Source organism: Vulpes vulpes, chromosome 2, assembly GCF_048418805.1.
Source record: "Vulpes vulpes isolate BD-2025 chromosome 2, VulVul3, whole genome shotgun sequence".
Lineage (NCBI taxonomy): Eukaryota > Metazoa > Chordata > Mammalia > Carnivora > Canidae > Vulpes > Vulpes vulpes.
The window spans coordinates 146,180,139-146,251,876 of NC_132781.1; the positions used below are offsets into that span (position 1 = coordinate 146,180,139).

The 71,738-nt window shown below is 45.2% G+C and overlaps 1 protein-coding gene across 1 annotated transcript; it reads left to right on the forward strand.

Moving 5' to 3' along the window:
- The first annotated feature begins 1,542 nt into the window (after nucleotides 1–1,542).
- Nucleotides 1,543–50,794, forward strand: N4BP1 (NEDD4 binding protein 1). Its single transcript, XM_026011718.2, has 7 exons — nucleotides 1,543–1,862; nucleotides 29,636–31,326; nucleotides 37,908–38,038; nucleotides 39,565–39,661; nucleotides 42,063–42,170; nucleotides 43,988–44,095; nucleotides 46,134–50,794. Exons 1-7 carry the CDS (start codon nucleotides 1,665–1,667, stop codon nucleotides 46,489–46,491), a joined length of 2,691 nt encoding a protein of 896 aa, XP_025867503.1. The 5' UTR covers nucleotides 1,543–1,664; the 3' UTR covers nucleotides 46,492–50,794.
- Nucleotides 50,795–71,738: the final 20,944 nt, after the last annotated feature.

Below are 71,738 nucleotides of genomic sequence, written 5' to 3' on the forward strand. Positions count from 1 at the left end.
CCTCAAGGGGAAATCTACACAGATGGAGGGGGCTTCCAGGCCCACAAGTTCAACGTGGTTGTATAATCCATACAAAGTTTTTCCATGAAAATAGAACCTCAAATCCGTTGCTAATCTACCAAATAGTAATAGCTAATACTTAGTGATCACTCCCTGTGTCCAGGTACTGTAGTTATTTTCACAACAGGAGGTACTATTTTTGCCCACATTTCACAGATGAGGAATTAAGACACAGAGAAGTGAAGTAATATTCTCATGATCCTTATCTACCTGCTACATCCACAACGTTTAGCCCAGAGAAAGGAAACCAACATTTTATCTTCTAAAATCCCTTTTTATGGACTCAGAGAATGTAAGATCTGGAAAAGCCTTTAAAGATAACTGAGAACACCCCATGGATTTATAGATGAGAAAACAGAACCGGGGAGGGCTTAGGGTGTATTTATTAAAGCCCCACAGTAAAAGGGATGCGCCCCTAACCTCCCACTTTTTGCACCTCTATTATAACACATACCCATCCTTCCCTCCCAGAAGAAATCACTCTCCTGATTTTTTTTTTAAATCATTTCTTTCCTCCTCAATTCCCCATGCTTATTATTCCCATTTTCTTCTCCTCTTGTTACCATTTTTATTCAAAGAACAAGAAAGAAAAGAAGGAACAGAACAGAAAGGAAGAAGATGGGTAGAGAGAAAGGGAGGGTGAGAGGGATGGAGAGAGGGAGGGAGGGAGGGAGGGAGGAAGGTCATCTGCCTATCAATTACTGAGAAGCTGGAAGGTCAGGAGAAAGGGTGGAAGGAATGAAGGGAAGGAGGGAGGGGGAAAGTAGGGAGGGAGGAAGGAGGGAGGAGGAAGGGAGGAAGAGGGGGAGTAAGGAAGGAAGATCATCTGAGAAGCTGGAAGGGATGCAGAAAGGGTGGCAGGAAGAGAAGGAAGGAAGGAAGGAAGGAAGGAAGGAAGGAAGGAAGGAAGAAGGAGTCAGGAGGAAGGAAGAAGGAAGGAAGGCAGGCAGGCGGGCGGGCAGAGGGAGGGTGGGAAGGAGGGGTACCATCTGCCTATCAATTACTGAGGAGCTGGAAAGCTCAATTGCTAGAGCCCTAGTTTGGGCTTCAAGATGTCTGAAGACAAACCCAAATCCCTTGTGACCCTGGGTCAGCCCCGTCAACTGGGTCATAGCCTCAAATCTCCCACAGATTCACCATCCATCAAGTCACCCAAAAGGGCTGTGCCCTCACCCAAGAAGGCCGCCCAGGCCCCTCTCCGGAGCCGTCGCCTTGCCCTCAACCAACATGGCCACTGCGCGTGACGTCGAGTTCCGTCGCCCCCGCCCTCCGCCTTTCCCTGGGGGGCGGCGAGCATCAATGACGGCGGCGGGCTGGGCGCATGCGCGGCGGCGGGGCCCGGCCCGCGGCGGCGGCGGCGGCGGCGGCGGCGGCGGCGAAGGGGCGGAGGGGTTCTCCGCCCGCAGTTGCCAAGCCGCGGCGGCCGAGCCGGGATGGTGTAGCTGGGCCTGCGGGCGGGCGGGCGGGCGGCGGGGCGCGGGCGGGGCGAGGCTAGGCGGCCGCGAGGGCCGACGCCGCCGGACGGGCTCGGGTGCAGCGGCGGCACGCTGAGGGGGCGTCGCCGCCGCCGGCCCCCGGCGCCGCCGCGGGAGGCCGCGCCCGCCATGGCGGCCCGGGCGGTGCTGGACGAGTTCACCGCGCCCGCGGAGAAGGCGGCGCTGCTGGAGCGGAGCCGCGGCCGCATCGAGGGCCTGTTCGGCGTGAGCCTGGCGGTGCTCGGCGCGCTCGGGGCCGAGGAGCCGCTGCCCGCGCGCATCTGGCTGCAGCTCCGCGGGGCGCAGGAGGCGGTGCACAGCGCCAAGGTGAGTCCCGCCGCCCCCTCGCCCGCCCGCCCGCCCTCCGTGCGGGGACGCAGCGAGGCGCCGCGGCTGCGAGCGCATCTCCGGAGCCCGCCGACCGGCGTGCCCGACCTCGAGCCATGTGACCTTGGGCTAGCGGCTCAGCCCCGGGCGCCTCAGTTTCCCCGTTTGTGAAGCGGCGCTGACGCAAGCGCGGCGGTCGGTGCCGCTGCAGGGCGCAGGGCGCAGAGCCCGGGGCCGGCCCGCGGGGTGTTGCGTAGGGCCTGCGCGCTCGGGGCCTGCAGCCGCCTCGGCCCCCTTCCTCTCCCCAGGCCTCCGGGACCCACGGGGCTTCTGAACCCTTCTGGGATTTCGGGCCCCTTTTGACAATCCGACAAAAAAAAAAAACAAAAAAACCACCAACCATCCATCCTAGTAGTGAAATGCACAGCGTACCATCATCCAGAAGAGATGGGGATGTTTAACAACAGTGTTGAAAAAAGAGCATTATTCTTTGTGTCGATGTTGTTGGCCGCAGAACGTCAGGCGTTACGCTAAGCCCTACACGAGGGTTATCTAACGCAGGTCTTGAAAAAAAAAAAAAATCCGGCGAGGTGCATTTTTATTATTTTTCCTCTCTCTCAATTAAACAGCTGGGGAAACTGAAACTCTGCAAGTGGTGACTCACCTCTCAAAATCAGCATTTCAGCCTTAAACCTACGCAACACCTTCAACTATTCCCCTTCTTCCCCGAGCCAAGACACAGTAACAAAGCATCTCTCTCCCCCCCCTTTCTCCCCCCATCCAGGTTTCTCCAGGTTTTCCTGTCTAGTCCGTGGGGGAGCCAAGACTCAGACTTAGGGCCCTTGTTCTTGATACCTGTCTTCCCAAATGATGAACGCTCTGGCTGGGAAGAAAATGGTCCTTTTTGTGGCATCCTACTTCAGAAATTTCAACAGTGTCCTTGGAGAATTGGACGTTCTGTGATTCCTGAGTATCTTAGACTTAAAAAAAAAAAAAAAAAAAAAAGAGCCTGGGTGCTTGTTTTAATATCTTTGGAAGAGATAGGGCAGTTACCTGTGATTCTTCTCCGCAGCGTAACTCGTAACATTGTAGATGTTGAATCGCATTTGCTTTCCTGTGCTTAATTTGTTCCCCGACTTTTAATTTTTGTAAAGTGTTTTAATTTTCTAAAGTAGGCTCTGTGCATCCAGCGTGGGGCTTGAACTCATGACTCTGAGATCAAGAGTCACACGCTTGTGGACTGAGCCAGCCAGGCACCCCCTAACTTTTAATTTTTAACTTCTTCCCAGGCCCCTCATTCTTTTTTCCCCAGTGACTGACTTTCTTCCCCAGAGCTAAAAGGTTGGCCCGTGACTAAGCTCTGTTAATATTTCTGAAAATCTCTTAGATGCGCTCATTCTTCTCTTTTTCATTGCCTCTGCTGCAATTGAGACCTTCATCCTCGGTATGTGCCCCTCCCTTAGTTCACTGCCCTCACTCCATTCCTTCCTCCCTCCCGTTCTCCCTCCCTCTGGTATAACTTGCATTCAACTGATCCTCCCACAGAAAATCTTTTTCCTGCCTTGGGACCTACTAGGACCTCCTGTTGCCTGTCTCATTCACTCTAAACTCCTCCTCTGGAGATTTACAGATCATTAACCTAATCTAGGCCCACCTTATTTTACCAGTTCTGTGTGGTAGCAGCTCTCAAGCTTAAACCTCTACTGACTGACTAGTCACTGCTTTTTCTGTGTGCTTCACCTGCTCCCAGTTCAGCTTTACTCAAGACTCCTCCCAAGTGTGGAAAGTGCTCTACAGAAAAACTTGGCACGCTCTGCCAGACCCTCCCAACTCCTTACTCCTGCTTGTCCTGCCACGTAGTTGAGTGTAAACTATTTGGGAAAGGTGTGTCTTACAGTATCTTGGTAGTAGGTGTCACTTGCCCTGGTGATAAACAGTGTCTCGGGTATCTTTGTGATGTGTGTTACTCATCATCCAGTCCTCCCATTTGTAAGAAATCCTTTTTCTTTTTCCTTGAGATTCACGGGTAAGCACTGAATACCATAGTTTTAATTGGCTTTGGAGTTTGTTTTACATTCTTTTGAGTAAGAGAAAACCATTAACTTAGAAATTAAGAACAGGAAAGCAAACTTCAACATCTACAATATTTTAAGTTAAGTTGTGGAGGAGGAGAAGGTTTGGGGGAAGGAAGATTTAGAGTAAGTAAGAATTTTTTTAGGTAGCTAGCTGGTAGGCTCAGATAAGATGCCAAGAACTTTTCTGGGTCCTTGCAGGTGGTTTAATTTGTTTCCTGCTTTTAAAATGTTGAATCACTGCATTTAGCTAATGTTAGAGTAGAAGAGAATGTGGGGGTTTAGTTAGTTAGGGCTCCATTGGCTAGAGAGAAAGGGACCTACAGGTAGAAAATGATAATGTCCTGGGAGGTTTTAAAAAGGCGCACATTCTGTAAATGTGGACCCTACTTCGAAGAGGAAATGTGTTGGGGGAAGCAGCACTTGGGCTGAGCTTTGAAGAGCCTGTAAGATTCCCAGGAGGTAGTTGTGAGCAAAAGCTTGAGGTCCAAAACACAGCGTCTTGGTAGAAGTGTCAGAGCCTCAGTGGACCCAAATGCCAGGTTCAGCCTTTGGGCCTTATTCAATAAGGAGTCTGAGGAATTTTGAGAGAAGAAGGACTTGCCTTCCCTTTACTTGGAGGCAGGAAGACCCAGCTGTGGAAAAGACATGTTCCAAGCTGGACATGGGTGGGTGATAGTTTTCACTGAGATCTGGTGGCTGAGTGGATGTAGGGATTGAGGGAAAGGTTTTAAGCCTTGGTGTCAGGAAGGATGGTAGATATATTGTTTCGACCTGTTGGCAGAGCCAGGTGGCCAACATTTAAAGAAAATTTATGTGTCAGGAAGTGCACTGACAGTTGCCTCTGGACTTCAGGTAATCCATAGCTTAGTAGGGGAGACAGACTTGGAAACAAATAGTACAGTATGATACATGTTACCCATTGAAATATGTACAAGGTGTTACAGTAATACAGGAGAGGAAGGATTGCTCTTCTTAATTGGGTGTTAAAGAATGGAACAAGAGTTTTCCAGGGGGAAGAACATGTGTAAAATTACAGGGATGTGAAATAGTGCCAGTTTATCACTGACTTCTCAAGTGTAGGAGTAGATTGGAAGAAACAGAGACAGAAAGGGGCCAAGTCACAAAGCACTTGGGGCCTGCAGAAGAACATGGATTTTACCAAGCAGGCAGGTAGGAGGGAGTCATGGAAGGGTTGTGACAACATGAGTGATGCCATTAGATTTACATTTCTAAGAAATATCTCCATAGTCAGTGTTTATACTCTAGGCTTCTTTTCTCAGTGTGATCCATTGCTGGTTTGTGTTGATACGAGGACAGAAATTGGGGGAGTTTAGTGACTTTTATAGCAATGTGACATTACCACGAGGGCTGGGAGGAGATGTCTCAAAGAGAGGGAACCCAGTAGAGAGTATTGGAACCCAGCAGGAGGAGGTTGAAGTCCGTGGTGGCCAAAGTTACAGAATCATAGGAGGTTGAGGACTGAATTTCAGAGAGGAAGTGAAGGTACTAACTAGATGTTGCTTCACTCACAGATCAAAGATGCAGTGCCTGGGTAGGATCCTTGGAGTTAGACAGTGGTGGAGAGGGATGAGGCTGAAGAGATCTCAGTCCTGGGAATGAGAAGTTCAGATTCTTCCTTTAACTCTAGGAGCCACAAATTCCATGCTCCCTGGGGGGAGACCCGCATATGGAACCCGCTGGTTGGTAGTGAGGAACTGGTGAAGAAGGTGCTCATGCCCCATGGGGGACGGTAACTAACTGCCAATGCTTAGTATTAGCCAGTTACAGAGGATGGGCCCAATGATGTCTCATCCAAGAAAAGCCAGGGGCTTGGATTTGATGTGAAATCTATTTTGTTTTGGAAGAGGCAACTAATTTATGTTTTAAAAATCATGCATGCTGTGGATTATATCTCAAAATTCACATTAATATATTTTTAACCCCCCCCCCCCAAAATTACTCTTTTAAAAGTAAATATTCTAAAAACAAAAAGCAACCATGTTTGCTAAACCAAACATGTCAGAGGACCAGGTTCAGCTTTTTAGGACCTCTTCTTTAGACAGAATGAGTGAAGATATGCTCCCCCTCTGCCATTTGGCATAGAGGGCAGTTGAACACCTCAGTGGCCTATAGTACTGTCTCAATAAAGTACGGTATCAATTCATACCTAGAGACGGGGGGTGAAAGCCTGAAGACAGTGGAGCATGGTAGGCTAGATGCCATGGAACTTTTGGAAGTGCATTGGAAAAGAACAAAAAACGAAAAAGAGGTGCTTTGGAACTGAAGTAAGGCCAGGGAAAGTTAGATGGCCTGAATTTAAAATACCACTTGACCCAGAAATTCTCCAGTAGGTGATAATTTCCCCCACTCTGGATGTTGGTGAAGCTAACACCCCAAAGACTAAAGGAATATAAGGTGTGATTGGACAAGGTAGAATGAGGCTCAGGAAATGTTTCTGAATGGTCGGCATTATTTGGGCTAGAACAATCAAAAATATAGACTTAACTTCTACTTTTAGTGAATTGATAGCCAGAGAGGTTCAGACTGGAGAGGAGAAGACAGAAAGGGGCATAATGAACTGTAAAAACAGGAAAGGAATAAGACCTTAGATCCTGTCCCCTCTGAGATTCATGGAATCCTGCAGATAGGGCAAGTTCAGTGAGTGTTGGAGAATCACAGAAGTTGTAGTTGGGGAGGAGTTTCAGAGATCAGAATCTTTGAAATGGAGGAATTCTGAGAACGAAGGATTGGTGCCTCAGTGGTCTGGGTATGAAGTGGAAGTATTCCCTTCAACTTAGAGAAGGTAAAGAGGATGGAAGTGTGAGGCATCTGGAGATAATATAGTGCCTAGGTTAACAAGGTCCATAGCAGTGATTTGGGTGCTAACGTTAGTTTAGTTGGTTGATATAGGAGCCTGCCCTGAAGGTTAACAAACAGAAGGGAGTAATGGAAAACAAATGGCATGGCTACTTGTAGAGTTTTTCCATGAACTTTTAGGGTGTTAAATTTGCTAACCACAATGTCTATCACTTGGTGGTGTTTCAGGCATTACCTCATAACAGTGAGTTGCCACCATGAACCATAGCCAGAACACCAGTCTGGAGGATTTAGAATAAAATTTGGAGGACTGATAAATCTTAAACATTGAAATTATAGTACACGCAAGAAACTCTGCCAAGGTAGACTAAACATCTGTTCCATTTTAATTTGTGACGAAGAGAAAAAGAGAGGGTCATCTGAGGAGTTGGTTATTGTCCTTGGAGTTTTTACTTACATAGCTGTAGAGTAAGAGAGGAGAAAGATACAGATTTTTTTTTTTTTTTAAAGAATTGAGTAGAAGTGGCCCGTTACTGCATTGACATCAGAGGGTTAAAATGGACACTGTATTGTTTCATTTTCTTTTCTGTTAGGAGAGCTTGGTACCTGGTTTCATGAATAAATTCTTGAACAGTAGATTTGTTCGTGGAGGAAATAATTTGTAGATGTAATGCTGGGTGGTGACCTGGAGTTTTTGTTTTGATTTTACCAGAAAGGAGGTCGGTGGCCTCTTTGCATTTCCTAGAATGATTTTTATTTTAACTCACTATGGTTGTGAAAATCATCTTCTTAAGAAATGGTGGTTTGTTCAGTTTCTTTTTATGGTTAATATTTTGGGGTTATACCAGAATGTTGAAATAAGGGATACTCACAATGGTTATAGTGGGGTCAAAGTGATTGCTCATGACTGTTTCCTCTTCCCTTAAGATTTTATTTTCTCATGAGAGACATAGGCAGAGGGAGAAGCAGGCTCCCTGCAGGGAGCCCAGTGCAGGACTCAATCCCAGGACCCTGGGATCACGACCTGAGCCAAAGACAGACATTCAACCACTGAGCCACCCAGGTGCCCCAAGAACTGTTTTTTAAAAAAATAAGTTATGTCAAATGGAAACAACATGGGAAACTTCTTTAAGGAAACTGAATTATTATGTGTTTTAAGAGGTTCCTTCCAACTTGGTGAAGGGTTTTTGTTCAGTCTTAGTGCTGAGAGAATTAGTAATTTACATTAGTTGATGAGTAAAGAGCCACATAATAAATATTTTAGACTTTATGGACTATACAGGGTGTCTGTCTCATACTCTTCTTTTTGTTTTTTTACAACCTTTTTTGAAGGTAAAAGCAATGCTTACCCTGGGAACTGTACAGAAGTAGTCCAGAAGCTGGATTTGCACTGTCCAGTATGTAGCCACTACCACATGTGGCTATTTAAATCAAAGTTCATTGAAATTTAGTATTTACTTTCTCAGTTGCATTTCAGGTGCTTGATGGCCACATGGGACTAGTGTCTACCAGTGTGAACAGTGCAGTTATAGCACATGTGTGCTATTTTGTCCAGCAATTCTATCAGGTACAGTGCAGCCCTAGGTATGAAACAATCCTTGGTCGGACCTCCTAGAAAATTCTCTGATATGACATTGAAAGAACATGCAGCCGTTCTTTTACTTCATTTCCTGGGTTTCTGTAATTTTTGTTAATTGTATCCCTTGTAATCATAAATAATTTCCAAGGATTACTCTTGATCACACAGACACATGCACACGGACTAGCTTCATTGTATTTGGAATATGGGGGAGATATCAGCAATTAGTAAACTTGGAGAATTATTCTCTGTGGAAATTTCATAAGGAACTGCGGTTGAATTTTTAATAGAAGGTGGTTTTTGTTTTTAATTGCCTTTTATGGCTCTTTTATTCTAAAGCAGGAAGCCTCCAAAAAAATCAAGAAAGTCATTTCTACATTTTTCACCTGTGGTGTCTATACATTTGCATGATTTTTTCTGTCCTCAAGGTTCCCAAAATGCTAAAATTTCTGGCCTATCAGAAAGTGACTTTCTTTATACTATATTTAAGGCTGGGACCCTGTATGCCACAGAACAGGTACCAGAGCAGTGTCCTGAGCATTGGTTCTATACATGAACTACAGCCCTTGTTTTGTAATAGTGATGTTACCATACCTGCTGATTCAACAGGATTCTTAAATATGACGTTTTAGTTATGGCCTGGGTTGCACCTTGAATTTGTATAATTTTATCCTAGTAAAAGGACAGATTGTCACTGATCTGTATACAAATAACTACATTGCCACGAAAAGGTAAAAGAAACCAGACTTCCCTTTTGATTTGACACAACTTAATGGGGTTCCACTAAAGAAGTACGGAGTACTCCCAAAGAAGTGAACTAGTTTTAGCATTCTTGTTAGAAGGTAAACGACAAATCTTTGTGACTGACTGCTGGGGACCTTTGGGAAACCCCCCAAAAAGTTTAGGGGTTAATGCTTTCAGAGTGGTATACTGCACGAGAGTAGAAGAGAACACAGGACTGATTTATGCACTGATACGTGAATCTCAAAAAAATGCTGACTGAAAGAAGATTTACCTTAGAGCATATATCATCATATGATTCTGTATAGGTGAAATACCAGACAAGGCGAAAAATTGTGTAATTATGGTGAAAAAAATAAGAATGTTTAGAACAGAACAACTGGAAAAGGACATCAAACATAGACTTGAGTATTAACAATACTAAGGAATCACTGTTCATTTTGTTGTGTGCTATAATGACATTGTGGTAATATTAGAAAGCCTGTATGTGTATGTGTTTAAACTGCATTTGGTGTCTGACTCATGTGGAAATTAATGATGTATATAAAGAGTATCCTTTAGTTAACCATTTTTTATTAGTCCAATCAAGGTCTTAAAGTTAACTAAGGATATTGGAAATTACTCTTATGCTGACAACTGAATGGCATATAACTTTTGATATTATAGAAGTTGTCAGTGTTATAATTCAATTTGGTTGAATATATAAGCTTATATTTTTCATTATCATAAATGTGAGTAATCCTGAGTAGTACTAGCTTCTCTGAAGAGCAAGCCAGCAAAGTTCAGTGTATCTCTTCATAGGGCAAAAAATATATATGTGTGTGTGTGTGCATTGTTTTCTACACTGATGAAATCAGGAAAAGGATATCTTTTTAAATTAGCATTAAAATTATCAAATCATACTGACTTATGGATTATTTTTAGTATATGAATTAGGATTCTTAAAAATTCTTTTGAAGTAGCAGTTTCTATGAGTTTGTGAGGTTTTTTTCTTTTGGTCGTTAAAAGGCTAACATATGGGCCCCGGTGGCTCAGCAGTTTAGCGCTGCCTTTAGCCCGGGGCATGATCCTGGAGTCCAGGGATTGAGTCCCAGGTGGGGCTCCCTGCATGGGGCCTGCTTCTCCTTCTGCCTGTGTCTCTGCCTCTCTCTCTCTCTCTGTCTCTCTCGGTGTCTCTCATGAATAAATAAAATCTTTTTAAAAAATTAAAAAATAAAAGGCTAATAACATATAAGTATTAGATGTTTAGTTTCCTTACTTTCTAGGAATTCTAGAAATATAGATTTAGATTTATGTAAAAGCTTCTTATTCTCTATATGCCAATTAGAACAGAGGTTCTTCAAGAAACTTTTTAATTTTTTACTACCTTTGGAGGTAGAAATACGTTTCATACTTAAACCATGAGGAATCAAGGCTTTTCTTGTTTTATAGATACAGGTATGTATGTATTCAGTTCTGGTTCTACAGTTTTAGCCATAGGTCAATAGTAATCCAAAAACACAAAACTGGTCTGGATTTCAAAAAGACTGTTCTTTCAGTGGTGGTGAGACATGTTCTTACACAAACAGAAAGACAGAAAAGACTAAAACCAGATTTTCTTGTAGTATCTCATCCAGCAGAAAATAGATCCATTATCCACTGACAGATCACCACTTGGTCAGGTTGTAAAATCAGATTCCTGCAGACTAAGTACAGTGTATACCAAGGGTGTAGTTGAGACTGACCTGGTAGTATGTAATCAGTGATGGAGGTGTAGAAAGGGACATGTGGCCAAGAACTGTAAAACAAAAACAAAATCAGAAGAATAATAACAAGGAAATAGCACCAGTAAAATTCTCTTCCTGCTCGGGATTCACCCTGGGACCTAAAATGAGGCATGATTGGGCTTACACAACCATGCAGTCCTCTTCTTGGGCCACTCAGTTTAATAGCTACAAGCGGTGAGTCCACTTAGATAGACTTGAGTCATATAAAGTGCCAAAGTGTAAATTAAAAAACAACTACTACTACTGTAGGAGCATCTAGGTGTCTCAGTGGTTGAGTGTCTGCCTTTGGCTCTGGTTGTGATCCTGGCATTCTGTGATCAGGTCGCACATGGGAAGCCTGCTTCTCCCTATGCCTGTGTCTCTGCCTCTCTGTGTCTCTTCATGAGTAAATAAATAAAATCTAAAAAAAAAAAACAAAAAAAAAAAAACCCAAAACTATAATTGTGACTTTCAGACTAGTAATTCATGACTGAGGGAACCAGCAGGAATATAAAACTGGTTCAGAGAGTGTTTGAGGATCTGAGTATTTATCTACACTAAAAAAAAAAGAAGAAGAATAAGAATGGTGGAGTAAAATTGCTTGATTAGATGCAGATTGGTTTATATCTTTCAGAGCAGTATAATCATAATATTTTGTCTGTCAGGTGGAGATATTGGCATCTCTGCTGGACAAAAAAAATCTACATTTTGATATGTAGCAATCCAGTTCAGGCCCTAATGAGTAATGAATCGTGTGTCAGACAAAGGTAAATTTCCCAGAGAATTAAATACTCCGTGGGTGGGCCAAAGGGAGTGCTCCATTATGCTTGAAAGGCCATCCTTTTTGCCTCATTTAGGAGTATTTAAAACTTAAAGTTATGCAAGCTATTAAAATGGAACCCTCTACCCCTTTTTGGTCATTTTGGCCACTTTCTCTTTTACAGTGTTACCCACATCATTGATACTAGGCTGGATGTCAACCTGTGTTCTCAAACTTCCTAATTTCTGTTTGAATGCATATTTGTTCAACATTTATTGATTAGTTCAGGGTTTCTCAACAGTGGCACTGTTGACATTTTAGTCAGAATATTTTGTTGTGGGGGTTGTATTCTGCATTGTAGGATGTTTAGCATCATCCCTGACCTCTTCCCCCAAGATGCCAGGAGTACCCCGTCAGTTGTGACAACCAGAAATGTCTCCTGAGATTTCCAGTGCCCCGTGAAGAGCAAAATCATCCCTGATTGAGAACCACTGTGTTATTTTTTTTTTTTTTTAAGATTTATTTATTCATTCAGAGAGAGCGAGAGAGAGAGGCAGAGACACAGGCAGAGGGAGAAGCAGGCCCCATGCAGGAAGCCCGATGCAGGGCTCTATCCCGGGTCTCCAGGTTCACACCCCAGGCTGCAGGCAGCACTAAACCGCTGCGCCACCGGGGCTGCCCGAGAACCACTGTGTTTAACAACCAAGGCCAGTCCCTGCACTGTCCAGTTGAGTTGTGTAAATGCTGTAGTTCAAATAGTATGATAATTGTGTGTAGAAAACATTAACATCTCCCTCAACTTGCTCTTGGAAGGTGTTTTTGGATGAATTTAAGGAAGGAAAGGTTAAATTAGGCTACAGAAGTAAGAAAATGGACTAAAATCCAAACCACAGAGGACTTTGAATATGATTCTGAGGGTCTTGAACATTAATCTTACGCAGTGAGGACCCTTAGAAAGTTTTTTTTTTTTTTTAAGATTTTATTTATTTATTCATGAGAGACACAGAGAGAGAGAGAGGCAAAGACACAGGCAGAGGGAAAAGCAGGCTCCATGCAGGGAGCCCGACATGGGACTTGATCCCAGGTCTTCTGGATCATGTCCTGGGCCAAAGGTGGTGCTAAACCACTGAGCCACCCGGGCTGCCCTAGAAAGTTTTTGAGTAGGGAAGTGAGACAGGTTTGCTTTCACATGTCACTGATAATGTTACTAGGGGTGGAGTATGACAAGACAGGCAACAGAAGGGTTTAGAGTTGGTTGCAGTAATATTCCCATGAGACAAGATTTGTGAAAAATGGCGTGAGAAGGAAAGAAAACTTCAAATCCAGGCAACTGTGTTTCATTTTCAAGGGGACTTGGACCAAAGACGAGTGGGAAACTGAACTCTAATACAGATCATTAAATTTGAGGCAACTGTGGGGTTAGTCCATTAGAAGTGTCCAGGGGATGGATAGTCTGCAGCCTAATAGTATTAAGGACTAGGGATGGAGATTTGGAGTGGTATCATAGAAGTAAAAGTTATGGCTAGAATCTGAAGAGTCTGTGAGAGTATAATAGAGGGAGAGGACCAGAGGGAGGGGGAAGGCATACATTTAAGGTGCAGTAGGAAGTGGCAACAGAGGATTTCAGGAAGTAGTCAGGAAAATAACTAGACAGTGGTATCCTGAATTATGGAGAGGAAATAACTTGTCAAAGAGAAGTTGGGCAATGGTATCTTGCTACAGAGAGCCTGACTAGGAGAGCACAGAGAAGGGACGTTTGCGCTTTGCAGTAGTTGTCACAGTTGGCATTTAAGAAAGTGGTTTCAGTTTGAATGGGGACCAAATCCAGATTCAAGGGGTTAGCAGTGAAATGGAGTTTAGGCTACTTAAGTGTGGATGGGACGCCTGGGCAGCTCAACGGTTGAGCGCCTGCCTTCGGCTCAGATTCCAGGATTCTGGGATCAAGTCCCACATCGGGCTCCCTGTGAGGAGCCTGCTTCTCCCTCTGCCTATGTCTCTGCCTCTCTCTGTGTGCCTCCCATGAATAAGTAAAATCTTTAAAAAAAAAAAAAAAAAAAGTGTGGAGATGAAGACAGAGATGGAGCAGTCCCATGCATAGGCAGTGAGACTGAAGGAAGTGTTATGTGGGAACAGGGAAACCCACACAGGTTTGTAGGTGCGCAGAGGTGAGTAAGAAGGGAATGATGAATCAGAACTGGGGAAACAACATGGCTTTAAAACAGAGTGAAGGAGAACAGACTCATGAAAGGTAAAATGTTTTAGATGAAAAAGGAGAGGCAGTTGAAGGGCTTCACAAATGTTGGCCTTCAGACTGTGATAAAATAAATGTCTTTTACTCAGAGTAAAAAGAGTGAAAATGCAGTTTGGGACCTGAAGACATTTGGGTAAGAGTGAAGGATAAGTTGATCAGGAGATCTGAAAGTTTTGGAAGCTATAGAATTTCAGATATTTACAGGTGTAATGGAGATGACATCTAGGGTAGATACTTCGTGTGGCCTCTGGTCCTGTTTTCAAGAAGTATGCTCAGAGCGAGCAAGCTGGAAGTGCTTCCCTGTGGAGCTGTTAAGACACCCCTGCTAGGAAAGATCTTGGTAGATGTTTTAGAAATGAGATTGAAGAGAAAGATGGAACAGAAAGCTAATGTTGGAAGTGCATTGGAAAAATGGCTAGTATGGTTATTAGTCATTTTATAGCAATATTATTAATATAGATAGCCAGATAGAGACTAAAATGGACCTGTTACAGATTTGTAGATTATTGATGTTAAAGCGCGTGGGGTTTTTTGTAAGGCTTATATGATGCTTCTTCTAACAATATGTATTCTGTAGGACTCGTGTCAATGTCTAAAAATTTTATTACTACTCCTACTTTATTTTCTCTTAGAGATAATATACAACACCATTTATGCAAGAGTCTCCTAAACAGAAGAAATCTTTAGAATCCTGAAGTGTGCAGCCAGAGATGAGAACTACTTGTCCGAACCCTTTTAGAAATCTCTCTATAATGTAAAGTTCCTTGCCTGCATAGTTTCTTTTGCCTCAGTGATTTGTGGTCTACTTGAGTGTCTTCTGTTATGTTGTGCCAGGGCACAGTTATGCTCCTGGCAGCTGCCACTATGTGTTAGATCTGCACTTACGTGAGCCAATCTTGAGTTGCTATGGCTTTTAACCATTGTGTCTTCCTTCAATTTATTTTTGCACCTGTGCTGTCAGTTGTCATTTGCTGTTCTGTGCTCTGCAGGTATGCCCTTTGTTGTTCTTCCTACACTCTCAGTCAGCTGCTTCAAACTATGCGTGACCTGGGAGACAAGCTGACAAAGCCCTGCACGTGTGTGCCCATAATAGATGGAGGATGGTGAACAGTGGAGCCAAGAAACCTTTCCCTGGTCAAATGTGGAGACTCTTCGAGTAGCCACTTTGATCTTTTCTGGTTTAGCTATGTTCTGAATAGCACAGGTTGCCAGGGACTTCTGTCTGGATTTGTAAATGTTATGATAGAGTTGAGAAGAGCTGAATTTGTAGAAGGTAGAATAATAGGAAGTCCCTTGCTACATGAAAGGGAAGTTATTATATATATTAGATCTAAAATATCTGCTTTTTCCTTAAAAGCCTGAGTAAAGTAAAACAATATGAACATTGCAGGATGGGGAAGACAGTTTTTGACTAACATTCAAATATTCAGATACCAAATACAGCCAAATGCAAATGATGGATATTTGGGTCCACAGATGCTTATCAGTGCAATTTACAACTAGACATCTAGAATGTAGTAGTACAGGGACGTGTGGGTGGCTCAGTGGTTGAGCAGCTACCTTTGGCTCAGGGCACGATCCCGGAATTCCAGGATCGAGTCCCATATCAGGCTCCCTGCATGGAACCTGCTTCTCCTTCTGCCTTATGTCTCTGCTTCTCTCTCTTGTCTCTCATGAATAAATAAATAAAATATTTTAAAAAGGATCTCTGGGTGGCTCAGCGGTTTAGTGCCTGCCTTCGGCCCAGGACGTGATCCTGGAGTTTCGGGATTGAGTCCCGCGTCGGGCTCCCTACATGGAGCCTGCTTCTCCCTCTGCCTGTGTCTCTGCCTCTCTTTCTCTGTGTCTCTCATGAGTAAATAAATAAAATCTTTAAAAAAAGTAGAATGTACTAGTACAGTATACTTGTATACTTTATTGTTCACTTCTGAATTTGAATATGAAAATCAATTGCTGCTACTTAGTAATCCACAAGAGTAAATTATTAATAAAAAATGGGAGTCTGAATCTCAAGAAATAATTACTCCTGTCTTTTGGGAGCACACAGTTTTGTGCATGTGAAGCTGTAACAAGCTCTTAGCACAACTCTCCCTCAAAACTAGGCATTTAGTCTTGCAGTAATAGTTTTAGTTATTTGGGAATAACGTCAGATGACTCTGCTTGTATTGGGCATTTCTCTGCTAGTCCTGATGCTTACACACCGAGAGCCACAGGAGCTCTCCTGAGACCCTCTATGATCTTCTCAAAGGATCTAAGTTTTACTTGAGCATTTTTTTCTTTGAAAGATAGTAATTTAAATAGTATCTGGATACATCCCTGAGAATATCACTTGCTGTGAAATGGTTGCATAAGCAGTGAAAAGTAAATTGTTTGTAAATAACACATCAGATTTACAGTTTTAGAGTGTGTATTTTCTGTAGGCTCAAATGTTTAAAATTGATTAAGTTGATAAAAACATACAGAATTTTAAGGATTATCAGTAAACAAATTATATTTTAAAAAAAGTCTCTACCTTCTCAATTTTGCTGTGAACCCCCAAATGCTTGAAAAAATAAAGTCTATTTTAAAAAATCAAAATCAAGATTATCACAATCTTTGCAGTTACCTGTCTCAGCCTCTTGTTTAATCTTACTCTTTTTTTGTTGCATAGGATTAAGAACATCCTAAATCAAATACAAATAAAATTACAACTAATTAGTTATAGCTTTTCTTGCAGATTATACCACTCCAGAAAAGTAACAGAAGTAATGGAAAATGTTTGTTTCAAAGATGAATCACTCACATTATTTCAAAACTGCTAACATTTATCTTAAATGTTAAATAAAAATCAAGGAAAACAAAGTTAATGCCAAAGCTATCACTAATACAGCATCACAGCATGTTATGTATCCATTTTTTAAAATTTTTATTGGGATTAGGAAATAAGAGTATCCCAAAATATATGCACATGATTAAAACAAAAAAGTAGTGCTGAGAATTTTTACAAGAAACAGTAATCGTCTCTTCTACTTCCTAAAGACAGTTACTTTTTACTGTTTTTAGCTGGTGTTTTGATGGTTAAATAATTGTAAATAACATACTGCTATTTCTTATAAATTTTAGGCATTATCCACTTTCCTTTTTTTTTTTTTTTTTTAAGATTTTATTTATTTATTCATGAGAGACACAGAGAGAGAGAGAGGCAGAGACACAGGCTGAGGGAGAAGCAGGCTCCATGCAGGGAGCCTGACATGGGACTCCATACCAGGTCTCCAGGATCAGGCCTTTGGCTGAAGGCGGCGCTAAGCCACTGAGCCACCCAGGCTGCCCCCATTATCTACTTTCTTTAAGATAGATGAGGTGGGGCACCTCAGCAGCTCTGTTGGTTAGGTGTCCAACTCTTGGTTTTGGCTGAAGTCATGATCTAGTGTTCGTGGATTGAGCCCCTCTCCGGGCTCTGCATTCAGGGTGGAGTCTGCTTCAGAATCTGTCTTCCTCACCTTCCTGCTCGCTCTCTCTCTCTCTCTCTCTCTCTCTCTCTCTCAAATGAATAAATAAAATCTTCAAAAAAAACAAAAAAGATGGGTGAGGCCAAACCTATCCCCATTTTCCCATTTACTGTGAGCTGAATATTTGTGTTCTGTCAGAATTCATATGGTGAAATCTCAATGCCCAAAATATGATGATATTAGGAGATGGGACCTTTGGGAGGTAATTAAGTCATGAGGGCTTGAATGACATTAATACTCTTAAAAAGAGGCCCAGGAGAACTCCTTTGCTTCTTCCACCAAGTGGAAAAATGAGAAGTCTGCACCCTGAAAGACAGCCCTCACTCGACCATTCTAGCTTCTAGCCACCAGAACTGTGAGAAATAAATTTCTGTTGTTTCTAAGCCACCCAGTCTGCTATTTTGTTTTAGCAGCCTGAATGGACTAAGACATCAATATAGTGATTTTGTTTTTAGCTAAAGCAAGAACCAAGGTTTATATAATGACTTACATAATTATTACTGTAAAGCCCAGTACTATATTTTCCTTCTGATACAACTTTTAATTTTTACTGTAATTTATCTGCCCTGTTTTCATCTACTTGTGAAATATGATTTTAAAATATCCTTAATCTTGTACAAATATTCCTTTATATCAACTATTTGTTGAGCTTTCTTTTCTGGGAGAGCATTCCTTGAGCCTCCTCCCCTCCTCCACTTAGCTAATTGCTTAGCTTGTTTGCCACATGGCTATAGTCTTTGGACTTTGCCAGGCTGGATTGAATTTGCTAATTATTTCATCTCTTATTTTTGGTGGCCTTCATCTTCAAATAGTTTCTCAAGAAAATAGTCTGTGGGAGTAATTTTGTCTGCTTTTAGCATGTCTAGAAATTGGTGATTATAGAATTATAGATTGAAAATCAGTTTCCCTTAGAATTTTAAATGTTGCTATCCTTTTTTCCCAGTCATCCAGATCTGCTGTTGAGAATTTCTGATATTCTGATGTCATCCTTTTACATATGCCCTGTTCCCATCCTGCCCCCAGGATTTTTTTCTTGTGGGTCTTTAAAAAAAAATAATCATGCTTAGATATTCTGTGGACGCTTTCAAGATAGTATCTGTGTGCTTTAGTTCCCAAACAGATTTGATGTAATTTTTTCACTAATCATACATGGAGTCTTGTGTATTTTAGTTCCAGGAAATTATTTGTGTTACTTTATTAATTGCCATTCTGGGTTGGTTTGTCTGTCTTTCTCTCTCTCTCTCTTTCTTTTTTAATGTCAGTTGTTTGGATATTGATATCCTGGGTAGATCCTTAAAGTTTCTTTTCCCTCTTATTTTTCACTTTGTTTTTGTGGTACCTCTGGAGAAATTTCTTCCAATATGTATTTGAAATCTTTCTCTTGACGTTTGTTTTGGCCATCATATCCATAATTTACTAGTACTCCTATTTTGATTATTTGTCTCTTTTTTTAGCATCTTGATTCCTGTTATATGAATTCATTATCTTATATCTGTTAGAAACAGTAATTAAAATTTTGTTGAAGTTTTCTTTCCTACCCTGCATTCATTACCTAGTTTCCTCTGGTTTTCCTCTATTTTATGTTCTACTTTATTAGTTTATTTCATATTTGAGATTGTATTCTGATGTTGGTCTTTTTTTATGTTTCATATAGCATCTGAAAAACTAGTTGGAGGCCTTGTGTCTGGGTAGGATCTGTTGATAGGTGGGCTTTACAACTTGAATCTTTTTTTTTTTTTTTTAAGATTTTATTTATTTATTCATGATAGTCACAGAGAGAGAGAGAGAGAGAGAGGGGCAGAGACACAGGCAGAGGGAGAAGCAGGCTCCATGCAGGGAGCCCGACATGGGATTCAATCCCGGGTCTCCAGGATTGCGCCCTGGGCCAAAGGCAGGAGCCAAACCGCTGCGCCACCCAGGGATCCCTACAACTTGAATCTATTCGAGGGTTAGCCCTTACTTGAGAGGATACTTGTTTTAGAAGCCTTTTATCTGGAGAAGAAACCCCTTCTCTCCAGGTTGGCTAATAGTTGTGCTAGCATTCCACTGAGTAGGTGTGGTCACCTTTTTTCTCATCCAGTGGCTGCACAGTAGTCTCAATGGTATTTGGTGAATTCAACCATGCACTTACATATGCTAAACAGGCAGCATTACTTAAATATTAATAGGCAGCAAGGAGGTTCTAATTCTGAGTAAGAGCAAACAGAATTCAGAACACCACCAAACCAGTGGTTAGTTTTCCATCTTTTTCCTCTCCTTTGTCCCCTAGTTTGGACTCCGCGGCCATTTTTTCATTTCAGTGCATACCAGCTTCCAAACAATCATGGCAGGGGCATTGGGAGCTTGCAGGAACCAAAGTTCTGAGGGAGAAGAATTTTCTTCTATGAAAGGAAAGGTGGTTTGGGGTCCCAAGAGGTTGGGGCCCGCCTTATTGCTTTCTCTGTGTGTATCCTCTGGGAAGACCCAGGCATAGATGTAGTAGTACAAGGTAAAGTAGGGGAACCAGAAAGCACTAGAAATATGGCAGAGAGAGAGGAGCTCAGAAAAGTGATTCCATAAAACTTATTGATGATCTCCTGGATTTATCCCTAAACTACATGTGTGCATCTACTTTTCATCCATAACAAAGACTTTTGAAAACTGAACTAACAGAAAAACTACTATCTAGGTTAGGTCCCAGACTGGCCTCTGGTAGCATGCATATGGGACAGATACAGATAATGTTGCAGAGACTTTAAAAACTGAATTGATACTAGAATCACAGCTTTCTGAAGACAGGCTGCAGCTTGCAGTGTGAATCCAACTAGGTCAATTACCTGCTAGAACAGAAATATCAACATTGTACATTCAAGAGTACTAGTAAATTAAATAAGATTAAGAGTCTCATAATATTCAAATTAGATACAGTGCAAAATTACTTGACATGTGAAGAACAAGGAAAATATCAATTCTCATGAGAAAGGACAGCAGATACCAGTACCAAGATAACATAGATATTAGAATAATCTAACAAAAACTTTTATTTTATTTAAGATTTATTTATTTGAGAGCATGCCCACAAGTGGCAGGGGGTAGGGATGTGCAGAGGGAGAGCGAGCAAGAATGAGAGAATCTCAAGCAGATTCCATGCTGAGCACAGAGCCCAACTCAGGGCTCAATCTCACAACCCTGAGATTATGACTCGAGCCAAAATAAAGAGTTGGACACTCAACTGACTGAGTGAACTCAGGTGCCATTCATTCATTCATTCAGCTAGCTAGATAGCTCAGCCCCACACCCAGTTTGGAGCCCAATTTGGGCCTTGAACTCCAGACCCTGAGAGATCAAGAGACCTGAGCTGAGATCAGCACTCGGACACTTAACCAACTGAGCCACCCAGGTCCCTCATATGACAGATTTTAAAACATCTATTATAAAAATACTCCAACAGACCATTACAAATACCGTTAAAAGTAGTTTAAAAAGTAGAAACTTTAGCAGAGAAAAATAACCAAATGGAAAAGTTAACACCAAAAAATACAATAACCTATATTAAAAACTCTCTGGATAGACTTGATTTTAAGATGGAGACGAAAGAAGAGTCAGTGAGTTTGAAAATAGAAAGTAGAAGTTATCTAATCTGAACAAGAGACAAGAGTGTGATGCTAAAAAAATTCAGAGAAATAATGGCTGAAGACTTCCAAAACCTGGTGATGAAGATATAACATATAAGAAGTTCAGACTTCAACATCCAGACATCATAACCACAATGCTAAAAACTGAAAACAAATTACAAATTATGAAAGCATCTATAGAAAAACACATATAGAGTAACAGCAATTAGAATACGTACAGGTTTCTCATCAGAAACTATAGAGACCAGGGATCCCTGGGTGGCTCAGCAGTTTAGCGCCTGCCTTCGGCCCAGGTCGTGATTTTGGAGTCCGAGGATCGAGTCCCACATCGGGCTTCCTGCATGGAGCATGCTTCTCCCTCTGCCTGTGTTTCTGCCTCTCTCTCCCTCTCTCTCTCTCTTGTGTCACTCATGAATAAATAAATAAAATCTTAAAAAAAAAGAAAAGAAAAGAAACTATAGAGACCAGAGAAGTGGCATATTTTTCAAGTGGTTAAAAAAAAAAAAAAAGTTAACCAAAAATTTCTTATCCAGTGACGTTATCCTTCAAGAATGAAAGTGAAATAAAGCTAGTTAAGAATTCTCATTTGAAGAAAAACTAAAGTGAAGTTGCCAGTAGCCTGTTCCCAAAGATTTGGTAGAAAAAAGTTCTTCAGACAGAAATGATAAATATCTGGATAAATGTAATAGATTACTTTCTTCTCTTGAGTTCTTTAAAATGAGTTAGTGGTTGAAAACAAAATTTATAACATCTGTGGGACACCTGGGTTGCTCAATGGTTGAACGTCCACCTTTGTCTCAGGGCTTGATCCCAGGATCCGGGATTGAGTCCCATGTCAGGCTCCCTGCAAGGAGCTTGCTTCTCTCCCTCTGCCTGTGTTTCTGCCTCTCTCTGTATGTCTCTCATGAATAAATACATCTTTTAAAACAAATTTATAACATCTAATGGGATTTCAAATGTATATACATGTAATCTATGAGATAGCTATAACATACAAGAGAGGGCAGAGAGAATAGAGACCAAGGGTAAAGGATGATCGTGTGTTCTAAAATTTATACCTGTGGGATTTTAAGTTAGGAAAGTGACTGAATGATGGCCTGGAGAAGTCAGTGCCACTGAAGGAAGCTTTTGATTATTTATATCTTCTAGGAGAAGGGTGCATACTTCACCATGCTGGGCTACAGGTTAAGCATCAGATTTTGGTCAGAAGCAGAAGCAAGGGGAAGAGCAAGACAGGATAAACAGTTTAGGATTAGCTAATTTAAATAATTCTGCTGGGTTTTGGGGCATAGAGACTGCTCTTAGTTGTCTGATTCCTAGCCCAGGCTTGATAGGGGAAATATTGGCTTAGTGTGTGTTAGATAAGGAGATGGGTGTGGAAGCACACCACTTTCAGGCAATCTGCACATGAAAGGTGTGCGCCAAGCATGTCCACCCTGCTAGAAATTAGAGCAGGGGTCTCTCCTCAGGTCTAAAAGGCCCCCTAAGATGTCAAAAAATGAGTCACAAAAAATATAAACATGACTAGTGCTGATAGTAAGGTTTATACATTCTTCTTGAAATGATAGATTTTTTTACTTTGAAGTGAATCGGTTATGTTATAATTGATACCATGACCACCTTAAAAACTACACAGAGATATAGTAAAAATGCAATAAATGAATCCTAATACTAAAAATGTTTATGTAATGCAAAAGAAGGCCAAGTAGGGAAGAAGGAATTAAAAACAGGGAACAAAGCACCTGGGTGGCTCAGTCAGTTAAGCATCTGCCTTGGGCTCAGGTCATGATCCCAGGGTCCTGGGATTGAGGGCCACATCTGGCTCACAGCTCAGCAGGGAGCCTGCTTCTTCCTCTCCCCACTGCTTGTGTGTGTGCTTGCTCGCTCTCTTCCCTGTCTCTCTCTCTCTCTCTCTCACCCTCTCTCACCCAAAATCTTTTTAAAAAATAGGGAACAAGCAGAAAATAAATAAATGGTGGACTTAAATCCAAACAATAATTTCATTAAAAGTAAATAGTATGAACACACCAATTAAAAGAGATTGTCAGAGTGGATTTAAAAAACATAACCAAACTGTATGGGGTCTTCATGAAAGTTCTTTCCAATATAGTGATACAGGTAAGTTAAAGTGAGGGTAGAACATACTGTGCAACCATTAAATTAGAACAGAGCTGCAGTGGCAATGTTACTGTCTAACCAAAGCCTTCAGAGCAAAGAGAAATATTTACATAATAATGATAAGAGGGTCCATTCTCCAAGAAGATGTAACAGTGCTTAATTGGGTATATTCCTAACAGCAGAGCTGCAGGATATATGAGACAAAACTTGGGAGAACTGATGGGGAAATGGACACAATTATGAAACTTTAGCATCCTCCCAAGAAATGAATCATCAGAGAATCAGCAAAGGTACAGAAGAACTCAACATCATTAGCCACCGGTCCAAATATATGTTTTTTGAACACCCAACAGCAACAGGAATACATGTTCTTTCCAAGTGCCCACAGAATATCTGTCCATATCCTGGGCCATAAAACAGATTTAAAAGGCTAGAAGTAATTTGATCACCAAGGAATCAAACTAGAAATTAGTAACAAAGATAACCAGAAAATCGCTAAATATTTGCAAACTAAACAACCTTCTTCGAAATATTGAATAATTTCTAGAGAAATTTTAATACATTGAAATAAATAAAAATGAAAATATAACATCAAGATGTGTGGGATGTAGCTTAAAGTAGTGCTGAATGGGAAATTTATATCATATTACTTAAGAAAATCTGAAATCAATAATTGAAGCCCCCATTTCTAGAAACTAGAAACAGAAGAGCAAAATAAGTGCAAAGCAAGTAACAGGAGGGGAATAGCAGAAGTCAACAAATTTGAAAACAGAAACAATAGAGAAAAATCAATGAAATAACAAGCTTGTTACTTGAAAAAGAAATGAACAAACCCAGAAGAAAGCAGATATAAATTACTAATATCAAGAATGAAACAGAGTATCAACTGTAGACCATGCAGATATCCAAAAGAAAAGGAAACACTACAAACAACTCTGCATGCATGAAGTTGACAGCTTAGATGAAATCAGCCAATTCCTCAAAAAGTACAAACTACCATAACTTACCCAACATGAAATAGATAATTTGAATAGGCTTACAGCTATTAAGGAGATTGAATTAATAATTTGAAAATTCCTAGAAATCTCCAGGCTCAGATTATTTCACTGGAGAAGTCTACAAAATGTTTTAGAAAGAATTAACATCAATTCTACACAATCTTTTCTAAAAAACACAAGAGAACACTTCCTTCTTCACTCATCCATTATTATTCTGATGGTAAAACCCAACAAAGATGGTACAAAAATAGAAGACTACAGACTAAAGTCCCTCATGAATATAGTTGCAAAAGATGCAGAAATTCTTAACAAAATATTAGCAAGTAGAATTCATCAGTATATTTATATATCAGGACCAGGTGGCAATTATTCCAAGGATGGAAGACTAGTTCAGTATTCAAAAAGTCAGCAGTGCAGCCTACCATATTAACAGACCGAAGAAGTATAGTCATGATATCAGTTGATAGACAGTAAAGCATTTAGCAAGTTTCAATACTCATTCATGTTCATGTTCCTAGACAAGTAAGAATACAAGGTGACTTCCTTAATATGATTTATTAAAAGTATATAAAAATCTAACATCATAGGGGTAGGATACCTGGGTATCTCAGTTGATGGAGCCTGCAGTTCAGGTTGTGACCTCAGGGTCCTGGGGTTGAGCCCCGCATCAGGCTCGTTGTTCAGTGGGCAGCCTGCTTCTCTCTCTCCTTTTACTACCCACTCCCAACTTCATGCTCTAGCAATGGCTCTCTCTCTCAAATGAATAAAATCTTTTAAAAAAATCTAACATCAGTCAAAGGTAAAAGACTGTTTTCTGCCTATGATGATGAACAAGGCAAGCATGTCAGCTTTCACTACTACTCTTCACAGTGCTGGGAGTTTTATCTAGTTCAATAAGTTAAGAAAATACAAGGCATAAAAGATACTTGCAGATCTTATCATTATATGCATAGCAAATCCCTAGGAGTCTAGGGACATCTGGGTGGCTCAGTGGGTTAAACATCTGACTTTGGCTCCACTCATGATCTCGGGGTCCCTGCTCAGCCTCAGCAGGGAGTCTGCTGCTTCCTCTCCCTCTACCCCTCCCCCTGCTGGTGCTTGCATGCTCTCTGTCTCTCGAATAAATAAAATCTTTTTTTTTTTTTTCGAATAAATAAAATCTTAAGAAAAAGAAAATTCCAAGGAGTCTGTAAGAAAAAATCCTAGAACTAGAAATAGGTGTAGCAAGGTCACAGGATACATATCAAAATCTATTTCTATTTATTAGCAGTGCACAGATAGAAATCAAAATAGAATGCCATGTTCAGTCACTCAAAAAATGAAATACTCGGATGTGCAGGGTTTATATGCTCAAAACTATAAAACACTGATGAAAGAAAGCAAAGATCTAGAGAAACAGACTTTTTTCTTATAGGAGATTCAACAAATACCTGCTACCCTCAAGTCAGTGTGCTAGTTTATTTTTTTAAAGATTTTATTTATTTATTCATGATAGTCACACAGAGAGAGAGGCAGAGACACAGGCAGAGGGAGAAGCAGGCTCCATGCAGGGAGCCCGACATGGGATTCGATCCAGGGTCTCCAGGATCATGCCCTGGGCCAAAGGCAGGCGCTAAACCACTGCGCCACCCAGGGATCCCTGCTAGTTTAATTCAATTGCTAAATGGTTGCTAAAGAAGGTTATTCTAAAATATATATGGAAAAGCAAAGGAACTAGAATAGCTTAAGAACAATTGTAAAAAGAATTAAATAGCAATTACTGTTGGGGCGCCTGGGTGGCTCAGTGGTTGAGCATCTGCCTTTGGCTCAGGGCATGATCCTGGAGTCATGGGATCGAGTCCCACATCGGGCTCTCTGCATGAAGCCTGCTTTTCCTCCCCCTTCCTGTGTCTCTGCCTCTCTCTGTGTGTGTCTCATGAATAAATAAAAAAAATCTTTAAAAAGAATAGCAATTACTATCCAATTTCAAGACCTTACATATATAATTACAGTAACCAAGATTGTGTGACAGTGGTGAAGGGATAGATACCTAAGTCAATATAACAGAATAGAGAACCCAGAAATAGCCCCACACAAGTATGACCAACTGATTTTTGACACCTGTAAAAGTAATTAGAGAAAAGATCATCTTTTCAAGAAATGATGCTAGAACAATTAAATACCCGTAAGCAAAAACATGAAACTCAGCCTAAATCTCATATCTTATACAAAAACCAATTCAAAACAGGTTGTAGATTTAAATTTAAAACTTTGGAAGATTAACATAGGAGAAATCTCTGGGACCTGGAGCTTGGTGAAGAAAAAAGCCAATAGGCTAGACTTCCTTAAAATTAAGAACTTCTCCTGTCAGAGAAGGTCGTTAACAAACTATTTGTAAGCCACATATCTGAGAAAGGACTCCTGTATCTAGAATGTATCAAGAACTCCCAAAGTCCAACAGTATAAAACCCAAATAATCCAGTTAGAAAATGGACCAAAAAATTGAGCAGTCAGTTCACCAGAGAGGGAATATAGATGGCAAATAGCACACGCAGAGATGTTCAACATCCCTTACCATTAAGGAAATAGAAACTAAGACCATGGTGAGATGGACTACACTCTCAGTAGAACAACTAAAATAAAACATAGTGATAACAAGTACTGGTGAAGATGAGGAGAAACTGGATCTCTGGATCTCATACTTGCTGGTGGGAATGTAAAATGGTACAGCTATCCTGGAGCACAGTTTGGCAGCTCCTTGAAATCTAAACATGCACTTACTGTATGGCCACCAGTTGCGCTGCTGGGCATTTATCCCAGAGAAATGAAAAGTTAGGTCCACATGAAAATCTGTATATATAATTTCATTTTTAATAGCCCCAAGCAGGAAAACCAAAATGTCACTCAATAGATTGGTGATTAAAAACCTGAGGGGCACCTGGATGCCTCAGTCGGTTAAGCATCTGCCTTTAGTTTGGGTCATGATCCTGGGGTCCTGGGATTGAGCCCTGTGTCAGGCTCACTTCTTAGCAGGGAACCTGCTTCTCCCTCTCCCTCTGCCTGCCACTCTGCCTGCTTATATTCTCTCTTTCCCAATAAATAAATTACTAAAACAAAAACCCTATAGTTCATCTGTATCATGGAATAGTACTCAGTGACAAAAAGAAATGAACTTGAAAAATGCAACAATTTGGATGGGTTTCAAGAGCATTATTTTGAGTGAAAAAGGCCAATCTCAAAAGGCACAAACTGTATAATTCTGTTTATATAATGTTGAAGTCACAACATGGATAGAAACAAAAACAGGTTAGCAGTTGTCAGGAGCGAAGGGATGGTGTGGGTGGAAATAGGACTATAAAGGAATAGTATGAAGGTAATCTTTGTGGTGATGGAGTAATTCTGTATCTTGGTTGCAGTAGTATTTGCTTGAATCTATACATGTGATAAAATGGCACAGAACTGTATATGTGCACTGTATCGGTGTGAGTGCCCTGGTTTTGATACTGTGCTATAATTAGGTAAGATACAAGTAATGATTGGAGAGGACTGGGTGAAGAGTACACAGAACCTTTATGTCCTCTGTTTGTAGCTTCCTGGAAACCTATGATTATTTCATAATAAAATGTTTTTTTAAAAAAACAACTTCAAACCACAACCTATGTGCAGCATAATTTCAAGCAAGTGGTAGCAAAATGTCTTTTTGGAGGTGTTTAGGGATGCTAACGTCAATATTTAGTACTCTGCGCATCCAGGAAGAAAGGATATTCGGTTACTGTACTTTGTGTTTAACGCAATTACTGTGTCACAAAACTGGCAGACTGCTGTAAGAAGCAACCAGCACTTCTCTGTCTCCTGTTTCTGGAGTATCATCTATTCACAGGGTTATTGTCCTTCCCCATGTGTAAACAAGGGATGTGTACTCATTTGTGTATGAATTCTCCCTGAAGCTGCATGACCACTGTGAAAACAGGCACAGGGACAGGTCTGCAGAGCGTTGGTGCCACACAGGTTGAGCTCTTCAGTAGCACCATTTGGGGGGAGCACCATTCTGATCTTAGTGTAAAGGATGGGTCACATGTTGCCAGGCTCATTTCTTTTAAATGTCTTTCCAGAAAACTTCCACTGGTAATTTAAGAGTGTTGTTATTATTTAGGAAGCACTTAACTAGATGCAAGACACTGTCATCAGGACATTATTATCTCATCAAGCTTCCCCCAAAACACCTGAGATTGCACTGTCCTCCTCTAGTTCTTACAGTTGAGGACATGGGGTTAGAGGGGCTGTGGAACTGTAGCAAGATCCTCAGCCCCATGGCTGGGGTTTGAGCAGAGGAATGGACTACAGTGCCCATGTTACTAAGTGTATCCCGCCATTCCTGTGTGTGTATGCATGTTGGCTTCATTCACACTAGGCTTCCAGGAGCAGCAGCTGAATTGCTGGAGAACCCAGCTCCCTTTCTTAACTCACTGAGGCCTTGTTTAATACCAAACTTACTAGAAGCTTTAGTTTTCTATCAGAGAGGGGCAGTACCGTCCAGCACTCTCTGGTTCTTTATATTTAGGTCTACATTTAAACACTCTGGCCTTTTTATAAAAAAAAAAAAGAGACATAAAATTATATAGGGTATGCATTGTTCCAGCCAGCTGGGGGAAAGGTTTTGTTTTGTTTTGTTTTGTTTTGTTTTGTTTTGTTTTGTTTTGTTTTAAGGCCTTCAAAACCTCAGTTTGTTTTATCTGGAAACTAAGGGCTGTAGTAGCAAAGCAAAAGTCAAGGTTTATTCTGGAGTAAATTGTTGGACTTAATTATCTTATCTCTTAATTATGTCATAGTATCAGTAATGCCAGTAGCAAGCAAAAGTGTTCTTTATAAATGTAAATAAGTGCAGTCATTATCACTGTCATTATCCACTGTGCATCTGGGCAGACCCCAAAGATCACATCACAAGATATATTATTGAAAATGTTACAAACAGGGACGCCTGGGTGGCTCAGCAGTTGAGCCTTGGACTCAAATTGTTGGACTTAATTATCTTATCTCTTAATTATGTCATAGTATCAGTAAATGCCAGTAGCAAGCAAAAATGTTCTTTATAGATGTAAATAAGTCCAGTCATTGTCACTGTCATTATCCACTGTGCATCTGGGCAGACCCAAAGATCACATCACAAGATATATTATTGAAAAATGTTACAAACAGGGACGCCTGGGTGGCTCAGCAGTTGAGCGTGTCTGCCTTTGGCTCAGGGCATGATCCCTGAGTGCTGGGATCAAGTCCCATGTTGGGCTCCTTGCATGGAGCCTGCTTCTCCTTCTGCCTATGTATCTACCTCTCTCTCTGCGTCTCTCATGAATAAATAAAATCTTAAAAAAAAAAATGTTACAAACACCTGCTTTTTAGATTTACAGGCAAAGTTTTAAAGTCCAATAGAAATGATTAAGCAACTTAGATCTGTTATCTTGAGTCTTTTATTTAGAACATGGCATTTTTTCCCCAAGTTATTAGCATGCTTTTGATTTTTGTACAGCCTGACATTTGCAATTACACGTGTGACATATGTGCTATAAAGAGCTTTTATAAATTGATCTTATTTCTTATCTGCTCTTTACAGGAATATATTAAAGGAATCTGTGAACCTGAACTAGAAGAAAGAGAATGTTACCCCAAGGCCATGCACTGCATTTTTGTTGGGGCCCAGAGCCTGTTTCTAAAGAGCTTGATTCAGGACACCTGTGCCGATCTCTGCATTCTGGACATTGGTCTTCTTGGCATCAGAGGAAGTGCCGAAGCTGTGGTCATGGCCCGTAGTCACATTCAGCAGTTTGTGAAGCTCTTTGAGAATAATGAGAACCTACCTAACAGTCAGAAAGAATCCGAGGTGAAAAGGGAATTTAAACAATTTGTTGAAGCTCGTGCAGACAACTATACAATGGACTTGTTGATTTTGCCCACTTCCTTGAAAAAAGAGCTTTTGACACTCACACAAGGTGAGGAGAATTTATTTGAAACGGGAGATGATGATGTTATTGAAGTTAGAGATTCTAAACAAACAGAGTTTGCACAGAATGCTGCCACAGGACTGAATATTTTCAGAGATGAAATTGTTTTGCAGGAAGATGCAAGAAATAAAGCTGGCACTCCTGTTTCTGAGCTTACAAAACAAATGGACACGATCTTTTCTAGTTCACAAGATGTACTTTTTGTTCCAATAAATGGTCTAACCCCAGGTGAAGAGGCACTTTCCAAAGACAGAATTTGTCACAAAAGGAGATTTTCTGATTCTGAAGAAAGGCTTACCAAGAAACAGTTTTCTTTGGAAAATGTTCAAGAGGGGGAGGTTTTACACGATGGTAAGACGTTAAGTGGAGGTGTAATCATTGACCTATCTGATTCTTCTGCTGATCCTGAAAATTTAAGTCCAGATGTAAAGGACACTACTGAGGAAATGGAATACAACATCCTCGTAAACTTTTTTAAAACCATGGGCTATTCCCAAGAAATTGTTGAAAAGGTCATTAGGGAGTATGGGCCATCTACTGAACCATTATTGCTCTTGGAAGAAATTGAAAAAGAAAATAAAAGATTCCAAGAAGACAGAGAATTTTCATCTGGTACTATGTATCCAGAAACCAACAGAACCAAAAACAAAGGTGTTTGTAGCAGCATAAATGAGCTTAAAACGGATTCTACTCCAAAGAAAACACAAACTCAGACACAGCAAAATATGGTAGAAAAGTTTTCTCAGTTACCATTCAAAGAATCAAAACCATGTACCTCAAATTGCAAAATTAATACTTTCAGAACAGTGCCAATAGAACAGAAACAAGAAATCTGGAGTTCAAACCAGAATTACGTTTGTAATATGGACCTTGAAACTGATGGCCTTTCACCCTCTGTTATACCTTCAAGTCCCAAAGAAGTTGTCAGTTTTGTTTCAAGAGGAGCTTCAAGCCACCAGCCCAGAATTCCAGTGTTTCCTGAAAATGGTTTGCAGCAGCAAGCAGAGCCCTTGCTTCCAAGTAATATGAAGTCGGCCTGTGAAAACCGTTCCGGGTGTTGTAGCTCTCCTCAGTCTAAGCCAAATTGTCCACCCCTTTCTCCACCGATGCCACTGCCCCAGCTGTTACCTTCAGTTACTGACACGAGGTTGGCAGGACCGTCTGATCATATTGATTCCTCAGTCACAGGCGTTCAAAGGTTCCGAGATACTCTGAAAGTACCCTACAAGCTGGAATTAAAAAATGAGCCAGGGAGAACAGATTTGAAGCACATTGTTATAGATGGGAGCAATGTCGCAATTACGTAAGTCCACTGTCTGCAAGTATATTAGAGTTGTAAATAAGGCCCTAACCATTGTCTCAGAATTACATGCAGTTGTAGGAACTACCCTATGCATCTATGTAGTTGATCTCTGTCTTACCTGGAAGGAAAAAAAACCCATGAAACAGCTGTTTGGAAAGTTGTGTTATTCCATCTTCTCAAGTTGTAAACTTTGCTTCATCCTGCTGAACGTGTTACTTCTGAGGGCGAGAGATGACAGGAAATTTGTCTTTTCACTTTGCATTGCCTAGTGAGCGATAAACAGCACAGAGACTTTTAAATCATTAGCTTTTTTTTTTTTTTATCATTAGGTTCTTAATACCAGGAATACCATTAGATTCTGAATATGAGGATGGAGCTTAAAGCCAAAAAGATTTTTCTGTCTCTCTATGCTACACTATGCTAGAGCTGTAGCCAAGAGTGAAGTGATAATGGATGTGATGTACTTCTGTTGTACTTTGTGGATAGAGTAATAGCAATTTCCTTTCTAAAAAAATTCATCAGTTTAAGCTTTTTATGATCCTTTGCTGCTACTAAAAGCTATATTTGCTTTTAGTAAAAAGAGTTAAATGATCATTTCTATTCAGCCTGTCTTAGAAAACTGAAGAGTGATTTTTATATGTCTGGTACAGGGTTGGGTTTCTTCTCTAAGAGGTGCTTTAATACAGTGACTAGGAGGAGAAGAAGGGGTCAAGTTAGAGTCTGTGCCCCACCGTGGACCAGCTGTTTGACCTTGTGTAGGTTTCGGCCCGCTGAGTTTCACTTGCTGTAATCTGTTGCCTTTTGCCCTGTCCTAAAGGGCATCGTTACCATGCCATATCAACAGCTAGTAGGTAAAGTCTCTTCTCCAGTTTTCCAAATCACTGTATTGCTTTTTAAGAAGTCTGCAAGGTCTGGCATTTTGAGTAGCTGTCATTCAAGAAAAGGGGCACCTGAACATGGGATGAAGATGGTGAAACACTCTTCTGAATTTTAGTGACTGTGTATGTGGCATCTCTCTGCTAAGAATTCCATAAGTGTTTGTTATATATTTATTTTTTTGTTTCATTAATTTTTATTAGAATTTTCAAACAAATATGTAAAAAGGTAATAGAATGAATCCCTTTTTTAATTTGTTTAGGATTTCCATGTTCCCATCCCCCACCTTCAGTAGTTCTCATGTGGTGGCCAATCTTCTTGAGCCTTCACACACACACACACACACACACACACGCACACACGCACCGCCTACTGCCTTTCACCATGTTATTTTGAAAGAAATCTCCGATACGTCATTTTATCTGTAAATACTTTAATGTCTTTTAAAAATACGGAATCTTTTTATTTTTTGAATGAATTGTTGATGCTTTATTTTGCTGTCAAAAGAAAGAAAGAAAAAAGTTCCAGCATTTCCCATGTTCAAGTTTGAAGATAGCCTGAGAAAAATATGTAATATACTTATCTTCATTTCTAAATAATACTGTTTGTTGTCATTTCACTTTGTTTTTTGGCAGTTCTTTTTGGGGAAACCCAGCAAATCACCCGCAGCTGCATAGCATTATCTAAGTAAAAATGTAAAGTGCAGTTTCAGTCACCCACAGTTCAAGCCCAACACCAGTTCCTCATTGTTAAAATTTCTTGAGCCAAGTGGTGATATAAAATTTAGGTCATGATTGTGAGTAATATTAATCCCTTTTCAATCTTTATAAGTGAAAAGATTTCCCAGATTGGTGTTCAGGGACTAAGAAATGCAAATTAAAGTAGAATGAGCAGTGATGATGACACTATTTGAAAACCTTTTGGGATTAGTAACTAAATGTATTTCTCAGAGGGGTCACTATTGGAATTTAGAGTAGTACTGTCTATCCATGACAGGCTGTTTTGCATATCTAGTCCCTCCTACTTTGCCCATAGTACCTCTCCCCCATCATTGTGATACCCCAAAATACTCCCACATATTTTCTAACACCCTTGGGTGCAGTGCCATCTCTTGAAAACCACTGAATTAATAGTGCACTAAGGGAAATCACGAGCAGACTTTCATTACCTTTTCTTTAAAAAAAAAAAAAACTGATTATTTGGGGGAAGATTCTAATTTTCTTTGAATTCACAGATGTCTCAGTTTAAAAGCAACATTTATTTATAAGGATGTATTATCCAAAAAAGACAGACTTATACTTAATTTGGTAAAGATTGATCTGAAAATATCAGAAACTAAAATGAACTCTTATTCTGGGGGAAAACTGCTTAATAGGTACACAGTTTTATTTTGGAGTGATGGAAATATTTTGGAACAAGATCTAAGTGGTGATTGTACAATATTGTAAATGTACTAAATGCCACTGAATTGTTTACTTTAAAATGATTATTTTATGTTATGTGAATTTCAACTCCATTTTTTCTGAAAGTTGGGGAAAAAATAACCCTTATTTGAAATTGATTGCTCTGATAGTAAATGTGAATTATAGATTGTACATTCCATGAAGGAAGTGATTTGTGTGTTGTGTCCTGTTCACTGAAATCCCCCCAAGGTCCACAGTGCTGGCATATGGTAGGCACTCAATAACATTTTGATAAATGATGAACTGAAGACTTAAGAAATATTAGGATTTCTTAAATGGCTTTTCACCACCATTTTATAACCTATTCCAAAAATCAATTTAGGTTAAATTTTAACTGAGACATTTTTCAACAAATATTTGGAATCTTAAAGCTCAGTTTCCTGTTATGTTTCAGGTACTTTTATCTTTTAAAACGCAATCTTCACACTAATTTTGTGAGCTAAAAATGGTCTGTACTTTTATATAACATGAAATGGCTTAACAATCTTGTCCCAGATTACACAGATAGATGTGGGTCCTTAGGCTCCCAGAACCATCTTATATCCTGCTTTCTCCCATGGAAGGTGAGGTTGGAATTTTGGCCTTGGCAACATAAAATACTTAAGGTCTTGAGTTGCTTAAGCACTGCTGAGTAAACCTCATTTATTTGACCCACCTAGTTGGGGACATCGTTTAAAAAGGAAATTTGGACCCTTAAACAATAGGATTTGTTGGTTTGATCCTTACTCTGGAGCAGCTCAGACCTACCCATCCCTAGGTTTCTGCAAGTCTTCTATTATGTTAGCTATCCAGTGTGCTGTCTGCAATTCATATACACTGTGAGAAATTCCAAAATAACCAATTTCATGCAGCTAATTATGTGTATCTCTACTTGGTTTTTCCCCTTGTCACCATGAATGAGTCAAATGATGAGTAAATGGAAATTGTTTGCGGTGCACAGCTAGACATCACAGTGGTAGCTAGATAACGCTCAGACTTGGTCACTCCGAAACTTCAGCAGTAGGACACCTGACTTATCTGGGTAGATAATTTTCCGTGAAGATGAGGTTTGCCTCTTCACTTGCCAGCGCTATGTATTTTAACCATTTTTTTTCATGCTAGTTTTCTATATCAAGGTCTCATGGCTATTTTTATTAAGTGGAACTATAGAAGGAAATTACTGTTTCCTGGATAACTCCTAAAGAGTTTTTTCACTGTTTCCCCACACTGCCCGGTCTGGTTCCATTACTGCCTGTGAGTTTTTATTAAGTATCTGTTGCTCACCTCCTCTCTGCTTGGGACACTCTTCCTTCCAGTTTACTGCCTGCTGTAATATGGAAAACCAGATGATGTAACTTGTTTCCAACTATATGGAACAGGAGCTTAAATCTCCCTTGAGAGCCTGCACACACCTGGCCTTTTAGGCCTAATATCTGTTCATTCTGCATTTGGAGCTGAAAGCCCCAGAGCTTTGGCCTTCTCAGAAGTAGAGGAGGAGTTAAGGTACATAAACCCTTTGTCTCTGAGTCTAAATAGATAGTTGGTTTGAGTCTACCTGTCAGCGAGCTCCTCTGGCTTGACCGCAGGGAGGCGAGGAGGCACATTTCTGCCTAGCCAAGATGTGAAGGATTTGAAGTGGGAAATAGCAGGACCTTTGTATTATTCGGAGGACTTAATTTGACTCCATTTGATCTTCTTGTGTAGGAATCTGTGTGTTTTCCACCGGAATTTTGAATTGCTGTTTTTATTCCTAAGAAACAGCTCTCAGGATTTTTCAGGGTATCCAAAGTGATTTGATCTTATCACTGAGAATAATGCTTGTGGAAATTAGTAGAGAGCTAATGTTTCTAGAAACACCATTTCTTCCCCCCTCTAAGCTTGAGTGCGATGCGGGGCAGCAAGATTGGCTTCTACTTGCATTTCCCTTTGTTTTCCTTTGTGACCCACTGGGACAGAGCTAGGTTCTGTCCACTTTCTACTGTTGTAATCAAAAGAAGCTTTAGAGGGACAGAAAAAGTTAGTACATGTTTATATCTGTCTGATGAATAAGCCAAACTTCACAAGCATTTTTAATGCAATTTTCTTGTGGATTGTTCTTTTCAGGATTTAACTAGCATACATGTCCCTTGATTTTTCTAATGACGAGTAGCCTGTTGTATTTTGGATTTTTATGTTCAGGCTGTGTTGACATGAACTCTGGGTGTGTTCTCACTTTTAAGCAATTACAGTGATTTTTAAAGATTTTTTTTTCTTAAGATGAGGCCTATGAAAACTACCTCCAGCCTTTCTCCAGTAACAGACGTCCTGTTGCTACATTCTTGCCATATTTTGAATGTTTTTAGATAAACATAACACTACTGAGTTACCTCATCAAGAATGGATTTTCTCGCATATGTTTTTTGGGGCAAAGCTGTACAGTCTCTTGTTTGTGGCTCACTGAGGAGAGAGTAGGCTTTAGTCTCTTAAAGGAGGAGTTTCTGAGCTACTCTTCTGAGTGTTAGAAGTTTAGTGCATGTCCAGCTCATTCCTCCTCCATGAAAATATAGATTTAGGTGGAGCCAGTCCCATTGTAAGGTGCTAGAAAGGACACTGGTCCAGGAGTACGGAAGCCTGAGTAATTCCAGTGCACCCACCCTGTGATTGCAGCACTGCCTGGGAAAGTCGCTCTGCCTCTCGGGGCTTTCATTTTTTTTAGCTAACAGGAATCTAACTGTTCTGTCTCCTCCTAAATTCTGTCATTCTGGGGCACAGTACAGGATAGCAAGACAGGAAAAAGGAGGGATGATTGAAGGCCTGTTTCTAGGGATGGCTTCATAGAAGAGGGTCTGGAATTGAGTCCCAAGGGCACTGGAAGAAGGTATAAGAGAAGGTCTACAAAGCAGTGAAACAAAAGCTCATTGCCCAGGAAGAGGGAGGTGGTAAGCCCACCCAGACAGAAATGAGTGTGGTGATGCATGGTAGTGGCTGGATCCCTCCTGACTAGTCAAATGTGGAGGGGAACTTGAAGCACTGCCCTGGGTTTGTCCAGATGGATACTGCCATTGAAGACTCTGAGCAGGATCAGAGGCATCAGGGCTGCGTTTTGGGGTCTAACTGGGGTTTGAGGAGGGATTGGGATTAGTGGGGCTGACTTGAGACACGTTGTGCAGGAGCTGGTGGGACTTTTAAGTGAAGAAATTCTCCACCAAGTGGTTTTGATGTGGAGACACTAGACATAAAGAGAAGACAGGACTGAAGATGCAGGATTTCCTGTCACTGGAGTATAAGTAACTATGGAAATAGTGAAGATTGATTATGCTCATTTTATAAACTGTAGCTTTACAGTTTGGGGTTTTGATTCTTTTTCTCTCTAATATTCATTAGGTAAATGGATTACCGCCTACAGAATTTCAAACTTTGAAAACCAGCTTTTTAAAAAAATCTCCATTTTTATTAACTGCTAGAGAATACAATTAAAGATTTTTTGTTTGTTTCTTTTGAAATTTGTTACCACATTTTTGGGTGGGACCAGTTTGTAATCCACTGTATCAGGGGTTGTGAACTGTGGGCCAAATCTGGCCACCACCTGTTTTTGTAAATAAAGGAACACAGCCACCCTCATTCATTTCCAGTTGGTGGACTTGAGTGGTGCAGCAGAGACCAGATGGCCTGCAAGGCCTGTCAGGCCCTCTCCAGAAAATCGTATCCTGACTTACATTCTATACTGTCCCTGTTAGTTTCATTGTAATCATGCCCTCAACTTCCTTATCTCCCTAGAAGCGGTAAACTGAGTAGGTTTCACAGTTGCCTAGAAAGTGTATGGAGCCTTGGAGCCAGAGGCATCTGTAGCCTTTAGAAGTTGTGAGTCCCATATCAAGGAAGAGTCATCATATCTACTTCTGCTTCAGCAACAAGTTTCTTAATAAAATGTATAAAATATTCTTAGTGGCCAATGACCAGGCAGGACTCTTTGGAATGGGCTCTCTAAAAAAAAACAAAATAAAAAATGTAATAAACAAGTATTATCATGAAGCTAAAACTGCCTTCTATACCAATAGCACATTCAATTAAATTAGCAAAATACAAGAAAAATCATAAAGCTGTTAATCACATCTCATGCAAAGGATTCCATCTGGCTTTGCAAAGTCATAAACTATGCAGCTTGATGCCAGAGAGTGTAAAAGTATTTGCAATTGTCTTTGTTGTATGTGGAGTTTACCATTTCACTTTTTCATGGTGAAACTTAACATACTTTAAGCTGAAATAAATTTTGTTTTCTTATAGCCATGGTCTGAAAAAGTTCTTTTCTTGTCGTGGAATTGCAATTGCAGTTGAATATTTTTGGAAGCTTGGCAACAGAAATATCACTGTATTTGTCCCACAGTGGAGAACAAGGCGTGATCCTAATGTCACAGGTGAGGCAAAAACTGATCCTTCCAAATTTCTCCCTTTCTAGATGTTAATGAGTTGGCTTATAATTGCAACACATTCTTAGAGTCACAGCTTTAAAAGTAAAATGGTACTCTGTTGGTCCCAGTAGAACAATAGTGTGTTAAAGCCTAAGAAGTACTTGGGCGAAGGATGGAAAGTTAACATAGTTGTTTATATGGAAAGTTACGTTAGAGTTCATTATACATCACAAAAATTTTCCTGACTTTCTAAAAAGTAGGTTAAATTTGTCTTTGTTAGTCTGGGCTTTTGCCTCATTCAGTAGTCCTTTCTAAAATGGTCACTTCATAAATTTGGGAACCCCCATATACAGTGTTTTTTGAACAGTGTGTTTAATACCTTAATATGAGTTATGTCTTTTAATCGTGTGGTGGTACTCCATGGTTGATTGCAGGCCACACACGAGAGCTTTGAACTCGGTGAATCGTGCAGTATTCCAGAGAAACCTTAGGTTGTTTCTCAGGTCACAGAAGAGTGCTGCGACTATGTCAGGCAGCGTAACATGGCAGTGGGCCTAGACACAAAAGGTAGATTAGGAGGAGGAAGGGTGAATACAGAGCTCACCCAGCATTTAAACAGGAAGTGAAACTTAGTCACTGTTGAGGTGGAAATGGTAAGACCACACATTTCTCAAGTATCCCAACTTCCCTCATTTTGGAGAGCAGATCAGTCTTAACTGAGGGTGCTTGAGGACTGAGGCAGAGCCACTAATTTTTGCAGTAGGATCCATGATCCTACTTGTGAGGGTCTTGTGAGCCCTCCTGTGCTCTGCATGTCTAGGACAATAAAACTGTGTTTCAGTCTAAGCCAATGGTGAGTACCATTGCTGGGGTGCGGATAAGGGCCACCACACCCTGAGCTTTTAGCTGCTTTTTGCCCATTGACTGGTTTTCTACGTCTGGCTTTGGCCCTCATTTCTTTGTCATGACCCACTCCCATGAAAATCAGCAAAGCTTCCTGCACATGACAGAGAGGTTGAATTCAGTGCCATCCAGAGAGATATTTTGACAGACTCTTGGGGTGGGACAGAGCCTCTTGTCCCTGTACTCCCTCTGCTTCCAGTCCTGTTTCTGTCCCATCCCCACCTTCTCTCTGGGACTTGTGTCTTCAGTCCCTGTCCTGCTGCTTGTGATGTTGCTGTGAAAAAGCTATTGATGGTAGGGTTCATTAAATACAGGTTTATGGTTTACTCTTAATTTAAGGAACAGATGAATTTATATATATATATATATATATAAATATTTATATATATATATGTATGTATGTATTTAAAAAACAGCTAAGGTCAATTTTTACATTCTTTTTGCCTTAGTGTGTGTTGCTTAATTTTTTTTTCCTTCCTAGTGTGTTAGTAAAAGTGAGTCTTCTTGAGTTAGGAAGGAAAAGGTTTTAATAACTCTCCAAGTGAAACATTTGGGGATACTTTCATTTATTTAAACATCTGGGAAGATAGCCTTTTTCTGAATGTGTATTCAACTTATTCTGTAAACAGAACAGCACTTCTTAACCCAGCTACAGGAGCTCGGAATATTATCTTTAACTCCTGCCCGGATGGTCTTTGGAGAAAGAATTGCTTCTCATGACGACAGGTACGAAAGGCTGTTTTCTTTCCTGAAGTGGTGGGGAGCGGGGTGGTGAGGAGCCCACCGCCTGCTCCACTGGCCAGTTCGTGATGCTCCTGGACCCACATGCATAAAGGACTTAATAGATCAAGGGGTTTGAGAATTTTAATATTTATGGACATTAAGGTTATATACTCAGTGAGTTACTTTTATTTTTTTAATTTTTTTCTTTCTGGGTTTAAGAACATTACCTAAAGTCTGTTAGAATGTTTGTTTGTTATTTGTTTCTTAAATAAAACATGATCAAGAATCCATAAGTAAAAGCGGACGTTGAGTTCTCTTTTTTGATGCATACTAAAAGTAATGTTCGAGTAAAGTTTGTCTTGTCTGAGTGTGGCAGCCTCACGGATGCTTTTCAAACATTATCTGTCTTCTCTGGGTTGATTTTGGCCAGACTTAGTTTGTCATTGTCATACCTAAGCCCTCAGTATTTCTTCCATGTAATAAAAGATGGTGTCAGCTGACCCAAAGCATGATCAGAGTAAGCTGCATTTCTGAGGTTGGAGTGTCACTCAGAAAGCAAGTGTTAGTGCATTGGAGACAATAAGCTTTAATCTGCACCTTTTACATTTTTTTCTAAAAGCTTCGCTGAGCACAAAGTGCAGTGCCCAGAACTAGACCCGGAACATGCATGATTCAGACGCAGTTTCTACTGATCTAAAGAAGAAAGCACACAAATAAATAATAGAGGAGAGTGTTGTGGTGGTTGAATGAGAGAAGGTCCCAAATGTGACCATTGACACGACAGCCAATTTTTCAAACCCACTTCGGAGTGAAGTCAGTAGTAGTGTAGTGGCCTCTTGGTGTTTCTTCTGCATTGCCCCCGTTTATGGTATTCTGGCCTGAAACACTTAGAATGCCCTGGTGGTTTTGCCTCAGTATTCCACCAAAATGGTCCCCCCACATTGAAGACAGTGTTTGGCTTGTGATAGTCAAATGGGTAAAAGGTGAAAAGGGGCTGAGTGGGGGGAGGAGGGGGGAGCACCACTTGGGATGACAGCAGACGTACGTTCAGCAAAAGGTCCAGAGGGCTTTCTCCATTGACAGCCCTTTGCCCTTTTCCAGGCTGGGATGAGAGACCAAGTCAGATAGAATCAGAAGTGACAGGAAAGATAGTGTGAGCAAAAGTGGAAGGAGAACAGCGTTGGGGTGAGGCAGGGTTGAGGAAGTTCTAGGAGACCATGTCCGGCTCTAGCTCCATGATGCTGGGCTCAGACCCTTTCATGCTTGGGTAGAGGGGCAGCTGGGCTGTTGGGCTCACGAGGAACCTTCAGATCGCTAACACCATAGCTGCACACCTGCAGAATTTGAAGGCCTGTGCAGGTATACAGACTCAAGTTTGTGCTTAATTTATATGACTCTGAGTTTTTAGTGAACATGAATCTATGTCTTGATTCATAGTACTTGCACTCAGAAGCATTACTATTTTTGTTACTACCTCTGGGCAAACATCACCATTTACAATTCATGCCAGCTAGAAATAGTTTATAAAATATTCATTAATAAATTCAAAATGCTAATTCATACTTTCCAAGGTGTCCTAAGACCTCTGAAACTAATGGCTTGTTTTTTAGTTCCTTTTAAGTATTCACTATCACTAATAAAAGTAGTTGTTTTGTACCTTTGATTCTACTAGGGATCTCTTAATGTACTGTTTCATTGGCTTGTCTCCATTGCCTTAGCCAAATGCGGTCACCCTAAGGGATAAAACTCAACATTATCCTCACAAATCTCTCATTAAGAGGGTTTGAGCATGAATAATCTCCAGCAAGGAAATAGAATTCTCAATATTGAGTTCTTACCCTTTCTTATCACCAGTGCAGCTTCTCATAAATGGCATTTGAGTGAATCTATAACTTGGGCTAAACAGAATGATTGTTGCAGACATCTCAAGTCTGAGAAGTATAGGTGTTTTGTTCTGTTTGTTTAAGAAATGCAAGGCTGACTATAGAAGCAGCTAATTGAGAACCGGAGGACTATAGCTTAGCAACCAAAACTTGAATAGTGATTTCACAGGCTTGTCAACACGAATTTATTCTTGACTTTAGTCCTCATGCATTATCTGATGACGACGATCTATTGATGATGCAGCTTTTTTAGAAAAATGTATAGATCATGGTTGAGATCATTTAAAAAAATAGTACTATGGGAAAACCAAATCTTCATTTATAATCACACTAATTTTAGAGGTATTCAGTATTTCAGATTGATCTTCAGCTAACAAGGGCTTAACTTTTCTACCTCCTAGCCATAGTTAAATTCTTTAGTGATTTTCCTATGAAGAGGAAATCCTTCTGTTTTCTTATAACATAGCTTCTGTAAGCCAGGAATGCCTGCTTGCCCATTTTAACCTCTTATATTACTATAGGTTTCTACTACACTTAGCGGACAAAACTGGTGGCATAATTGTAACAAATGATAACTTCAGAGAATTTGTGACTGAGTCACTCTCTTGGAGAGAAATTATTACAAAAAGGTAATATTTTCTTCTTTGTCTTTGGTTAAGTGTTTTTTGTTGTTTATTGTTTGGTTTTGTGTCCACCTTGGCCCTGCAGAAAGCAGTACAGGGAGCCAAAGTGTCATAAGACTGTGCTCCCCATCCGAGACTATGGCTGGCCCCTCTAGGTAAATGGGGGTCCCAGAACAAAGCTGCCAAAGCAGTGGGTGATATATGAGCATGCTGTGGTGGCTGCAAGGTGTCTCCCAAGAGATCAATATTCCCTGACAGGAGGCAAGAGGCACATGTTTATGGCTTGATTAACTCTTGTTAATAGTGCGCTGGAGCAGAAATGGCCTCCTTACCTGGCCTTACCCTGATGCCAAGGGAGACCTTGGCAGCTCAATGGGCATCCCTACTAGATTCAACCATGAAATATGAAGGTTGGGTTTAATGACAGCTGTGATTCCAGTAAGAGGATGGGATCAAAATCAACTTGCTGATGGAGTTTTTACTTCTTGGGAGTGGGAAGAGTATGTGTGCTTTTTAATCTGTGATGCTTCTCTTGAGCATTTACAAATCATCATAGTTTAGTTACATATATTGAAAAACATGTTTGAATATCTTCCAAAATAAAGTCAGGAGTTGAGCATTCACAGATGTGTTTTATCTGTGATGATACTCTGAATGTGTCCACGTGCCTTAAGATCAGTGAACACTGGCTTCCAGGACTTCTTTTAACAAGCATCATCTGATCAAGTTACCTAAAAGTTACCTATTCTGTGATGGTGCCAGAGATGAGTCCCGTATACCATAAATCTAAAAACATAAATCAGCATACCTCAAGCTGTGTGTAAGTAGTATATAACGGGTATAACTGGATATTTCCCTGTGTTGGGGTTTCACAGTTGCCCCTTGTCTGATATTTGTATTTGGCTAAATCATTAGAGGATTTTATAAAATAATTCTTCACTGTAAATGCCCAGGTGTGTACTGTATGCATTTTGACCCACATGCTGTTAAAAAGTTATTGGTAAACACTGAACTGAGAATTGGTCTTTGACCTTCTGGGCACAATTACCAAGCCATTAATCTTCTAGGACATGCTTCTGTTGGATCTTTGCCCTGGATTCATTGTCAGTATTTATTGGACACTCATCTGTGTATGAAAGGTCTAAATGCAGTCAGGCTCATGTTTGTACACCAACTCATGGCTCTCAGAAGTCACAAAACAAGGCAGAAACTAAGGTCTGGACAACAAACATAAGCACTTGCTCTTTTTTTCTTTTTTACATCTTGCCTAGACTTGCTAAATCATAAATCATGCTGAACTGATCTCTGATTTTCTTTCCTCATAGATCCTATTGTTTTGTTGTTTTAAGAGGATATATCTTCAATGGTTTTGTCCGTAGATCCCATTCAAAAGTAAAACCTTTGTTGGACAGCTGTTGTGTCCTTAATTGAATTAAGAGAAAAAGATGCTTTCTAAACCTAGATTAAAAATCTACAAGAAAAGCATTTTCATAAGAGTTATAACTATATGTAAACATTGTATAATGGTATGGAATAAAATGCACATTGTAGGACATTTTCTTAAAAAAAAAAAAAAAAAACCTCCAAGTCTCAAGAAACGTGAGGGCCAGTTGATAAAAGTTTCATATGTTACTGAATTTGTGTCCAAGAGAAATTCAGATGGTTTACCGCTTGTTTTTTCCATTAGGCAGTTAAGCAGCCTTATAATTTTATAGGTGACTGTTGCTTTGGAATTAGGCGGCCACTTTTACTTTCTTCTCAGTTCCCATAGCAATGAAAACTTTGTGTTTTCTCTAGCATTGTAATCATACTCTGTGTTGTAGATTGCTTCAGTATACCTTCGTTGGGGACATATTTATGGTTCCTGATGACCCTCTGGGAAGAAGTGGACCTCGATTAGAAGACTTTCTTCGGAAGGAAGTCTTCCTTAGGTATTTGCTTTTTCACATTATTTTGTATTTACAGACTTGCTTTAGTTCTTTGTGCTTAATGTAAGTGATGTCTCTGAAGGACTAAAGATGGCACTTTTAAAATTTTTATTAGCCTTAGACTTATAGTGCTGGTGTAATATATTTGAAAGCTAATCAAGCACATACCCTAAGGACCAGATCTTCATTTGTGGTCCTTTTGATTTTTTTAAAATATTTTTTTGTTTTTTTTATTCATGAGAGACAGAGAGGCAGAGACACAGGCAGAGGGAGAAGCAGGCTCCCTGCAGGGAGCCCGATGTGGGACTCAATCCCAGGACCCTGGGATCACACCCTGGGCTGAAGACAGATGCTCAACCACTGAGCCACCCAGGCGTCCCTCCTTTTGGTTTTAATCCTAGAAAGCATAGGGGCCAGACTGTGTAGGTCTAAAAAGAGCAGATTTTACTGGTGGTCACTTAGGTTCATTATGTATGTGTGACTGTCCTTTTATATGCACTTTCCAAAATAATTTGCTTTTAATTTGTTATGCTCCTGTTAATTTACTTACTATTCAGGAACCACTAGCTGGGAAGCTTTCTATCTCCACTGAATGGAGATAATTTATATTCATCTGAAATTGATTTGATAGTTTAGGTTTTCTTTGTTGTAGTTTGGGTCTTTGGGGTTTTTTTGTTTTTAAAGATTTTATTTATTTATTTGAGAGAGAGAGAGAGAGCACAAGCAGGGGCAGGGGGAAAGGGAGAGAGAGAAGCAGACTCCCCACTGAGCAAGGAGCCCGATATAGGGCTCCATCCAGGACCCCGGGATCATGACCTGAGCTGAAGGCAGATGGTTCACTGACTGAGCCACCAAGCACCCCTTGTTTTGTTTTGTTTTGTTTTTTAAGATCTATTGCTAGTGGTTGTTTTTGTTTTCAGAATTGTCAGGTAATGGACATTGTTAACTAAAGTATTCTTTGTGCCCAGCTGGCAGACAGTATGATCCAGTGACACACAGCTGATCTTTTTTATTTATAACCACATCCTTTGGGTTATATAATCCAAACCTTGGGTGTTCTAGGTTTGGATTTGAGGGTAGTTCATGCAGAGGTATCTTATAGAGGAGACCAATGCAATATCAGCTCCCTGGTCTTAGGAATCATTTCTCTTTTGAGCCTTTGGGTTTCATTACATTGATGAGGGCTTACTTCCCAAGGTTCTGCTTCTCTACCTACACCAAGAGAATGGCAGCCATTTTAACATCTGCTGGGTGTCATTGCATCTGCACTGGGCTTTTAAGACCTGGTGCCTAGGCATCAAGCATCAAGGCCCATGGGTCAGACTTAATAGAAAGCTCTCTGGCTCCTTCCACACCTCAGCAGCCGGACAGCAGGGTCTGCCTGCCTGCACACCTCATCACTTTTTTACAGTGTGTTAACTAGTTGAGTAAGAAGTTAATAGTAACCCCTCACAGAGGGTCTAACTTTTGAAGTTAGTTGAGCTTTTGAATTTGGGAAAAGTGTTCAGCCAGCCCCATTTCTCAGCTGCAAGTCCAAGTCACCTGGGAAGCCTCTTAACAAGACAGATGCCTTCAACACACACACCCACCCATGAATGTACAGGTTGTGGGCACCAACACCTCCCCCAGATTGGCAGAGGGCGTTGGGGACTACAGGAATTGGTAGTGGCTGCCTCTCCCCAAAGGAGTCCCTTTTTCTGAGCCCTTTCAGCTACGGTTCCACACAGAGTTAGAGTCTCCGGAAGACTAAGACCCTGTTTTCTGTGTCTCTTGAAAGCTCTCAGGTGAATCTGGCAAATCCATGCTGCAAGCCCACTTGGCTGGGCTCAGTTCTCAATAGCTAGGAACCTGGGAGGGCAGGGTATTCATCACTGCCTGTTGTGACCAGTCTGGGGATGGTGTAGGTGTCATCCCTGTGGACTCCTTTGTGGGCAGCTTGCCTTTAGAAGCCGTGGAGCAGCACAGCCTTGAGGTCAGCAGCAGGTCATGTGGATATGTTTCTCATTTATAACCCAACTCACCAGACACATTCTATTCACAGAAATATGCAGCCCCTCCTCAATGCCTTGCCAAATGTGGGCATGTTTGACCCCACCTTCAGAGTCCCTGGCGCCCAGGCAGCCAGCACCAGTCACCAGCCTCCAGCCCGGATTCAGGGCACCCCACCGAGCCACTGGCTTCCTCAGCAGCCCCGCTTCCCGGTTCTGCCGAACCTTCCCAGCATGCAGCAGAGTGTGCCCATGCCAGCACAGAGGTCTCCCGCGGAAACCAGCGAGCTGAGGGAAGCCCTCCTGAAGATCTTCCCTGACTCCGACCAGAGACTGAAAATCGACCAGATACTGGTGGCCCATCCGTACATGAAAGACCTGAACGCACTGTCGGCCATGGTGTTGGACTGAGGGTCTCACTTGACCTAGTGTCTGCACGTGGCAGTGGGGAGCGACATAATGTGAAGAGACCGATTTCCCAATGGAAATGCTGTTGTAGTGTATAGAAAAGAAAACAGATGTTTTGTGTATAAAAAAATCTGGGTTTTCAAAACCAGCTTTTTCTATATATAAATTATGCTGCTATTACAGATTTAACATTTTCTGTAAAAGGAAAGTACATTTTCTGCCTGTTCAGAACTGTTTAATAGCAGTTACTCTTGAGTGTATTTACATTTTTATGTTTTTTAAACTATTTTCCTTAAAGCTGAAAATATTGACAAATGGATATGATTAGCCTTTCTAAATAAAAAAAGAGTCGCTTTCTTAGGGAAAGCAAGACCTCTTAAAGTATATTTTCTTGAGATGACTATGTAACGTCCACTAACATGAAGTGTGCTCATCCCCCGTCCCCCAGCCTCCTCTGCCCTCACCCCTGGAATTAGAGTCATAGGAGTAGGTTTTACTCCTGTGGGTCTTTCTTTGGAGCCATTTGTGAGAATGGGCAGGTGGTGCCACTAGATGGCACCTGTGCCTAGCCATTGTTAACAACCAGGGCACAGTTAGACTCCCAGACTGTCTGGGTGAGAAGATACTCTAGAACTCACAAAGTCCCACCCTACCTCCCCTCCCACCCTGCAGAAGAGGGAACTGAGGCTCAGTGTGCTTGCATCGCACACGCCCAGGTCCACAGCTGCAGAGCCAGCTGGGCAGGGACCAGACTCCTTGTCCAGTGCTCTGACATGCTCACCAGGCTGAGGCCTCACTGTACCTGGCCGACTCTAGGAGTCATGTCTTAGCCTCTGAAAATAATAGCAGGATGTGAGGACGTTCCATGAAGAGCCCCATTGTTACCGTAAATTCGTGTCCATGAACCATGGGAGAAACCCATGTGAAGTTTGTGAGCTTTGCCAAAACGTGATTTTCTATGCTCAAGAATGACCCAAGCCAATAAATAGCATTAGTAGCTGCCGTGGGGGCTCAGAGCCCCTTATTTATTTTTCCTGTGTTTGTCTTTTTAGTATTCTCCTCACCGCCCTTCCAGTGAGTCTATCTCAGCATTGGTATCTTCGTATTGTGTTTTTCGGTGTTGCTCAAAATTCTGTGTTAGTGAAGTTCTTTTCCTGGGTAATTATACTTAACATCTTTACTGTTCTCTGGACTTTCAAAGGGCTTTGTATTTTCTACCTGTTCTCTTCCCAGGCTGCTCACGGTCAATTTCGTGTCTGCCCTGTGGCTTGTGTCCGTCCTAACCCCAGAAACAGCTGCCGAGGACTCGGGGCCGATCTGTTCTTCGTGGTGAAGGGACTTTGTCACGCACGAGCAGAGCTAGTGGCTCCCGAGGAGGCTCCCCCAGGTGTGTGTGTCCCCTGCCTCCCTCAGGGGATGAATCCAGAGTCCTCCGGGTGGCCAGATTTGTATTTCAATCACATTTTCTCTCCAATGCCTTTAAGATGTCTCCTAACCAGGAGCTGGTTGTCTGCCGCCACGTTGGGTCAGGTTGCCAGAGTCCCCTGCCCAGCAGTGCATGAGGAGGTAGGCGACTCGAGGTGGGCAGGAAGTGACTCAGTCCCACAGCCCCTGTGCCTCAGCTTCAGAACTGGTGGTTTGTAAAAGCGTGGCAGACGTGTGAGGGCTAGAGCTGTCTCACAGTGACTCTGATCTTCTGGGTTGAGGTTTGGTCGGACAGCGCTGCCAATCCAGTATTTCTCCTATTTGCAGAGAAGGACCCAGCAGTAAACCTCCCTGGCCCAGGCTTAGCCACACAGATCCTCCTGGAAGGGGACCGGGCCTCCAGGGATGCCCCGTGGGACTGGCTACGGCCAGGACTTCCAGGGTTTCCTAGGTTCTAGAAGTGACTAGACCCTTGACCTTTGGGTTATCTAAGCCTCTATATTCTTAGTATTGTTTCTGAAAGCTCTTTTCGCCCCTTTCCTCTTTCTGGGGTACGAGAAGGAGGGATGCAGAAGGCTAAGTAGGTTAATTACTCCCCTTGATAAATTATAACACATAAGTCACAGTTCTTTCTGAAGCCCAGCAGGTTTAGTTAACTTTAATATTTAGAAATTCAATTTTCAAACCTTTAAAAAAAAAGAGCCATTACTTGTTCTCAGCCTTCTCTTAATACTAGGCCCAGTGTTGATGCTACTCAAATGTTTCTTTGTGGTCTGCCCCCAGTGGTCGATTTCTGAACCACCGTGGTGGTGTCAGCAGCAAAGCTTCCTCGTTTGGCAACTCCTCAGGCATGTGTGTGTCATGGCTGTGCATCCCGTACTTCCTGGCATTCCTGGAAGTAGGTGGCAGGGCGGGGGACGCCACCTCACTCAGACGGCCGCCTGCCGCTCAGAGAGAAGCTGTCCAGGGCTAGAGAATTTCATAGATGGTGAATACAGGACGATTCCCAGGCCTGCCTTCCTCCCCAGGCCTCAGCTACCTCCTCTGGTAGAAAAACGCCTCGTTTGACCTTTTTGTCCAGTAGCCTGTGTTTGAGACCCTGGAGGCTGCAGGGTTGGAGACCGTGGGAAGGCCCCTGAGCCATCCCGGATGACGGGCAGGCTCAGCTGTGGCTTGGCAGAGTCGCCCTGGACTCGGGCCTCCGAGAGGAGCATTGGGGTCCCACTTCCTTAGGTTTGTTGTAGCACTAGTGGAATATGATTGACGGGGAAAACCATGCTCCCCCATCACGGGAAGCGCCCCAGGCCCTGGGCCCCCTGAGCTTCCAGCCTGCCGCCCTGGGCACCTCCGAGATGTGGCCTCCCCTGTGCAGCTCTCCACCAGCACTGCCGTGTCCTCCCTCGTCCTTCCTCCTGGGTCCCTCTCCTAGCCATGCTCGGTTCCGTCAGCTGCTTGACTCCTGCCATTTGTTTCTTCATGATCTACCTCCCCTTACTCCCCATTACTACAGTCCAGATCCTATACTGAGAGTCCCCGATTGCCCCAGGAATCCTTTCCATGCACTACGGCTCCCCCTCACCTTCCCACTCTTTACTTCCTGTTTTGCAAACTCAGTTTTCATCCCACCGCATGGAAATAGGAGAAATCTAGGAGAAGTCACGTAATTGCTGAATTCAGAGGCCTTTTCTCAATCTTCAGTCTTCAAGGCCTTTTCTCAATCTTCAGCCTTCATGTCCACACTCAGCAACCAGAATATTTGTCATTGTGGCCTTCTTTTCCCCATTTTCTGAGATTTTCCTCCCGAATGTTCTTCACTCCTTTCTCTTCTTTTACCGGAAGGCCACTCCTTGATACCCTTTTCTTTCTTGACAGATGATTCTCAAATTTTGGACCAGCCATGGAACTTGTGGTGGGAAAGGCAGCTCTTATAAAAATTGCAGATCATAGCTCTGGGGGCTGTGCCCTTGGAGTAAAGTGTGGAAACTGGGGAGATTTCAGCAGGCTCCCTGGGTGTTTCCCAGCAGGCTGTCCAGGGACCAGGTTGTGAGAAACTGCACTCGCCCTTAGGGCTCACTAACTCCAGTTTTCCTCCACCCTGACTTCCCTGGGTTCACATGTCCCCTCTGGGCAATGACTTCTAGTCCCACCTGTAGGTCTGCCCCGAGGGAGCGAGTTTCCAGCTCAGCTGAAAGCCCCATCACATCCTCAGACACGGACCCCAGGCCCTCAGCCGGCATCTGCACCTTGCTCTCCTTCCCCACCCCAGTCTGCCACAGGGTCCCCTTGGTCCACCCGTCATGCTCTCGTGGCCTCCTGACCAACCAGCCCACCTCTCCCCCCTCCCAGATTTATCTTCCAAAACACATTGCTGGTCACACCCTCATCCTGTTCAGTGATCTTCAGTGCCTCTCGGCCAGAGCACGCAGCTCAGCCCTCCCTGAGCGTAGTATCTGTGCTGTCCACCCTGTGGCCACAGGTGACTGCCCTTCCCCGGATGCTCACTGCAGCCCACACGCATTTCCTCGGTTACCTGTGGGCTCCTGCCTCTGTGTGCGCCTCTCTTCTCTGCCAGAGATGCCCTTTCTCCCAAATGGCTTCCCCCTCAAAGGCCCAGCCTGTGTCCTCTTTGTGCCCTTGCCCGTGCTTCTGGCCAGATGCAACACCATGGCACTCTGTGACCTACAGCACTCGTGTCTTGCTTTTGGCACTCGCCGCCCTGGCCGGTGTCACTGCCGCTGATTGTGTACTGTGTCACCTCCCTTTCTAGACTGTGAGCTCCTCGCGGGCAGGGACCGTCTGTGTTCACTCTTTGTATTTCCCATGGCACCTAGCACAGTGCCTTGCACTTAATAGGTGCTCAATAAACGTCTGCTCAACTGAACTGGACGACGGTGCCTTCTTGACTGCGGTATCTGGCAGCTGATAAGACAGAAATCACACTGTGCATTTGCACCAGGGAACCCACTGCTCCGCCCCGGTGGGAGTCTAGGCTGCAGGCGGGGTGTCTGCCTGGCTCTTCCCTTCTCGTCAAGGCTCCCAACACACCGTGCGGCCCTGAGGTGGGCCCCGGACAGGCTGAGCCAAGCTGTGTGCTGACTCCCTGCCCCCAGGTGGGCACCGGGGCAGATACCTGGCCCGAGCTGGGCTGACCAGGGTCACCCTCAGGCTCTTTCCCCCTGGTGGTGGGACTGAGGAACGTCATGCCCAGGTCTCCTGGAGACCATTTCCCTGCCCTGGGGGAAGCTGGTAGAGAAGCAGGAGCAAGACCGTGGGACTCCTGGGGCAGGAGGAGCACAGGTCCCGTGGCACCCACGCCGTTCCTCGGATGTCGAGAACGCGCTTCCCTTTGTGAAGTTAGCTCAAGTTGGCTTTACGAGCCTTGAAATCAAGAGTCCTGAGTGAAACAGGTATAACTGTGCGTAGACTCAGCAGATTGAGTGGGGGGGCTCAGCATAGCTTTAGACCGACCCCAACGACCCCAGCGACTGGGATGCAGTCAGGGCTCAGGAGCGTTCACCCCCGTCCGAACAGTGTTAGAGGCTGACAAGTGTCTGCTGAAACTCCCTCCGGCCTCAAGGAGCCCTCCGCCCCTACCTTCACGCAAGCTGTTTCCTGCTGCTGCCTCTCCTCCTCGGCATCCCATTTCCTCTTGAGGCTGCCTGCAAAATCCCCCAACGTGAATTTCTATTTTTTTTTTCTAATTTTATTTATTTATTTGACAGCACAAGCAGGGGGAGCAGCAGAGGGAGAGGGAGAAGCCGGCTGCCCGCTGAGCAGGGAGGCAGGGAGCCCCGTGCAGGGTTTGATCCCAGGCCTGGGCCCCGGGGGTCACCACCTGAGCCACCCTAGTGCCCCCTGCTGTGATTTTCTTTGTTCGGTTCCCCAGCTGGCCAGACACCAGGCCTGTCTGTCCAGAGTCAGGCCTTCGTACCCTTCCACGTCCTCTTCTGTGAACAGGCGTAATGGAATACACGCCCTGCCCCAGGGGCATCGTGCAGAATAGGGGTGTTCTTACCCAGGGCCTCACACCGGGCCCGTTCAGTGACCTTCGGAGCCATCGCCGTGGCTCTGACCAGCAGCCCCTCGAGGACACCCCCCTGTTCACAGCCTTGCAGGTGCTCCACGTCTCCTAACCAAAGGTCCGAGGGCTCATCCTCTGGACTCCAGATGCTCTCCTGTCCCTTGGGCTCACCGGGAGTGTGGGCCAGACCTCCCCTGGAGCCTCCACAGGGCCCCTCCGGTGTCACCACCCGGGAAGCAGGCAGAGCCACTGTCTGGCCGCGAGCTGCGCGAGGACCCGACCCTGGCGCCGAGCGCTCGCCAAGCTGATTGTGTCTCGTGACCCTCACGACACTGAGGAGTCTGCGAGGAGCCGCCGCGCGGGGCGCTGGCAGGTTTGCAGTTCTCCAGGCCCACGTGTCCAGGATTCGGCCAGAGGTGACGCGGCAGCCAGAGTGGCGCCCGACAGGGGCCCGGCCCCCACGCAGGGCGCCGAATTGAGAGCCCGTGACCCGGGTCAGGGTCGTCAGGCTACTGCCCGGAGACGCTGTGGGGGAAGCTGCGTCCGGTGCCGCGCGGCCAGCGCTGCTCCTGCGGGACGCTCGGGGGACCCAGCTCTAAAAAGGAAAAGTCGACCCGCGCGGCCTGGGTGAGCCCCTGCCTCCATCACACCCACCTTCCATTTCACCTAGGGGGTGCACACCAGTAGGAGGAGCTTTGGTGATTTTTGAAAACTGAAAAAAAAGCCTTTTCCGCAGCTCCAGTTCCAGCCCCCTGACACCTTGGTTCCGGGGTGGTGGCCGTCAGTGGCAGGCAGGGATTTGCCAGAAACAGGGCAGAGGCGGCCACAGCCAGTGGCACCCCCTGGACCGGCCCCTCCCACCGGACTCCCAGCACCGACCCCACACCGCAGCTTTGGGGCCTCCCTTCCCACCCCCACCACGGCCCCAGGGAGCCCTGCTGGGCCTCACGGCCTGAAACCCAGTCTGGGGTCAGCCTGGGCAGGCCCTGCCCTTCCCCGCCCGTTCCCAGGGAGGAGGAGGCCGCCCTGAAGAGAACGCGCCTGTCTGCCCGCCTGTCTGGCTCCAGCATCTGTCTAGGGTTTCATCCACCGAAACAGGCTACAGGAAGGAGAGGCCTCCCTCGGCCGGCGGCAGGGAGCTTCGGAGCTGCAGGTCCCTCTCCCCTGGCCAGCCCAGCATACGCCACTGGCTGCCCCCGGGGCGGGCAGGGCACGTGCTTCCCCCGGTGTGTGGCTAAGGAGCTGAGGCCTAGCTGGAAGGGGGGAGGTGGGACGTGCTGGGGGAGGGGGGACAGCCGAGTGGCCTGGCCACGAGGGCTCCGGGTCTTGCTCTGGTGCTTCCTGCCGTGTGACCTCGAGGTTACTGAGCCTCAAGTCTGTTTCCTCATCTGAGTGGAAGTGATGCTCCTGCCCTTGGAGCTCCTGGTTTGCAGCCCTGGCTGCACATTCAAGTTCTAAAACGCTTGTGGCCAGGCCACACCCCAGACCACCAAGATCAGACCCCCGTGTGACCCCAGTGTACCCTCAGTCTGCAAACCAACACCCCGCCTGTGAGTTGTTGCAACCCGGCCTGTTCCCTGGGCGAGAGCTTATCTCTCCTGACACTGGACTGTCAGGAATGCACCTTGAGGGCCCATCAGTGCCCCTCATGAGGCACATGGGTCCCATAAGGCTCCTCCTCAAGGCCTCATGCCTCTGGTGTTTCTCAAACTCAAGACATTGCAGAGGCAGAATGCCACAGGGAGCACGGAGCCAGAAGGGCCAAAGGAGCCCCTTCCAGCACCCCCCTGCTTGCAGGACTGACTGGTTTTCCCCCACCCTCAGCCTAGCTGGGCACCTACTTCCTGGTGGAAGCTGGCTCCCATCACATCCATCCCAGGGCAGTTTCTGAATGAGGATGGAAGGAGGGATGCAACGGGTACCCTTGACACATGCAAGCTTCTTTCCGCCTTCATGCAGACCCCCAAAGACCCCATCACCATCCAGCATAGCACAGATGAGGGGGCCAGGGAGTCCAAAGCGGTCAGCACACACCCTCAGGAAGGAAGAGGTTGATCAGCCCGGGACAAGTCCTACTTCACAGTGGGTACAGAGGTCGGCTCACTTGGGTTCCCACAACTGTCAGCCATTAGGTGAGGCAAGGCTCAACTCTAGATCTTAATCCACTATCTCCCTGGAAGAGTGTTGTCTGACACCTGCAGGGGCATCCCCAGACTGGGGCATTGGTATGGAGGACCAGCCTGAACACCATGTGCCCAGGTTGGTCCCCCTGAGGTGGAAGTATTAGAGAGTGACTGCCGGGGTCACCTGGTTCCTTGGTCCCAGATCCCCAGGGCTGGGAGGGCACCTGGGATAGCTGGCGGAAAGAGGCCCTCATCCACCACCGAGATGGCCTGGGCAGAGGGAGAGGGAGCAGGCTCCCTCAGACATTCCAGCACCCAGGCTGGAGTCCATCTGCTGCCCCAAGGCTTGTCTCAATCTAAACCACCCCATGGGGCTTTGCATCCCCATGACCACCAGGAAAATCTGCATGATGAGGCCAGGACGTCTGCCTGCAAACCAGCCCCAGCAGGAAAGGACTTTTTTTTTTTTTTTTAAAGATTTTATTTATTTATTCATGAGAGATACAGTGAGAGAGGCAGAGACATGGGCAGAGGGAGAAGCAGGCTCCATGCAGAGAATCTGATGCAGGACTCGATCCCAGGAGCCCAGGATCACAACGTGAGCTGAAGGCAGATGCTCAACCACTGAGCCACCCAGGTGCCCCAGGAAGTGACTTTATGACACAAGACCCAACACTGCCCCTTCTCTACGACCCCCTTTCCAGATTGGAGATCAGGTCCCATCTGTTTGGTCTTTCCCAGTGTCCTTCGGGGCACCCCCCAGTCCCAGCCAGAGCTGCTCACCATCCTCTTTACTAGGACCAAACTTCTGGCAGCTTGTGGGTAGATAGGTTATTCCACCTTGCACATGAGGAAACTGAGGCAGAGCCATTCTGTGACCTGCAGAGCCAAACCTCCACACTCGGTCCTTTCCCTGATGACTCAGGAACCACAGCTGAGCGTCCACCAGGTCATCAACCAGCCGTGTCAGTCTCTAGTCAGACCTGCCAAGTTCTGCACTTCATGTGGGAGTAGGGCTGAGGGCTGGAGGGCCAGAGAGCAGAAGCATGAGTGGGGAGACTGGTGCCAGCAGGGACGGGGGAGCTGGGGACGCGGAGGAGTGTCCCCATCAGAGCAAACAGCTCATGGGAGGGGAGGCCAAGTGGAGGAACTCCGGAGAAGGTCAGGAGGAGAGTTTGGCTCGGTCCTAAAGGGTGCACTCTGCTTCCATTTCCAGAGGTGGGGGCCTGGGGCCAGCAAGACGTCTCTCTGCTCTTTGGAAAAGCTCTTCTGGAGCGTCCATCTGAGCCTTGTGGACAGCCCCAGCTCCAGCCCTCGCTGGCTCTTGGGCCAGGAGGGCAGCCTACGATTCCCACGGACCCAGCAACATCCCATGGAGGGTTGAGGGAGTGGCCGGGTGGGGACTGGGGACCTCCAGTGCCCGAGGGACCACCACTGCGCTCCCACGTGTCTGTCCTGGGAGGCCTGCCTGTCAGGGCTAAATCCTCCCAAGACCCCTGAACTGGGACGTCTCCCCTGCAGCAGCGCCTCTGGCCCTCCATTTCTAGCCTCCAGAAGGGTCGGCACCAAGGGGCCAGTCGGTCCTGTCACTTGGGACCAGGATTCCATGCCCAAGTACAAGAAAATGTACTTGTCCCTCTTTGGGGAAAAGGCAGGTTAGGTTTTGGGGAGCAAAGATTTATCCTTAATCATGACTTGCCATATAACCTCCACTCAAGAGAGTTCCTTAACTCTTCTGAGCCTCAGTTTCCCCTATGTAACTCGGTTTCGTAAGATCATGCCTGTCGGCAGCTTGCATCTGCTAAGCCCCGTGTTAATCATCGTGGGCCCCTTGGCACACAGAACAATGCTCGAGCCCTAAATAGGCAGCTCGCTGAACCAGGCGTACCACGTCGCCAGCACCCAGCTGACCAAGTATTTCAGCTCTCCGAGCCCTCCGCACCCCCACCGAGGGAAGCACAGCCTTGCCTGCTAACAGGCTGTCAGGAAGGCTCCATCCCCTTCCTCCTGTGCAGGCCAGACCAGGACACAAAAAGAGAAAGAGCGGAGGGGCCAGGGCCAGGACCCCTGTGGGTGACACCTGGTTCAGGGGCCACGTGAACACTGGCGTTTCCCGAACGTCCCCCGGGTCTTCACCAGGTGGCCCCTGCCGAGGGGACCTAGGAGACACCTCTGGAAAGCACATCCACAGAAGACCACTTGTGCATGGCTCTCCCAGGAAACAAGATTTTCTCTTCTTTACAAATTGTGTGCAGTTTCAGCATCACACGCCGGTTGGCGGGCCAGAGAAAAGCAGCAAAAAGGCTGTTTCATATTTGTAAAGTTGGAACACGTAAAGTCTAGCAGTCCAGCTGGCCTGAGCTCCAGGGTGATTCTCGGCGCCCTGACCCCCTCCCCTGCCCCAGCACCCCCACCCCGTCTCTGCGGAGGGAGAGACGGTGCTCCTGTCCTGAGCTCACTCCCTTACTGCATCCGAGAAACTCCGGCTTCTCGCTTCGTGCAGCTACTCTCTGGATGTCTGTCGTCGGGGAACCCAGTGCCCCCAAGCCCATCTCGTCTCAGGGCCAGGCCACCCCAGTTCTGGTGCCAGTTCTGCTGTGGACGCCCTTGGGCTCGGCCCTGCCCTCTCGGGGGGTCAGGGCCCCATCTGTGAAGCCGAGGTCAGTGCCTGCACTGCTGCTGGGCTGGTGGCCATGAGACCCCGGGAGTATGAGCTGGTTGTCCAGGCATCGGCTCCGGCCCACTCCTCCAGGAAGCCTCTCGGAGAGCCCCCGTCCCCGGCTCAGCAGCTCCAGGCAGCTCGAACCGTCTGTTCATCTGCCGAGGTTTCCTGGGCAGCTTGGATGTGCGGTCATCAGAGCGTGCAGCGTGAACAAGGCAGCACGGTCTCCGTCCTCGTGGGGCTGGTGGCCCTCGTCACTTGGGCAGCCTGGGTCCCTTACCTGGCCAGCATCTCCCATTACTCCCTCTGGGGTGAGGGGGCTGGGTAGTAAGCAGGGGCTGGATGTTGCACTTCTCCTAATGTCTCCGTCCAGACACCTGGTTGCAGGAAGAGATACCCTCTCCACCTGGCTGAAACCAGAAGCAGATTAATCAGGAGCCAGGTCTGGAACCAGGAGGTGGATTGCTGTCACTACTGTCCAGATGTCCCCCTCCCTGTCTCCTGTTTCTTTCCCCCAGTGGGTTTGCTTCAGAGAGACCTCTCCGCAGCAGACCCGGCCTCCTTGCTTCTCTGTACTTGCAGCAGAAGTGGCCGTGCTACACCTCTCTGGCCTCAGTCCAAAGTCTGCCCCAGGACCAACCTAAATCACCACGTACTGCTTCCGCTCTATAGGAGGTAGAACGTGAGGAGCCAGCTTGTACTGAGCAGCCCCACTCCCAGCCCTCCAGCTTCGGCCCAGGTGCTGATGGGCAGGCCACAAAGTGACAGCCACCACAGCGCGCATTTACTGAGTCCTACTATGTGCCCAGCGCTGTGGAAACGAGGTACACACGAGCGGACTCTTGTTGAACCTACGTAACAACTCTCTGATGTTACGAGGGTTACCCCTGCTGTGAGTCCAGAACCGCTGAGTCCCACGCCTGGTGGGGGGGGGGGGGGCGCCCGAACCCGGGGCTGTTCCAGCTCTGAGCAAGACAGGTGCACCACCAGCTAGGACAAGGCCCCAGGGAGGTGAGACACTGAGATGATGGGGGGTGACAGCTGGGGTCCTCCAGGAGCAAGGGGCTGATGGCCCAAGAGCCAGGTGAGGCCAGGAGAACCCAAGGAGGTGCCTAAGCGCAGAGCTTCACAGGGATATTTGGGGAAGTGGTTTATGGAAGGAGGTTTTCAGGAGGAGGAGGGAAGCAGGATGGGCCAGGGACAAAGGTAAGCAAGGATGCGGCCTCAGCTGAGGTGGCTTTCCCTGACCCCACAGGAGGCTGTGGGGTGAGATGTGCCAGAGACAGTCCCACCTTGACACCACTGCGCACTGTGACGGTCAGTCACCGAGTGGAGCCGTCCACACAGGCAGCCCCGCTGCAGGCATCAGCGGGTGGACACACCAGCCCAGTAATGAGGTGTGGCTGTGGCACCCACATCCCCTTGAACATAGGCCCAGCAGCTCTCAGCACCCATTGCTTCTCACGTGAAGTTCACTCCACTGGGTACTATGTCTCCAGGACTGTGTGGTCATGATGTCTGGGGGGACGTTCCAAGGGAGGTTAGAGAAGCGAACTCCTATAGCTGTTCCGGAGGCCATAACTGGTTCTCATTTCCCTTTTGCATGACCCATGCTGAATTCTCATCCCTCTGCCGGCCCAGGTGGCTCGTCTTCTGGGGTGACCCAGATTCTCATCCCCGTAGGGACTCATGCCCTCTGTTCACTGTACTTGCACACTCACGGTAAAAGTGGGCATGGTGGGTCAAAGCGGGGCTCACTGTGACCCCGATGGAAGCACCCCCTGCCCATGGGAGCCAGGACCTCCAGATTCAAGGGTGGAAAGTTGCCAGGACAGGAAGCCCTGAGTCCTCAAGAGCTCACTGGAAGGAACAGGGCCGTAACTACTTTCATCCCTTGGCTCCCAGACCCACCTCCTCTACCTGTGGAGCAGCTGTTGGTTTAAGGAGCATAGCACATCCTGCAGGCGGCTCCCTGTCCTGGCGGGGTGATACCTCCAAGCTGGCACCTTACCTGTGCATTTATTTCACTGCTTCGCCAGGACGAAGCTTCCAGTGGAGCAGATCGGTGGGACAGTGGCTGCCGCACTCACATTGTTCCTTCTTTGCTGCCAAAGGAGTCCCTTGGTCTGCAGGTCTTTGCTGAGGGCTCTCTGACCCTGGGACGGTGGTCCTGGCTGAGGCCTGTGGGCAGGAAAGACAGACCCTCACCTCCCCCCGTGTGCAGTCTGTGTGGGAACAGACACCTGAGACAATCTAGCCCTCCCCAAGGCTGATCTCTCTTACATCACCCGAAGAGGGGCTCTTTGATGTCTTGAATGGGGGAAAGGAGGAATAAAGCCAGGTTTAATCTCTGACAAGGCGTTCCGCTACACATGATATTTGGGAATACAATTTAAATCAACTTGGCCAGGGACAGGGTGTATCCCCAGGAAATGGGGAAACTTTCTTCTTAGGAAGACATGGTGCCTCTGTCTTCCAAGCCCTGGGCCAGAGTCCAGACACCAGTACTGGTTCTGGCTCTGTCAGGTTTCACAGAGGTTCCATGGATGAGCCCTGCCCCTCCCTGGGCCTGGGCCCCCATCTCAGGATGAGAGGCGCAGGGCTGACCTCTGAAAGCTCTTTCAGCTCCAACATTTCCTGCTTCTTGGAATCTCTTTTTCTTATCCAGAGCTGAGGAAGCCAAGAGGAGGAAGAGCAAGCTGAGGCTCCCTTAGAAAACAAACCAGAAGTTTCTTGCAAAGTGAGAAGCATATCTACCCTATGACCCAAGAATTCTATTCCTTGGTAATTACCAAAGAGGATGAACACATATGTTCGCAAAAAGACTTGTACAAGAATGCTTACAGCAGCCTTAATCCTAAGAGCCAACTAGAAGTAACCCAAGTACCCAAAAGGTGAATGTATAAACTACTTGTGGGACGTTCATATGATGGAATTACTCAGCAGACACTCAGATCACACTATTCCAACTGTAGAGACACAGCACGGGCAGATGGGTGAGAAAAGCCAGACATGAGTATACACTGCATGATTCCATTTACATGAAATTCTAGAACACGCAAAACTGCTCTCTGGGAATGACAATCAGAAAGCAGTGGGGGGCAGCCTGGTTGGCTCAGCGGTTTAACGCCACCTTCAGCCCAGGACATGATCCTGGAGACCTGGGATCAAGTCCCGCGTCAGGCTCCCTGCATGGAGCCTGCTTCTCCCTCTGGCTGTGTCTCTGCCACCCCCTCCCCCTCATGAATAAATAAATAAAATATTTGAAAAAAACAAAAAAAGGAAGCAGTGGGTAAGGGGAGAAGGCTGAGAGAATTTTCTGGGGTGATGGAAATGTCCTATCTCTTCTTTTGACTGCTGGTTATAAAGGTGTATACAACTGTCAAAACATTGAACAATTAGAATCTGTGCATATTCATGCATGTAAATAATGCCTTAATTTTACAAAGTAAAACCAAAAAAAGGAAGAGAAAGAAAAACAGCCACACAGGAAAGCTGGTTCTGGGTTTCCAGCCAAGGCCGGCCCCACCCTCTCAGGGAGATTGTTTGTCCTGTTAGTGTTTGGCAGTTTCCAGGCCAGGGACCAAGGGTCGTACTTGGCCACTTTCACAAGCATGTCATCAAGGGAGGAGACCACAGGGGTAGAGATGAGCAGGGAGGGAGGGTATCCAAGAAGCAGCTGGTAAGTTCACCAGCTACAGCCCGGGAAAAGGGATCATCTATTCTTGGAGCATCTACTATGTACCAGACACTGTGGTAGGCACTGGAGATACAGCAATGGCCAAGAGACATGGTCCCTACCCTCACAGAGCTCTCTGGCAGACAGAGACATGGAACAATTAATCATGCCAACAAGCACCTTACCCTTGGGCTGGGCCACAGTCTGAAAAGCAGAAGCACAAGGAGCTCCAAGATCACATGCTTGGGGTTCCCTCTTCACTTGTGTCTAGAAAGGCCTCTCAGGGGCCATGAGTACAGAACTGAGCTCCAAATTATCAGAAGATGCTAACCAGGTGAAAAGTTCAAGTGAGAGCCTCCTGCTCCAAAAGCCAGAGCAGAGAACCTGACACAGGAATCACAAAATTAGGTGTCTAGGAGAGGCCAGGTGGGCAGCAGCAATGGTGGAAATGTGGAGCATTGGGCACCCAAGTCACTCTGGTGGTGGGAACCTCAGATGCCTTGAGTACACAGGGCCCATCTGCAGAAAGGGGAGGTGATGCTTGCCCTGCAGGACTGCAGGCCTAGCGTTGCCCCATTGTCATGCTTTTTTCTTTTAATTTAAAAAGAATTACTTATTTGAGAGAGAGAGAGAGAGAGAGAGCATGAGAAGGGGAGGGGCAGAAGGAGAGGCAGAGAATCTCAAGCAGACTTTATGCTGAACACGGAGCCCAATGCGAGGCTCAGTCCCACAACCCTGAGATCGTGACTTGAGCTAAAATCAAGAGTCGGATGCTTGGGTGACGGGCACTGAGGGGGCACTTGATGGGATGAGCACTGGGTGTTATGCTATATATTGGCATATCGAACTCCAATAAAAAAATATACACAAAAAAGTCAGATGCTTAACCGACTGAGCCACCTAGACATACCACCCCTCTCCATCATTCTGCTTTTCGAGAAAACCTAGAAATCTGGAGTTTTTAAAAACGTAAATTCAAATCTATTTTTAAATCTTGACTCAGTTTTTTTAATCATTTCTATAAATTCAAAGCAACCCCAATCAAAATCCCAGAAGGATTTTTTTTAATTTTTCAAGCAGGTTATAATATTTATACAGAAAAACAAAGACCCTAGAATACCCAAAAACAATTCTGAAGAAGAGCAACAAAGAAGACTCACACTACCCAATTTCCAGATTTAGTATAAAGATCAGATCAGGACATTATATTATTGGCAAAAGGACAGATTCACAGATCAGTGGGATGGAAGAGAGTGTGCAGAAATAGGCTGACATATATATAATCCATTGGTTTTTTACAAAAGTACAAAGACAATTCAATGAAGAGAGGATATTCCTTTCAGAAATGGTATGTCCGTGCGACAGGCCCCCGTGACCCTCACTTCCTGGTCATGTAACTCTCTCTCCTTGAGTGTGGGTGGGACATAAGACTTGCTTACAACCAACACAATATGACAAAGTGATGGGATATTGCTCCTGTGACTGTTACATTGTATAAGACTCCATCCTGCTAGCCACTGCTCCAGAGTCTCTCTGGCTGGCTTAATAGAATGAGCAGTTGTGTTTGGAAAGTCCATGTGACAAGGATCTGTGGGTGACCTCCAGTTGCTGAAGGTGACCAGCAAGAAGCCAGGGCATTCAGTCCCACAACTGCAAGGAACTGAATCCCACCAACTTGAAAGCAGATGCTTTCTGGCCAGGCCTGCAGATGAGAACACAGCCCAACCAACACCCAGATTTCAGCCTAGTAGGACCCTAAAAATAGGCCAACTAAGCTATGCCAGACTCCTTTCAGAAAATATGAGATAATAAAATGTGTGTTGTTTTAAGCCACTAAGTTTGTGGCAATTTATGATGCTACATAGAAAAGTAATAAAATCCATATGTCATACCATATGTCATACCATACACAAAATTTAACTCAAAATGAATTATAGGTCTAAATGTAAAATCATAAACCTAATAGCGAAAAAAACCCCACTGAACACAGGTATATTCAAACAGGCACGGCCAAGATAGGAGCCACCGGGCAGGTGGGAGTAGTGATAGAGAGAGGGCACAATGTGGTCCACTAGGACCTGGGGTCAGAGTAACCTAAAGTAGTGTGGAAACAGCCACAGCTTCAGTCCAGGATCTCTGGTGGCATCTCTGTCCCCTCTGGTCTCTTGCTCCAATAGCCCAGTTGCTCTGTATTCTCTAGTCTGGTCCAAACCTGACTGGCTTAGCTAATGCCAGCCCCATGGGTCAGAGTCCTTTGCCCCAAGCGCTTTCATAGGAGGCTGAGCAGCTTACAGGTGCCCAGTCCTGGGTCAGTGCTCATGCCAGGTCTAATTAGTTTCCATCCCTGTGCACAGTCAGCCATTGCCACCTCCTGGTGAGGCCACAGGAGGAACACTGTATAGGTGTAGTGATGGACACATCGGAAAGTTGGCCTGCTCTCTGTGCCTCGACCTCCTCTGCTGCCCACAAAGGCCCAGTCCCTTCCGTGCCCACATCCCATGGTTTCCTGTGGCCCTCCAGTGCCTCCTCTGTAATCACTGCTTCCACCTGAACTCCTGCTGGGCTGCTGGGACCACAAACCCAGGTCAACTGCAGCTGCCCAATAGCCCCAGCAGAGGAGGCTGGAAAGCAACTCTGCAAGGACAGGTGTGGGGTGGGTATAGAAAGCTACTTGGGAAGTACAGGGTCCATCCTCTTCTAGGAAAATCCTCTGGGGAAATAGGCAGCATAGCCTTGAGTCACCACTGACAACCGGCGCCAAGGGAACTCTGGGTGGTGAAAATTCACAGATGCCTGGGTGTGCCAGAGCTGTGTGTGCAGGGAGCAGGAGATGGGAAAACGTTCAAGTAAACAAACAGCATGTCTCATGATCCAAGCAAGTATCAGCAGGGCCCCCTAGCAGCATCTGTGCAGGTAGGTGCAGAGGGGTCCTTCAAAACCAGAGCTCAGTGGAGGGTGCTAGGCACCCAGGTTAAAGGCGGGCTGAGTTCTATGCTGCCTCGGCTGACCCCCAGATGGGTCCCTGGCACAGCCCGCCACAACCTCTTCTGCATTCTTTCATCTGTGGACAGAGCCCCCAGAGACTGTGGGTGCAGACAGGACAGGGTGGGGACCATGACTCCTGGAATGTCCAAAGGACACCAAATCTGTTTCAAGAATTGTGAAATGTGAATCTCAGTTCCTTTTTGTCCTGTGGTGCCATAAACGTGCCAACATCTTCAGCAAGCTAGAAAAGTAGAATAAAGGAAACTGGGACCAACAGAAAGGAGGCTATGCCAGGCAGCCGACCAGTTTATGTCCAGAAAGGGAGGTGAAACCATCCAAGGACAGATGGGGGTCTCATGCCCCCTGCAACGTCTCCGTGGCTTGTCCCCAGATGTATGTTGCTATGGCAATGAGGAGGGAAGGTCCGACTGGGCAGACCATGAAAATGTCTCCAGGGGGGATGAAGTTGGAGAGGGGCTATGTGCTTGTTCCATTGCGTACCCAACAAGTTTTTGTCAACTTATATTCATTTGAGGGGATTTGAGGATGTCACACTGCCTCACCCTAGGGCTGACCAGAAGCCTCCAGGTGCCTACATCCTAACGTGACCCAAGACATAGAGGGCTCCATTCTGGGAGGCTTCCTAGTGGAGAGACGTGTGGGAGTGGGTCTGAAAAGATGCAGTGACCATGGGTCATGGGGCACGCAGCAGGACAGAGCACTCCCAGTGGGGGTGGCACCAAGGCCACTGCAGGAATTAGCAAGCTGTGTCCAATGGGATGGGAAGAAACTGGAGGATCCCCCAGCTAACAGGAAGAGCTGCCAAGTGGACCAGAGTCAGGCAGAGAACCAGAGCCTGAAGTTCATCTTGCCCCAGTCTGTGGCTGTTGGTATCTGCCTTCGGCTGCCACCCACTCCTGCCATCTAGAAGCTCACTGACATCTAGGAGGTCTAGCTGGGACTGCCACCCAGGACAGTCTCAGGAGGCCTCAGTATGTGGCCTGGGCTTCCTTACAACATGGTAGCTGAGTTCTAAGGGTACAACATGGTAGCTTAAGTTCTAAGCTGAGTTCTAAGCATTCCAAGAGAGAAAAAGCAAGGAGGAAACCATGTTGCTTTGTTTAGGCTTCAGAAGTCACGCAGAGTCACTTCCATCATTTCCTATTGGTCAGAGCAGTTATAAAGATCAAGCAGGTCCACATAAGAAACGTACGCTCTACCTCTTGGAAGAGGAACATCAGTGCCATCTTACAAGAGCGTGGCGGATGGCGTACCCATATTGGTGTAACCATCTTTGGAAAATAGTGACTACCTCCCAGAAGCAAACAAAATGGATTTAAGTCTTGAAGGATGAGCTGGAGTCAGCCAGGTTACGGGAAGGAGCATTCTAGGCAGAGAGAATAGCATCGGGAACAACACTGAGATGGGGAGGAGCTGCATATCAGAGCACCAAAGAGAAGACCTATGTTCTTACAATGAGGGTACGCAGGTACAGAAAGTAAGGCTGGAAACGTGGGCAGGGCCAGAGGGGGCAGGGTTCCAGAAGCCATGAGTGGATTTAAGTTGTGAGCCTGAAGGCATTCTGAAGCCACCGAGTGACTTGATCGAGCAGATATTCTGGAATGCTTAAAGTGCTGCCATGAGGAAATGGGTCAGAAGGGGTAAGAGTGGATGAATGAAGAGATGGGTCTGGGAACAGAGGAGAAAGGAGGATCCTCTCTAGGGGCATGAAGAAGGCAAGGTGGGAGAAGGCAGGGTGGACTGGCCATATGGTGCCAGGCAAAGAGGGAGAGCTGTCTCAGAGGGGAACACCAGCCAATGTGAACAAAGAGCTGGCCATGAGATGTCCCTTGACGTGCTGATGGAACCTTTTAAATTATCAAGAATGGGTACAAATACTCCAGAGGCCCTCAAGGTAAATGTCATGTTTCTTGGCACTGCTAAATGACATGTCTTGGTCCTTCTAAATAAAATATAATCCATTTGGAAACTCTGTTTGCCAAGGTTGTAAAGATCCAATACCAGCCATGGTTTCGTGGCTTCTTCCTCTGCCTGGGGTCATCTGAGGACTCCAGGACTCCGCTACCCAGGATCTAGCAGGCAAGGCCCACTTCTCAGCTGGAGTGTCCCATGCTGGGGATCCTGGTTCAGCAAGGAGAGACCGGTTTGCAGATAGATGTCTCTAGGCCCAGATCTGCCCCCAGGAGTGTGGTTGGTGCTGCCAGAGACAGGACATCTCAACATCCTTGCTGCCCACAGACCAGCCACTTCTTGGTGGTGAGTCTCTATCATTTTCCAAAAGTCCAGCTCCTTATGTTGGGCCTCTCCTTCCTCCTCTATCAAGGTCCACAGCCCATCCTCTCCCACCTGTGCTGTCCAGTACAGTCCTGCCAATGGGCCACCATATTCATAAGCAAAGCTTCTCTGAGATCTGCCCAGAAACAGCCAAGCGACTCATTTCTTCCCCTGGGCTTAAGGTGAGTTGCAGGTCTGACCTCCACGTTCTGGGGGTGGTGGGGGGGCGCTCCAATATTCTATGGTGTTGACAGCAGTGGAAAGAAGGCCCCAAGCACATGTTTAAGTAAATCATTCTGCTGCATTGCCCACAGATAATGGTGTTTCCAGTTTCCCCACCCGTGGAGGGAAGGGATGGCCTGTCTTGCCTCTGAGGGCCCCTCCAGCCCTGCTACGCTGAGATTCCAGGTGAATAGAGCCCAATTCAGCAGCAACCACATCAGGATGGGGGGCCCCCCCTTCCTCAGGCCTGCTGACAGACAGTCCCTCCAGCTACTCCCAAAACAGCAGACAGCCACCGCCCAGGGAGACAACAAAGTCTGCCTTTTCTTGCCTCCCGACGTGTGCTTCTAAGACAAAACCCAACATGCTCTTCACAGCCACCTGGTTGCTCCTACAAGCTGCCGGATGGATTCCAATGAAATGTTAAGGATCTCGGACCTTCAGGATCTCAGTCTGGCCAGAAGCCAAGGGCTGATCTGGAGTGTGGATAAAGGGGGTGAGTTTTAAGACTCCAGGTGCTCCATGTCACCTGGCTCTGACCTGGTGGGAGCCAGGACAGCAAGTGTCTTCACCAAAGCTGGGTGAAGTTTGATGGCAGGAGCAGGGGCTTCCCAGTTAGAATCCTGCTCTGGACTTCTAGCCAGGCCTCATTGCTGGGATTGACTCATGGGGCCCTGAGTCTGTTCTGAGGTCCCAGGCGGCCTCTCCATTTAGAGCCCAAGGTGTCTGTTTTCTCTTGACCTCCTGTCTGTCACTGTCAGCCCCTCTAGTGGACTGCTTTCTCCTGTAAGTGCTCCCGCTCCACCCTCAACCAAAAGTCATACTCTCCTCTTCGTACAGCTGCCTGGGGCAGGAGTCTGGGGTGGTGCCAAGGCAACGCCAGCAGGCTCAGACCCTATCTTGGAACCAGATAACAACTCCTCACTTATCAAGCAACTATTGTGTCTGATGATCAATAAGATGATGGCCACATATGTCTCACAGAATCCCCATTTCACCAAGGAGGACACCCAGACTCAGTGAGTGGAGTGTTTTACCCAAGGACACACAGTCAGGATTCAATTCAGGCCTGTCTAAACCCAAGATCATCACTCACTCTCTACACACATCCTTACCCTAATTCCCATCCCCACCACTGAACTGTGAACTTCTGCAAGGCTTCTCATTTGTCCCCTCCTTAGGTGGGACAGGATGGGTAGAAGGAGCTGGAGTTTGTGTCTCTTTCCCCAGGTTGGTTAGGTTCTGACAAAATCCCCAGAGTTTAAGTTCTGGTAAGATAGTTTCTCCTGGTCTGTTGAGAACAGAATGCTCTGGAGAATTTCAATACGGTTCCTTCCCCCATGCCTCTGCCAAAAGCACAAGGGGATTTTTTTTCTCTGATAGCCACTGTGAGAACCAGGTAGAGTTTCTGGAGGTAAAACTCACAAAAGTCTCGGGAACCCCCATAATGGGGTCCCCCTAGAGTTTTTAATTCTCAGACTTGTCCTCATTGAGCCTACAGTAGTTCCTCAAGTACAGTTCAGGCTTTCCTGCTCTCGTGTTGTTCCTGCCTTGGGTGTCTGCTCTGGTGAGTGGCTCCCTTTATCCAGCCTGCCTGCCTTCCCCAATCCGGAGGCGACCGATTTTCCTTGTGACCTTACTTCTCTGACAGATCTAGGAAGAGTTGTTGATTTTTAGTTTGTTAAACGGTTTGCTTATTGTTGGTGGAGTGGTGACTTGTAAGCTCCTTATGGGCTGGACTGGAGACAGGAAGCCCCTTCTCTACCTTCCAATGCCTGCTTGCCAGCAATTTCTCCCCACTCACAGACAGGCCCATGCAGGTGACTCTCTGGAGCCAGAAAGGCAGAAAGTGAAGCATCTACACTGGAGAGATTACATTTGACTAAGGAAGTGGACTAGCAGGTGGCACAGGGACCAGAGCCATCTCCACTTCTCTCTTGTCTCTGTCCTTTGACCTCACTCCCTTCCCATTGGAGGTACCACCAAGTTCCAGGACATGCACACGCTTGGTCTAAAGCACTCTGCCGACGTACCAGCTCACCTGGGCTCCCTTCTAACTTTCCTAGTTAACTCAGACCCATCCTCTGGAACAACTCTGGCAACCTGGCCCCCAATCTAGTTTGGGGTTTTCTGCAACAGTGTCATGGAACAGAGCCTGGCACATGGAAGGTCTTCAATAAATGTTTGCAGCAGAATTAAGAGCGTGGAAACATTCTCTTCCTTCAGTGTGTGTGGAAGTAATCACATATGCATTGGGATGCTGTGTATAACATCCATCTTCTCACTCCCCTCTAGGCCATGAGGATTTATTTTTTCATAACTGTATTCCCTACAGTTAGCACAATGTGACCTACAGTAGGTGCTCAATAAATGCTTAGTGACTGGCTGAAAGGATGATGAGGGGTGAGTGGGTCCCTCGGCCAGCTGAAGATTTAGATGTGCGCAGGAGGCCACATCAATGTATGCAGCAGCAGGAGTGGGAAAGCGCTTACCCAGGAGGCTGAACTCACTGGGTTTCTGGGGAGACTGTCAGCAAGACAATCTTGCACCTGGAGGCCAAATTCCTTATGGATTAGGCAAAGGTGTGTTTTTTAGTGGGTGCACTGGGGTGGCTGGGAAAGGAGGCATTTTGCTGCAGTCTGTAGCTCATGTCAAAGGTAAGCAGGAAGACAGCGGGCAGGCCCAAGAGGAGGACCAGACACCCAGCTTGTCCTGACCAGCTCATCAGGACCAGACACTCAGAAACCAGTCAGCATTCCCGGTAGCTCCTGACTCACACACAGCCTCCAGGCAGGGGTCAGAAACAGCCCCTTTAACCTAGGGTCTGGGGCTCCATGTTGGTGGGGAAGGTTGAGATCCTGGACAGCAGGCTGTAGGAAGCTGAGCAGGATGGTGGAGGCTTGTGGGGCTCTCAGTGAGGTGAGGATGAGGATCCTGGCAGGAAAGGCTCATGTCAGGAAGAGGTCCTCTCTGAGTGAGCCCTCAGGGAAGCGGGTGGAGGACCGGCCCTTACAGAGCTAGCCTTAGACTTCCACCATCGCCTGGATGGAGCCTCATGCTGGGAACTGGAAGTCCCTGGCTCTTCCCAGTTGTGGGACCTTAGATTTGTCATGGGAACCCCAGAAGGTCAGAGCTAAAAGGACCCATAGGCTTACTGTACAGATGGGAAAATAGGGCCAGAGTGGGTAAGATAATGTTCAGGGTGCCACAGGAGGCTAGTGGGTATCTGAATCTGGGGCCAGATGTCCCAGGCCCCCAGGGTCGTCCATTTACTCAGTTCAGAGGTGGATTTAGCTGTAAGTTCTCTGAACCTCAGTGTGCTCATCTGTAAAATGGGGATAATAACACCTCAGAGGGGTGTTGTGAGGATTAAATAGACATCATCCCTCCATTCAATAAATATTTATTGAGGGCCATGGCAGACATTGCTAATTATTCTTCCTCTCCTGGAAACAGAACCCCAACTTTTAGCTGGGAACACATAGAATAGAGGACATCCCTCCCATTTCCCTTGCATATGTGATGATGAGACTTGGGAATATAAGTGAAAGTAGTATACACAACTCCTGGGAAGCATCCATAACAACGAGGAAGCAGGGCCAGCATCCCTCCCCTTGCTGGCTGGAATTTGCCAGGGACAGCTAGAGCAGTCATCATGGACCATGACATCAAAGCCAATGGGAGAACACACAGAACAACAAAGTAAAAGACACCTGGGTTCCTGATCATCATGGGCTCTCTATTCCATAATCATGGAGTGAGTGATTGTTTTCCTTACCTCCAGACCTTGTTTACGTGAGACAGAAATAAACATGTATTTCTGTAGGCCATCCCTGCTACACCAGATCCTAGTTGATACAAGAGCCAATTATGTGCCAGGCCCTGGACTCTGCACTGAGGATAAAATGGAAAGCCAAACCAGAGGCAGCCTCTGCCCTCCTGAAGCTTCTGGTTGGATGGAGGCAAGAGACCATTAGAAAGCATGCGCAGAAGTCAAAAACTACGAATATGCTAAGAGGGAGGACAACACAGGGACTTGACCTCACCGGAGCAGTCTTTTAAAAAATCATATTCACTGTTTAAAACCACAGATATCAGCATATTCATAATAGCAAAAACATGGAAAAACATAAGTGCCTACTGATGGATGGGTGGATAAAGAGAATGTGGCATATAGGTACAGTGGAATGTTACTGAACCATGAGAAAGAAGGAAATCCTACCATTTGCAATGACATGGATGGACCTTGAGGGCATTACACTAAGTGAAACAAGTCACACAGAGAAGGACAAATGCTGCATGATCTCACCTGTATGTGCAATCTAAAAAAAAGAAAAGCCAAACTCAGAGACACAGAGAACAGATTAGTGGTTGCCAAAAGCAGGGTGTGAGGGTAGAGGGTGACATGGGTGAAGATCAAAAGGCATGAAAAAGAAAAAAATGTTTTCAAGCACACCGTGGCTATAGCCAACAGAGAGGCTACAGCGAGAAAGAAGCTATCAGTGTTGGTGAGGACGTGAAGAAACTGGAAAACTCTTCACCACAAACTGATGGAGGGAGTGTAAATTGTTACAATCCCCTATTCCAGATCCCCTGACCCAGCTATTCCTCTCCCGATAGAAATTCATGCATGTGGCCATCAAGAGACCCAAAGACATATGCACGATATGTAAAAAACAGCCCCAAACTGGAAACTACCCAGGTGCCCATTAGGAGTAAAATGGATAAACTGGGATATAACCACATAATGAAATGCCACACGGCAACGAGAACAAAGATGTGCAGCGGCACACAAGATGATGAGCCTCACAAGCAGCGGTGAAGTGAAGGGGCCAGACACAGAGGAGCACATCTGGTGTGACCCCACTGAAGGGAACAATGGAGCCAGGTGAGGTCCACCTATGCTGATAGAAGTCAGGACAGTGGTTCTCCTTGGGGAAGGAGGTCAGGAGCGGAGTTCCTGGGTACTGGCTGTGCTCTGTTATTTGGTCAGTGTGCCAGTCACATAATTTCCTCCTATTATATATTCATTATAAATTATAAATTCATCACACTATGCACCTACGATATGTGCCCTGTTCACTCTGTATGTCACATTCAATACAAATGGTTGAGTAAAACCCAACTGCCTCCAGCAGAGAGTGGCTCCCGTTAGCCCGCAGCTGGGTTGTCGGCTGTGCATTTGGAGGGGTTCGGATACTGAATGGGAGAACAGGGCCTCAGGAGAGCCCCCCGGCCAGCAGAGTAAGGGAGAAGACAGGGAGCTCTGAAATGGCAGGGTGCAGGGCGGGGAAGGGAGGGGGGTGGAGGCGGTGCAGGGGAGGAGCAGGGAGATGCCCGGGGAAGGCCCTTGGTTATTTCACAGGCTTGGTGAAAAATCTGGTGTGCAGTCCCCAGTGTGACCTTCTCTCGTGATGCAGCAGATGAGGCCTCCCTCGTGAACATGGGTGAGAATGGCTTTTTTTTTTTTTTTTTAAGAACCTAGACACTGACCGAGGTGCTGAGCTTCTTCGGGGACCCCCATGGTGCAGAACAGACAAGAGAAGATGCAGAAGAAAGAGTTAAGGCCAAAACCAACCGTGAGATGGTGAGGCCTCTTGCAATCTGCCCAAACCTTGGGAAGAACTTTGGACTCCTCAGGGTTCAAGCCTTGCCTGGACCTCAGAGACCAGACACTCCCTCCCTGACAATAGGTGACACAGCTTTGAGCTATTCTCTTGGGTGACAGGAGGTAGGGGTGAGTCACTGGCTGGGAGAGGGCTCCGGGGAAATTTGAAAAGCCCCTGGGCCAGGGCAACGTGATGTTTTGGTCCTCTCACTGCTTCTGAGTCATCTATC

Bases quoted from the DNA above. Each gene is read 5' to 3' on its own strand.
- N4BP1 (XM_026011718.2), top strand. From the start codon at position 1,665: ATGGCGGCCCGGGCGGTGCTGGACGAGTTCACCGCGCCCGCGGAGAAG. The intron at 38,039-39,564 runs GTGAGGCAAAAA...TTCTGTAAACAG, and splicing joins GCGTGATCCTAATGTCACAG to AACAGCACTTCTTAACCCAG. The intron at 42,171-43,987 runs GTAATATTTTCT...TCTGTGTTGTAG, and splicing joins AGAGAAATTATTACAAAAAG to ATTGCTTCAGTATACCTTCG.